The sequence below is a fragment of the Bactrocera tryoni genome, unplaced genomic scaffold (assembly GCF_016617805.1).
Source record: "Bactrocera tryoni isolate S06 unplaced genomic scaffold, CSIRO_BtryS06_freeze2 scaffold_25, whole genome shotgun sequence".
In the NCBI taxonomy this organism is placed as follows: Eukaryota; Metazoa; Arthropoda; class Insecta; order Diptera; family Tephritidae; genus Bactrocera; species Bactrocera tryoni.
Genome location: NW_024395977.1, coordinates 28,814,697 through 28,886,785, shown reverse-complemented (window position 1 = coordinate 28,886,785; position 72,089 = coordinate 28,814,697). Strand labels below are relative to the sequence as shown.

The window sequence follows — 72,089 nt, the reverse complement described above, 5'->3', positions numbered from 1 at the left end:
AGATATACGACGACATCGACATAGTTCAGCGAATTAAAAGACAGCGGCTACGCTGGCTAGGTCATGTTGTCCGGATGGACGAAACACTCCAGCTCTGGAAAATATTCGACGCAGTACCGCCGGGGAAGCAGAGGAAGAGGAAGACCTCCACTCCGTTGGAAGGACCAAGTGGAGAAGGACCTGGCTTCGCTTGGAATATCCAATTGGCGCCACGTAGCGAGAAGAAGAAACGACTGGCGCGCTGTTGTTAACTCGGCTATAATCGCTTAAGCGATTTCTACGCCAATTAAGAAGAAGAACACAGAAATAAATTAATACTAACAGATCTAGAAAATACTCTCGAAACTATTGTATCGAAAAGTCGGAATTCTTAACCCTACAATATTGAATATAAAAGAAATTAAAGATATTGTAAGTCATGAACACAATAATTTTACAATCACAGATGTAATTGACGCATCTAAATTTAAAATAGTACAGAATAATGAAATAATTGTAATATATATTAAATACCCTGTAATTAAAGATATATGGATGGATGGAAAATTAGTAATAGAAAATGAAATAATTAAATGTAAAAACACATACTCTAACATTAAAACATGTAAAATAGAATTAAGTGCTAGTTATTGTGAAATGGATTTTAAAGAAACTTGCTTTTCTAAAATATTAAATAATCAAAAAGGAGAATGTCTGAAAATTAAAGAAAAAAACAAACAATTAGAAATTATTAAAGATGGCATAATCTTAATATCAGGAAAACACACAGTTGATAACATCGACCTCGATGGTACATATTTAGTAACCTTCAATAACACCATAGTAATTGACAACAAAATTTATGAAAATCCAAGTAGCATAATTTGGAACTATATTAAATCAAATCAGCCTAGTCGGTTTGATGTCCTCGAATATCTTGAATCGAAAAATATAGATTTAAAATTTAAAAATACAAATCTTTTAAATATGGGCCAAGATGAAATTAAATCTCACCCAACTCTTTGGGCACTCTTATTTTTGGCAATAATTATTGCTTTGATTTATGTAATTATCAAAATCTGGCAAAAAATTAAAAAATATAAAAAAATGAAAATTGAAGAAGCTAATGCCAATATGCTTGAATCTATCACAAAATTGATGAATTAACATCCAAAGCCGAAACGAGGACGTTTCTTTTTTTAACAAGGGTTGTAGTTAATGCAACCCAAACCCACTAAAATAAACCCCTATCCCATTCATCTCTAGTAGACACATATGTGATGTAAGTCGACACCACATTCATCCATAGGATCAAGCCAACCGCCTATCATAACAAATAGAATTAACGTAAACCAAGAATATTAAAATCAACAATAGCCAATTTGCAAAGTCAGCATAAAATCTATTGAAATACAATTACAAGAAGAACTTGATCACGCAACAAGAAATGCCACAGCCACCCTTTTTACATGATCAGCATTATAATACTATAAGAACTATAATTAAGAGATAAATAGGGCAGTTATGAGTTATAAGTTATAAGCGAGAGTTATAAGTTACTTTTAAAAAAAACCAATAAGGAAAATAAAAAATTTATTTACATACATATATGTACATACCGCAAGTTCCGTTGTTACTGTTTGTTACTGGTATTATTTTATTGGTTTTTGTTTTGAAACTGTGCTTTATAAATATGTATATATATACCGCTGGTTATAGCTCTTCACTGAGGGTGTTTTTTTACGTGGCGGGTCCCAAACCCAGCGCACAACCCTTGTAGGGAATGTTTCGCCTTCTCACTTTAGCTCGCCTTCGAACGGATGTTCTTAGGCTACCCAGAGGATACTTGGTCAAAGACCGGAAGTAGTGAGCTGCTTGAGCCATGTGTAAAAGAATCGTTTCTGGCCACTCCCAAGTGAATGGCGATCAGAGAACTTTCCTCACTTGCGTGAACTTCTACACATGACTCCATCCATCCAAAATGCGGCGGCTTAGGGAAGGTTTCAAGACCGGAGCGTATTCCTGTAGAACCCCCAAAGGTGATCTAGTCACTGATGCCCAGAGCATACTTAAATTATGGAGGGAACACTTCTCCAGCCTGCTGAATGGCAGTGAACGCACAACACCAGAGAAGGAGAACCCGATTCCCAATCGATGACGATGGAGCAGACGTTCCATTACCCGACCATGAAGAAGTTCGAATAGCAAATTGCCCGCCTGAAGAACAACAAAGCGGCAGGGGCCGACGGATTGCCGGCCGAGCTATTCAAACACGGCGGCGAAGAACTGATAAGGTGCATGCATCAGCTTCTTTGTAAAATATGGTCGGACGAAAGCATGCCCAACGATTGGAATTTAAGTGGGTTATGCCCAATCCATAAAAAAGGAGACCCCACAATCTGCGCCAACTACCGTGGGATTAGCCTCCTCAACATCGCATATAAGGTTCTATGGAGCGTATTGTGTGAAAGATTAAAGCCCACCGTCAACAAACTGATTGGACCTTATCAGTGTGGCTTCAGACCTGGAAAATCAACAACCGACCAGATATTCACCATGCCCCAAATCTTGGAAAAGACCCGTGAAAGAAGAATGGACACACACCACCTCTTCGTCGATTTCAAAGCTGCTTTCGACAGCACGAAAAGGAGCTGCCTTTATGCCGCGATGTCTGAATTTGGTATCCCCGCAAAACTAATACGGCTGTGTAAACTGACGTTGAGTAACACCAAAAAGCTCCGTCAGGATCGGGAAGGACCTCTCCGAGCCGTTCGATACCAAACGAGGTTTCAGACAAGGCGATTCCCTATCGTGCGACTTTTTCAACCTGCTTTTGGAGAAAATAGTTCGAGCCGCAGAACTAAATAGAGAAGGTACCATTTTCTATAAGAGTGGTTACAGCTGTTGGCGTATGCCGATGATATTGATATCATCGGCCTCAACACCCGCGCCGTTAGTTCTGCTTTCTCCAGGCTGGACAAGGAAGCACAAAAAATGGGTCTGGCAGTGAACGAGGGCAAGACGAAATATCTCCTGTCATCAAACCAACAGTCGTCGCATTCGCGACTTGGCTCTGACGTCACTTTTGACAGTCATAACTTTGAAGTCGTAGATAATTTCGTCTATCTTGGAACCAGCGTAAACACCACCAACAATGTCAGTCTAGAAATCCAACGCAGGATAAGTCTTACCAACAGGTGCTACTTCGGACTGAGTAGGCAATTGAGAAGCAAAGTCCTCTCTCGACAAACAAAAACCAAACTCTATAAGTCACTCATAATTCCCGTCCTGCTGTATGGTGCAGAGTCATGGACGATGTCAACAACGGTTGAGTCGACGTTGCGAGTTTTCGAGAAAAAGATTTATGGTCCTTTGCGCGTTAGCCACGGCGAATACCGCATTCGATGGAACGATGAGCTGTACGAGATATACGACGACATCGACATAGTTCAGCGAATTAAAAGACAGCGGCTACGCTGGCTAGGTCATGTTGTCCGGATGGACGAAAACACTCCCGCTCTGAAAATATTCGACGCAGAACCCGCCGGGTGAAGCAGAGGAAGAGGAAGACGTCCACTCCGTTGGAAGGACCAAGTGGAGAAGGACCTGGCTTCGCTTGGAATATCCAATTGGCGCCACGTAGCGAAAAGAAGAAACGACTGGCGCGCTGTTGTTAACTCGGCTATAATCGCTTAAGCGGTTTCTACGCCAATTAAGAAGAAGATATATATACCGCAATTTCCATTGTTACTGTTGCAAGTTGTAAATTTTATCTTTGTCGATACTGTACTCTTTTTTTTGTGGTACGTGACACTAGCACTTTTTAGCACGACTTGCAACTTTTTGTAATTTTTTAGCACTTATTTCGCTTTTTTGATGATTTTTTTTTCATTGAGTTATAAAATTCATAAGAAATAAAAAATTTTCCAAAAAATAATCAAATTTTAACTGTTAATATCTTTTAAACGTTTGGGTTTACGAAAAAATCATAGTAGCCTTTTTTGTAGAGCATTCAATTTCCCACAAAATCTAAGAAACAAGATATTTTTTTAAGTAGTTGGAAGCGAGATATAAATTTTTCTATCTGATAATAAGAAAAAATAGTAAACTGTATGTAGGAGGACCTTCCCGTTACAATTAAAAACTCATGTTTGGAGAGGCTTTCTTAGAGGTGTCTAGGAACCTATTTTTCCGAGTATTTTTTTTCCGATTTTTTTTTTAATCACTCTAATATATGTATATATATATATTTATGTTTTTAGTTGAGTTGGCGTTAGCATACCCGAAATACGCTCACTCTCTTATTCCGCAACTAAGCCTAATGTGGAACCCAATTCTTGTAAGTTAGTACGCTATTAAGCATTTACTATATACATACATACATAAGTATATATTATTACAAAGCTGCCAACCACGGCTACTCGCTTGTGACAAATATTCCAATACAACTACACATTTTTTCTCTATACACTAACACCAACGCACATTTTCGGGTTATTTTTTGTTTACCTAAATGCGATGAAAAAAAGTTTGTTTCATTTCTTGATTTATTTGAATGAGTATGAAGGGGAAAACATTATTGTCAATAGTGACAATAGAAAATCCCAAAAACGGTAATAAAAAAACGATTGAAAGACGCATGTCGTTCGTGATCGTACCATCGTAAAGGAGGCTCGTACAACAAGAAGGTAAGTAAATGAATTTTATGTGACTTTTTAACAATATTTTGAAAATAATTACTTCATTTATTTTTATAGTATTGGAAATCTGAACTGAATTGGAAGTAGCAGCAGCAGGTATATCATCAGAAGCGGCAAATATCAATTGTTAAGAAAGTATGTGAAAAAAGTGTGTGTACTTTGAAATCGGACTGTGCAGTCCAATATAATACGCAAAAATAAATACATACATATGTACATATGTATTTTATGCGTTTAAAACGGCCTGTATAATCCAATATAATATGTGAAAACAAATGTTTGTTTTATATTGTAAATGATCAAGTAATATTTATTGTTGCGTCAAGTGACTTTTGTCCACAGCTAAAACGAAAGGCATTTTAATTAAATTAAATTTAAATATATTTTTGAAATATTACATTTGAATTATAAAGTTTTCTTTTCATTTACTTACCCTAATAATGTTAAATTGCACTCCATGTTGAAGGATTCTGATCCTGTCAAGGATGTCCAAAGCTAAAATGAAAAAACATTAAATTAAAATTTTTTATTTTTTATTTGTAAAAATACTTACGCCATTAATATTAATCATACTCACCTTAATCTATTACCATAAGTTAACGAAATGAATTGTACTTACCTCCTTTTTGTGCATACATACATACTAACATTCCAACTGTTTATCCCGTTAGCTTCAGTTTTAGGATAAGTAAAATACTAACTGGAATAAAGATTTCAATTGTAATTAGACCGCAATCGAACTCGCACGCTTTTCTATTTTCTCGCCGTCGCAATTTCGGAACACTTAAATATTCTATGTAGGTAGAGGCACTTGGTTTATTTCAGCGAAGTGAAATATTTAAAATAATTACACAAACACGCACCCCAGAAAAAAATTTGTATTCTCAAAAACGTTTGAGAAATTTCATGGCGCCCAAGCAGGGACTAAGTGCTTGAGTCAAAAATTTAATTTAAAAACATATACATATAATGCATAAATAAGTGCACAAAAGATTTGTCGTAACCAATTGCCAAAGGTACCCTTTTCGGTTTTCGGATCTTCGGTGTTCACGGTTTATGATTTTATCACTTTGCGCTGTGGCGCGCCGCATTTTCGCTCGTATCTCGGGAACGATTCGTCATACGGCCATGATCACATATACCATTTCGGTAGCAAATGACGTGACAAATAACTTTTGTTTTATAAATTTTGCCATGAGATGCGTATTTCAGGCGCTAGGTAAACAATTTCACGATTTTAGGCGAATTTCCGAAATTTCAAGGCCGGAGTTGGGGTTGAAGATGCAATCCGTTCAGGAATCAGGAAGTACTAAGGCAACTTTTCCGCACTATTAGAAATCCCGAATCGAAAAAAGTCCGGAATCGACCCACCCTAGTGTGCACCCCAAGGAAACGCACTCTACTCTCACGAACTAAGAGGGACACCTCATAATTCCCACAATAGTGATATGGATGACTAAACCATAGGTTTTACGCCCATCTCCTATTGTGGAAGTATGAGGATACCCGAACCCACACCACCCCAAGCCAAGGTGTTGAGGTACCCGTGCCGATGGCTGAATAGTCAGCGGGGGGGTAATAAATAGCTGATCGCGAATGGTCCCCTCCGATGCCCGGGCGAGGTCGGAGGTATAAAAGCCTTCTCTCCGCATACCGGCTCTGCGGACGAGTGATCAACCCCTTCCGGTTTACTCGTGGGACCAAAATATGAACGGAAACAATAACACAACAACAACAACATCAACTACAACAACCAAATTGACGGCAACAGCAACAACTAAGGACATGAACTATAGGAATCCTATTACGGAATCCGAAGAAGACGAACTACTTGCCTCCAGCCAGGAGACGAGTAAGAGTACTACCGGACATACCAACCAAAGTATACTTTCAGAGCGTACACCTCCAAGGCTGCCATGAGCACCAACCAAAGTGCACTGGCGGCTAAAGGAGAGAACAGAAAGAAGAGCAAGAAATCCCAGAATCAGCTGAGGAAAAACCGGTACCAGAGGGCAGTCTTCATACTAGGGAAGATAGCCAAAGACCAGGCAACCGGCACCCCAGTTGATGAGGCTGAAACAAAGCGCCTCAAATCTATCGTAGAGGAATATGAAGGCTACCTGAAAAGGAAGCAATCACAACCTCAAGAAGAGAGCAAACGAGAGAGCACTTCTCAGAAGAGAAATCGCTATATCACAGAGGTACCCGGAACTTAATCCAAAAAACCGAGGCGGAGTGAGGGTGAACACAGCAGCACAAAAACGGCAAGGCATTTCTGCGATGTAGCCAGGGATAGCCTGCTGGTGGCCATCATAGATGGAAATTCCCCTCCGGGCACAATACAGGAGGAGATCGACGTCAGATTGTCAAGTATGGTGCTAAGCTATGTACTCGACAATCCTGCGGGTCCTCACCGGGAGTTTGACTCCTCTGAGAACCTCAGGGGCTACAGGGTCATTAGTGTAGTGTAGGTAGTGCTGCTAAAATTAGCAACGCCTTTATAGGCCTCCAATTGAGGCTTATACCCGCCAGGGAAATTCCGAAGAGACCTCGTGCTCGCATTTGGTTACCCCCTCTAGAGGAGCCAGGCAAAAAACTCCTGAGGTGCATTAAGCTGCAGAACAAATCTATACCTGGTATAGATGAGTGGCAGCTAATCAAGGAGGAAAAACCGAATAAAGCAAGCAAGCCAATACTAGTGGCCATTTGTGATGAGTCCATTGAGGTTCTGAAGAAGACTGACTACAAAATCAGCTTCGGAATCCGCAAGGCCAGACTAAAAATCTTCCAAGGCGACAAAGCGGCTGACGAAGACGACACGGAAGAGGTCAACGACGCCAGCCAGTTGCTAAGGAATGTGGGCATCGAAGAAACCCGAGATGCCCAATAGCATAAGATAACTGGAGGGTATCCGATGGGCCTTCCATGTCGGATCATTCCTGAATACTCTTCAGCATCCGCGAGAAGTACAGTGCGCCTCTCACATACCGGAACCCTAGAAGAACGGCACTGGGAAAATTTACCAGTATAGCAACAAAATGCCTTGAAAAGGGAGGCAATAAGAGTATTAGTAATCCTAAGGAACTAGATTCAGAAGTAGAGAAGTTGGAAAAAATCTTAACCACAACGTTCAATAAATCCACACCGCTAACAGTGCCGATCTTTCTGCACATTGATAGAAAATTGCAGAGAAACCGCTAGGCTGAGTAAAATGCTATCCAAAGATCATATTAATACTGCCTACATTAGGGCGGAGGGAAGTGATTGGACCTCCTCGGCAAAAGAGTCTCTAGAGGTACTAATTAAAACGCACTTCAGAGGAAGTCAGCAAACACCTTCGACGAGGGTTCAACCAGAACCACCGTTGAACGCAGCTGATTATCGAAGCCAAATAATAGACAAAAGCAAAATCAAATATGCCATAAATAGTTTTGCACCATTTAAAGCGGCAGGTCCTGACGGGAGTATGCCCATAATGCTGCAGAAACTGGTACAACCAATGGTTCAAAGGCTTGAAGATATATACAAAGCTAGCATTCAACTATCTTATATCCCCAGAAGTTGGAAAAGAATTAAAGTTGTGTTCCTTCCAAAACCAGGCAGAAGAACACACGATAATGCCAAGGATTTTAGACCTATAAGCCTCACCTCCTTTATGCTAAAGGCTAATAGACTTACATGTAAGAACAATAGTGGCGGATAAGTTATCGAAGTCCCAACATGCATACATAAAAGGCCGATCAACCGAAACTGCCCTTCACGAGGTGATAAGTGTAATTGAAAAATCACTACACCACAAACAATACACCATGGCTGCATTTCTAGACATAGAGGGCGCCTTCAACAACATAGAAGTAAATGCGATAATAAATTCTCTGGCACATGGTGGCATAGATGACACTGTATGCCGATGGATACAATCGATGCTTGAGAATAGAAAGTTTATAGCTTCAAACGGCGCTGCAACACATACAAGTTATGTGAGTAGGGGAACGCTTCAAGGGAGGGTCCTCTCTCCGCATCTATGGGTTGTAGCGCTGAACGAAATACTACTCCAACTAAACGGTGGAGGAGTGAAAGCAGTAGCATATGCAGACGATATAGTGTTGTTGGTATCAGGCATGTTTCCTTCAACAGTCAGCGAAATTATGGAAAGAGCACTACGAAGGGTAAACCTATGGGCTAAAAACAATGGACTAGGAGTTAACCCGAACAAAACAGAACTGATGTTACTCACAAGCAGAACCAAAATACCTTAGTTTCAACTTCCGGTACTAAACGGTACAACACCCACTCTATCCCCCACAGCTAAATACTTGGGGGTGGAGATTGACACCAAACTGTGCTGGAAACTAAATATAGAAATAAGAATAAATAAAGCATACATGGCCTACTATACTTGCAAGAGAATCGTCAGCAGGAATTGGGGCCTCAAACCTAGTATAATCATGTGGATGTACATAAGTATATGGCTGTCATAAGACCTATACTTACATATGCAGCTTTGGTATGGGGGCCATCGCTAAACAAACAATACAACTTTAGAAACTTAAATGGAATACCAAGAGCAGCATGTGCAGGTGTTACTGATACAATCAAGTTATGTCCGACTGACGCGTTCAATGTGGTCCCGCATAGGGGCGCAAACGATGCATCGATGTTTCTGAAATATCGATGTTTCTGACAAAACATCGATGTTGTGATTCGGGATCGATGACTTATGTCGATACTTTTTCAAATTTTACTCCACATCTTTGCAGTTTTTGAGCGTTTAATATAAGTTTTGTTTCGAATTCATCTGTTGTCAATCACAACTCTATTACAGGTGTAGTGAATATAAAATATATGTAAATAATTGTGTTAGACGTTTAAATATGTACATAATATTTCAGATTTTCAAAATGCTGCCTTCAAAATTAATAAGCAAGGTCTGTAGCTTCTTTATAAGAAATTCAGATGCTTCCGCCACATGCAAACTCTGCAACAAGAAATTAAAAATCTTCACTGTCACGTTGAGAATGTACATAAAAAGGTATTACTCGATCAAGTTGATCAGGGGTGGGCATATTAGCCCTCAGTGGCATTTTGCCCGTTCGGGCACGAGTGCACATTTTGAGGGCTAGATGAGGGGATCATCGCGGGTAGACATGAAGAGGGAAGTGAGAGCAACGTATTTTACCACTCCACATTTACAAATGAGAGCAACGTATTTTGCCACACCATGCTTACAAATGAGAGCGCGCGCATATATGGGAAGTTGAACTGTGGGTAATAACTGTAAAATTGTCTAACAATTTTAAGTTTCTTTGTAACTACTATAAATTTATAAAATGTAAGACAAGTAACAAAAAGTATAATAAATATTTTATTTTAGTAATAGTTTTTTTAATATGTCTTTAAAACAGCATTTAATTTAGTTTATTTCACATATTAATTTCTATGGTTTAATCTCATTTGCTGTCGCTACACGAATAGTTGTACCAAAATTTAAATCAGGGGTCGAATCGTTACATCCGTGCACCGATCGGCAAACATACGAAAGAAAATTACGTGATACGTCAATCGTATGCGGTGATTGGCATTATGACATACGATAGCAAACGGATCATAATGTATTTTCAATTCACAATAGTTTTTAAATTCCACATTGCTTTGGATCGTATTTTTAGGTCATAATAGATGTGGAACTGTCAAAACTGTTGCGAAATTTTCAATAAACTAACAAAAGCTAATTAAATATCAAAATGAATCCAACTTTGTTTTTTTATTTCAGCTCTAGTGAAAGTGATGGGCATAAAAAAGTAGTGCGGAGATAGCTAGGAGATCGTAGCAATAGCGTAGATATAAAAAAAAATTATGAATCCTCATTAATAAAATTTCTTTATAGATGTATCGTTGAACAAAGCATGAAATCTTAAAAAGACGGTGGAGTATTTGAGGATATGGCAAGAGAGGAAGGTATGTCCCCACAAAAGTGGAAGATTTGCTAACGTTTAAAAATTTACAATTAGTTACGACCCTCAAAAATTGCGATTCTTATCACACTCAAGAAATGGACAACGGGGTAGCGAACCGCTTCACCGCAATCGACCAAATAAATAATTTTAATTCAAAAATGTATATATCCTTAACCTTGTAAATAATTTTATTTTTATTGTCAACTAAAATACAAAAATTTTGTTCACATAAATAATTTTTTTTTTTAATTTTTAATGAGATATTCCATTTATTGGTTTCTTGTTTATGTTCTTTATTCCTAAAAATTATAAATAACTCAAAATTTAAAAAAATTTTGCTCACATTTCCATAAATTTGTCTATTACGATTGGTAGTTTGCGTTCGAACGACGATTCGAACGAACGGATACGTTTATATACTCGTTCACGTATGTCATCATGCCAGATTACGATAGAAGCGTTACGATCACGTATATAAGCGTTACGATCACGTATATCATAATACGAAATACAGACTTTTACGTGACGAGTGATACGTTCACGGATGTAACGATTCGACCCCAGATAAACTGCTTCTTATTTTATGTTTGTTTAATTTCATTCTTGAAAAAAATTGTTCACAAGTGTGTGTGCTTCGAAACATAGATATAATTTTCGAAGAAAAAAGTTTCAAACCAGGTTATTTCTTTAAGCTTCCTTATAAAAAGTAATTTCAATAACAACTTCAGGTTATGAACCACTGTTTCTTCAAACGAATATACACAAATTAATCTCATGAGAGCGCAATGTAAATAATTACCCAGCAACGCTTCTACGGCCCGTTTACCGTAGAATTCGCAACTACTTGGAGTTTTCCCCATAGAAAAGACTCAGCTGATTGCTCTCTCACAACGCAGGGTTGCCAGGCTCAATATACTGTAGTAATTATAAAAATTGTCTTCAATATATTTGAAATTTTCTTAAACTAACGCAAAATCAGAATCGAATGCTATTATTTATAAATATATAAACTAGTTTTACTAGTTTGATTTCAGTTTTGATATTTTATATTATGAAAAATTATAATTGAAAAGTTAGATGTGTGCAAAACTACGTATGCGTATTGAGTAATGGCAACATTGTTCGCATGAAAACGAGAACAAAACGCTTGTCGCTCGTAGCGGAGGGAGAAGCGAAATACGATTTTTCTGCCATTAGCGTTTGTATTCTATTTGCGTGCTTAGCCACTTTCAACCAATAATGCCATACCGTGCAAATATATTTTTATTTTACGATTTCTTATATTTTTGAAAATATGTGTTCCCTTTCTATAGAGCGTATTATTGTTTTAATACATTTCCAGAGGCAACTTAGATTTTTAAAATTTAACAGAACAATTATAGAAAAACACCTCAATTCTTTGAATATTTTGATAAAACAACCAAACTGAAGATATCACAAATATTAATATATATTTATATATATACTATATATTTAATATATACTTATATACATATGTATATATATTTAATATATATATTTATATAAGCATTTTCATTAAATGGAACTGCAATATGTTTAAACAAAATACATATGGTCACAAGTATCTTTTTTCTTATATATATGCAGCTATATGTATAAAGCTGCCTTGCATATGTACGTATAAAAGCCCACAACTTGAGAAAAGTTTTCCCCAATTGTAGCTAAAATGAATTTTTACAACTGGCATCACCACCATTACTGTTCTATCGCATGTACAGAGGTGTGAACAAAATAGGAACAACCATAAGGTGTTGTGAAGTTTTAAAATGTGCTGTTTTCTCATTAAATAAAATTGTTTTTAGATACAAGTATAACTCATATAATTTTTCCTACCAGTGATTAGAATTTCCCACCATGCATAGGTAAATAAAACCAAATATTAATGCGAAACTCTAAAACCTGCAAATTATGTTTACCTCTTTTTGTTCACACAAGTGTACAATTCCGATATGAAGTAAACTTCCGCTCTTTAATTTGTGTACAATGTCAGCATTACCGCAACCATTCTGCCATGGATAATATCAGAGATAAAGAGATCCCCATCTCGCCTGTCAATGGAAATGTGAGAACCGCTCACCTACCGAACTTTGACAGTTGACTGAATTGGGTAGGTTTTGACGTTTTGCAATTGGAATGACTGGAACGGCCAGATTGAAATTATACTAAAAATATATGTGAACGGAGGAATTTGTTGCCGCCGTTCAAGGTCGCTAATAAAAAGTAAAAAAAAAAAAATGAAAATCAAAGAAAATACGAAATTTAAATATATTTCATGAAACGTTTTGCTATTTGATGCACAGAATTAATTTTTCAATTACAAATTATTAAAAACATTTATTAATTGAGAACTAACAGGCTTAATTCACCTTATTAAGTAGTGAAATATCAAAAGTCAGTTGTTTTAATATATCATAAAATTATAAAAAAGGATTTAAGTAGATTCGCCATATATTAAAAGTCCAATATATAATAATTTGCAATCGTAATAAATGTTGGGTGTTTTAATTTAAATGCCCAAAAATTCTTATTTTGTTCGATGTGGCCACAATGGAAAATGTTATAAAAACGCTTCTTTTGAGGCGCTCTCACACTGGAACAAGTTGGGCATCCCATTATCCCTATTATCCATGATTCTGCGATGGACATTAAGTTATGGAGGAATGTAATTGATTTTTTTGCAACATTTTATGCCCTTCCCTCCGTAAACTGATATTCCCCTCATCTAGCGCTCGTGCGCCCCTTGCTAACTTTGCTGGCTAAAAATGTGCCCATCCCTGAAGTTGATAATGCAGAATGCTCCTCCAAAACTACGCCGCACTCGGAACCAAAACAGCGAAAAGTTTCTGAAATAATTAACATATCACCAACCGCTGGGACGACAGCGTCAAGTGAGTTATACGACAATAGTAATAAGAAGACTGCATGTATTGAATCGTCTCCTAGTACATGTACTCCGTCAGTACGGCAAAATAAATCGGATCAATTGCCAGCGCTGATCCTACCTAATGTGAAAGACTTTTTTGAGCAGGTCAAAAGTATTTCTTACCAAGATGGTCCTAAATCAAGGAAAATTACTGAAGCAATTTTGAAATATATTATAATGGAGAACAAGCCATTTTCCACTGTAGAAGGAAAAGGTTTTCTGCAGATGATGAAAGAACTGGTTCCGCTTTTTAAAGTTCCAAGTAGAGAAACAATAAAATTACGAGTGGATGAAAAATATGAAGCGCTGTCTTCAATTTTCAAAGAGTATATTCGTAAGTGCGACAGTTATTGCCTAACGAATGACATATGGTCGGAGACAATGAAAAATCAGTCGTTCCTTGGGGTAACAATTCATTTTTTGGACAATTTACGTTTGTTGAGTGGGACGTTAGGAGTAATCGAACTGCACGAAAGTCATACAGCAGCTTATTTAGAAGAAACTATGTTTAAACTTTTCTACGAGTGGAACGTTTCCATAAATAAAATTTCTGCTTGTGTAACTGATAATGATTCAACCATGATGAAATTAAATAGAAGCTTGTTTGGCGAAAAAAATAATACCCTGCTTCGCACGCACACTTAATTTGGTTCTAGCGCAATCAATAGATAAGTCCACGGAAGTATCAGCTTTGATAACTAAGGTGCGCGACATTGTTAAGTTTATTAAAAAAAGTGTCAATGCCAGTGATAAATTGCAGAAGAAACAAATAGATAACGGGGCTTCTACAAGTAATACCAAGAAAATGATTCTTTGTGATGATTTGTTCAGTTAGCCCCTATTTTAAGTGAAGTACTGCTCACTCGCCCAGAAGCACCCACTATGGTTAATGCCTCCGAGCTGAACAAAATTAAGGAGGTGATTGAATTATTAAAGTGTTTTGAAATTGTGACCAGGGAGATTTCGGCTGATACCAACGTTACCATTAGTAAGGTTATACCTTTAGTAAGCTGTTTAACTGAAGCTTTGACAAAAATTCATTGTCAAACGCCATTGTAGGGGAGCTAAAAAGTGAACTGCAAAAGAACATGAATAAGAGATTTGACAAACTTGAATTTAATTCAGTTCTGGCGATGGCTACTGTATTGGATCCGAGATTCAAATTTCTGCATTTTAAAAATTCACTGGCTAAAAACAAAACAGTTTTGTATTTAAATAATTTCATAAAGGATACAAATAATGGCGTTGGTACGTCGGAATCTTCGGATGAGTGTACAACAGAAAACCCATTTGGGGATGTTTCGTCGTGGAGGCTGAATTTACCGATTGTAGTGCCAAATATACCTTCTTCGCCCACCCTGGCGTTAAAGTCGCCATGCACGATTTTGACATCGTGGCGGGGGCAGCTCTTATAAGTGCGCTCCAAGCACTCATAAAAGGCATCTTTGGTCACATCGTCCTTCTCTTCCGTCGTGGCGTGGGCGCAAATCAGCGATATGTTGAAGAACCTTGCTTTGATACATATTGTGGCTAGACGTTCATTCACCGGAGTGAATGATAGTACTCGGCGACGGAGTCTCTCTCCCACCACGAATCCCACAACAACCTTGCGCTCCTTTATATGGCCACTGTAGTAAATGCCACAAGGACCTACTCGTCTCTATCCTTGTCCCGTCCATCGCATTTTTTGGACGACGGTGATGTCAGCCTTTATTTTCGCGAGGACATCAACCTGCTGGGCAGCGGCACCTTCCCAATTAAGGGACCGGACATTCATGGTGCATGCCCTTAAATCGTAGTCCTTATTTCGTTTGCCATGGTCGTCATCAAAAGGGGATCTCTCATCCGAGGCTTGTTGCTTCCTTTCATTGGGGTGTTTTTTTTTACGTGGCGGGTCCCAAACGCACAACCCTATGTGGGGGATATTTCGCCTTCTCACTTTAGCTCGCCTTCAAACGGATGTTCTTAGGCTACCCAGAGGATACTTGGTCAATGACCGGAAGTCGTGAGTCATATGAAAAAGAATCTTTTCTGGCCACTCCCAAGTGAATGGCGATCAGAGAACTTTTACACATGACTCCATCCATAAAGAAGATCAAGGAACGATAATTGAGCAAACACATAATAGAGCGCATAGAAATTATATGAAAAATTTGTCACAAATTAAGCAGAAATATTATTTAATGATAAAACAATTGCAAAAAATTGTAGCATATGTAATAGTAATAAAACTGAAAGACATCCTAAACTAATCCCAATAGGGGAAGCACCAATACCAAAAAAAAAGAGGGAGAACAACTCCTTATAGATTCGCACAAAAGCTTAAATTTCTTACATGTATAGATTCATATACCAAATTTCTAATCGTAAAACATATAGAAGACAAATAAAATTTAGAAGAAAAAGTTTTGGAACTGTTACAAACATTTTCAAATGTTAAAAGTATAGTTATTGATAATGAACCAGGCTTAAGTACGATACAGTTCAAGTCTTTAATGAAAAAGATAAATGTACAAATTTACACGCCACAGTACAAGTAATGGCCAAATAGAAAGAGTTTATTCAACACTGATTGAAATCTCCAGACGTTTAAAGCAAGAGCACAGCTTAATTAGTAATTTTGAATCAATTATGAGAGCAGTTCAACAGTATGGCTATGTTCGTAAATGCATCATGACTTGCAGCATAAGCAACAGTAGCAACACTGCAAGTTTGACGTTTGATAATTCTTATACAATTTTTGACAATTTGCAGATACATTTGTTTGCATTTTTGAACGCGTATAACACTAAAATGGAAATTTTGCTGAATCTAACACTAGACGAAATTTGTGAACAAAGAAATGATAGATTTTCTTTAAATTTAAGAAAAAGGGTATTCAAGTCAAAAAAAAAAATTTGTAGGTACAAATGTTTGTCTTTTAAAAGACAAAGTATTTATAGAACAAACTTTCGGGATTTTTAAGAAACAGTTTAAAATTTTAAATTATATTGAAGCTTCGAGCATTAAAACCACATCTAATGTAATACTCGCTTGTGCTATCTTACACAATTTTATCATAAATAAGGGAGGTTATTCTGAACATATTAACGATGCAATAACACATGCCGATATGGAAACCAACAATGAAATCGAAGGAATTCAAGATGCCCCCGTTGATTCAGATGATATCAATGGAATCGATAGAAGAAACTATTTTACCACTATTTTTGCATCATAAAAAATTTACTTTACCTCACCTTCCTTTATTTGAATAATTTTTTTATTACTTTTTCTGATGAACTTTATTTTAATTTTTATTGTTTTCATTTACATTTTTAACTTCGGTCACAACTTTCTTCCACAATACATTTTTTTTCCTTCTACCCGATTTAAACTCGTCCTCTATATTCTACCGTACTCTCAGCAATAACTGTGTCTCCGCATTACTGAGATTTTCACTAAAAATTCAAAAATAATAATTTATACAATTACTATTAACATAATTTAACTAAATTTCAATACAAAAATTAAAATAAAACAGTTTTGCACTTACTTTTCGTCAGACATCGTAGTTAAATGCAGTAAACAATTTTTTTTATAGAAATTATGAGTGACAGCTGATAGAAGTGTTGTCTTTTTGAACGCTTGATAATTGCAGTGCTGCAATATTGGCATTTCTGAACGTTCTGTTTGTTATGCAATCGTCATGATGCGCGTCATGATGCATTTACGAACATAGCCTATAATAAAAAAAATGCATTCTGTTACAGGTAAACAACCTTGCAACATATTATTTAATAAAGGACCTCACGAATATATGAAAAATGTGTTGCAAAATGCACAAGAGAAAATGCTAGAGCATCATAACAAGATGTTTAAAGCAAGAGCACAGCTTAATTAGTAATTTTGCAACATATTATTTAATAAATGACCTCACAAAAATATGGAAATGAGTTGCAAAATGCACAAGAGAAAATGCTAGAGCATCATAACAATAAAAGGCTTCAAAATAATTATCAAACAGGAAGTTTTATATATGAAAAAATATATGGGGAAAGAAATAAATTAAACCCCAAATACAAAAAACAAGTAGTATTAGAAGATTTAGGAAATACAGTTAAAATACAAAACAGAAACAGAATAATTCATAAAGATAATATTAAATATTCAAATCCTTTAGGTTCACAATGTTATACATCATCATAATTTATACGGCGATTCCATTCATCACAGCTCAAATCGAAATCATGGATCTCAATCACGGGAATGGATATTCCCTTCTGAACCTACAAAAAGTAAAGTTGGTTGAAAGATACGACAGAATTACATATCCTATTAACAATGTACAAAGAAATAGTTGACAATTTAGAGGAGATGGCACTCAAAGAAAAGGAACCGAATCCGCTTGTAATGGCTAAAATTAAGAACTCAGATATATAGTATACACTCACCCCGCATCATAGAATTGAGAAAAGAGGATTAGTTAATATTATAGGGACAGCTCTTAAATATATTTATGGTGTCATGGACGACGAAGACCGTCAAGAAATAGAAGGCAAATTAGAAATAAACACAATCAATGCCCACAATGCAATTGAACAAATCAATGTTCAGAAAAACATTAATGAAAAATGTAACTACAAAATTAAAGCCATTAGTGATAATACCAATATAATCACTACAGGAAATTGTTTCAGAATATTAACGCAGTTAGCTCAGAATTAAATAAAATAGCAAAAGAACGATGGACAAACAAACTGTTGGGTAATTCAATGTATATTGAGACTAATATCGTAAGAAAAAAAGAGATCATAATGACGAGCCAAAATAACCTCTTAAGTAGAGATATTATTTCAGATGACGATAGTTTAAAATTGAATATAACTTTTGAAGAATTGGGTAAGGTCAAAATTGTAATTGTCACTCAAAACGAAAATATTGTGTTTTACTAAAGAGATCTATCAATCAATATGCATTCAACTTATACCGAATATAAATCAAGCAGAATAAAATATACAAAAGAAATTTTATGTCTAAATGATGTCACATATAAAAAGACTTCCATTAAAAAAGAATTAGAAGAATACAAAGATGAATGCATCGAATATTTATTTAGGAGTCAAATTAAGATGAATTGAAAATATAAGTATAATAACCAATCAAAAGTAATAGAAATGGATACAAATCATATTTACGTAATCAATGCAAAAAATAAAACCATTTATCATAACTGTACGAGAGCTGATATATATATTCTGGCCTAGGGCAACACTAAGTGTTGCCAGGTGCAATCTGACATTTCCATTGGAAAGTTTGACATTTTTTAGCATAACATCACTCAGAACGTTTTGTCATTTAATCGTGAATTGTTTTATTTACAGGGAATTAAAAATTCATCTCGGCCAAAAATGGAATTAACTCTTGAACATTTTCGTGCGATCATTTTTCACAACTTTCGACGTGGATTATCACGACAAGAGTGCATCGATGAACTAAAATCTTTGTATGGCTATGAAGCACCATCCTATAGCACTATGAAAAACTGGTACAACGAATTCAATCGTGGCCGACGCTCGCTCAAAGACGAATTCCGTGAAGGTCGTCCAAAAACAGCCGTTGTGCCAGAAAACATCGATGCCGTACGTGAACTGATAATGCAAGACCATCATGTAATCGATGTTTCATTTCACGATGTTTGCATACCTAGTCCTGCATCAACTACCCATGGACATTTTTATTCACAAAACAGCAGCTTTTGCGGCGATAAGAATAAAAGAATTAGGTGGTTGGAATCAGCAGAGCTACGGACACAGTGTAATCATAAACAAGCTCACTACTAATAAATCAAACTACATTCTCCCAAAGCTGTATTTCAATAGACACTTCCAGGTGAGGATACCATCTAGACGAGAAGAGGTTCAATAGGAGAGGAGGATACCATCTCAGTCTATACCGACGAGTCCAAAATGGACTGCGGAGTAGGCACGGGGGTATTCTCCGCTGATCTAGGCATATATCTCTCTATACGTCTACCGTCGGTTAGCATCTTCCAAGCAGAAGTACTGGGAATAGAAAAAGCCTGCGAAGTTCTATTGGAAAACCACGAGAATATACATAAAGCAACTATATTTACGGATAGCCAGGCGGCGCTGCTGGCCTTGTCTTCACCCTTGACAAATTCGAGTATAGTCCACAACTGCAAGAAAGCACTAAGCTCAAAAGACAAGCTCCAACTAGACTTGATCTGGGTTCCCGGTCACAGGAACATTTTCGGTAACGAAAAAGCAGACGAGTTGGCAAAGGCAGGAGCTTTCCTTAACGAATCCGAAACGAAGAGAGATCAATAGACAATTTCAACAAGTGCAAATAACAGGTAGAAAAACATTACAAAATGCATCATAACTAAACAATTATGGCCAACATATGACAGTAAAGAACCAACGACTTATTAATTAGGTCAAGGAAAAGTATCTACAGAGTAACAGCTACCTCAACAGGGCACTGGCCATTTGTGGAACATGCGTCAAAAATGGGTATGCCCTACAACGACATCTGCCGAAGCTGCGTAATAGTAGGGAACTAGGAAACAATTTTCCACCTTCTCTGTGAATGCCCAGCCCTAGCACAGATCCGACACAAAACACTTGGAATCCATCAAGCACCAAACCTTGAATGGATTTCTACAAAAAGCATGTCAGACATACATAAATAGCTTCATCGAAACCTCAAAATGGTTTGAGAGAGAAGGTGAAACGTAATAGCAGATACAGAAGGTTCTACGAATAATGTATCAAAATGGCACATGAAGTGGCGATAGACAATTCCTACATTCATTCCTACCTACCTACCTACCTCCCGTTTTTCACAAAATAACTTACTGTTATAATTTCAAATTATTTTCAATCGTTTTCTATTTCCTATAAATATTCTTCTGAAATACTGCACTAATGTTCAACACGGATTTAGTTGATTTCGATAATACCGAATTACAAAACTAAATATAAATAAATTCCAGTTGAGTTGGCAATCATAATAGAGTATCTTATAATTTGCCTACTTGGTGGATCATCTTGGTCGAAGGGTTAAGTTTATTTTATCTACACCATTTTCAATTTAGCTAAATTGTGGTATGGTATGGATGGTATTCCTTCTTCGTATTCCTTTTGTTTCCATCATGTTACACGAATCAGGCGCACATAATTTTTTCCTGTTCTCAGACTCCAGGATAATTCTTGATTAAATATACTTAAAAATAAAAGCGAATTTTAAAATTTTATATCTTTTAAAACTATACGAACTTTACAGCTTATCTGTTGCATTCATACATAAGCGTATTAATATCGTGACTTATACATACTTTCTTTTTAGAGGTGTTTCAAAATTTGTACAGTCAAGGATTAAATATATTATATATTTATATATATTATATTATAAATAAAAATTTTGAAAAAACTTTATTCTGACTTGAAATGTTAAATATCATTAGATAATTATAAGACTACACAATTACAAGTTCGGGATTAGTTCGCTGTTTCACAAGCATCTACCCAATCATTATACACATCTATTGGCTCTGACAGAAAGTTGATACTCGTCTGGAAATCCTCGAGACAAACTCTGCAAGTAACTTTAGCAGTATTTCTACTTTTATCCCTGAAAAAAAAAATTACATTAAATAATGTGATAAAATGTTGAGAACATAAATAACGTTATTTACAGAACTGCTTAGCAAAATAACAATTAAAGTAGATAGTGTAAATTTGTATGTTGAACAATAAGTAGGCCCATTATTTGTAGAACAAAATTTTAGCTTTTTTGATACCATGCTAATATCACCTATTAGGAGAATTTAGCTATTAAAACTAATGTTAAATCAAGATGATGGTGTTGCTGTTGTTACAGTGTTGAAAATATCCTGTGCATACATCCAGCATATGGACCATGATTAAACTCTTCCAAATGTTGCTTAAACAAGAAAGAAAGGGCTAAGTTCGGATGCAACCGAACATTTTATACTCTCGCAACTTACAGGAATCAGAGCCAGGGAAGTACCTTAAGATGTAAAATGTCAACCAGGGGATCGGAATCAAAGCAATTTTATGTACAGTGAATCACAAAAATATTTTGCAAATGAAAATTATTAATTAAAACTTCGTGTTTTTGTGCTTTAAATATTTTTTAATATACTTTTCAATCAAGTTAACAAAATAAATTGTTTATACTTCAATAATTCATTAAAAAAACTTAACAAAACATAAAATTATACAGAATTATTAACTCAGAAAAGTATTTTGCTTTTGAGTAGCAGTTATATGGAAACAAAAGTAAAAATTATTTAATATTTCGTATGAAAGATATTACTTTTACAGACAGTTTCCAAATATCTTGGAATTGATTCTATCAACTTTCGGCAAAAGTCGGGGCGTATCTTCTCCCATTTCTCTTTTAAAACTCTTTTGAGCACACTTTTTGATGAAATTTGGTGATTCTGTACTTTTTTTCTATATGGGTCCAAAGATTTTCAGTTGAATGTATTTCGGGGCTTTGTGGCGGTGTTGGCAGACGTTTTGCGTTGAAGGGAATCCACATTTTAACGTGGTGGGCTGCATGTTTCGGGCCACTGTCGTGTTGAAATAAGACCTAATTTTTGTTACATGTCCATTTTTTCAGCACTGGAATGTAAATTTTCAGTGAAAATAATAAATAAAGATGCTTATCTATTCTTCAGTCTATAAAAACAAGATTCCCGACTCCCTGAGCTGACATGCAGCCTCACACCATGACGGAATCGCCGCTGTGCTTAACAGATGCTTTGACGTTTTTGATATTTAATTCATCACTTAGTTACCGCCAGACCATACACTAAATTTTACAGTTTTTCAAAAGTCAAAACTTTTAATTTTATAGGTATTAGCGAACGATATTCTGTTTTGTTTATTTATAAACGATGTAAGTGTTTTTTTTCTTGCAGCACGGCCATGTATCTTGTCATTTCTATGCACTTTCCGCACTGTTTCACCTAACATTTTATTGCGAAACGCTGCTCTAAGTTCATCGTTAATTTTTGGAGCTGATAATTGTTGATTTTCACGATTTTCCTTTTTTATACTCATTTTTACACTCTTCCCTCACTTTCTATAGTTTGACGACATCGACTAAACATATCATTAATACATTTTGTAGATTTACCTTCACAATCACCGACATATTCGTCGTAAGCTTTGTTAGTAAAACGAAAATCATTATATTTAACATATGGGAGTTGGGGTAGTATCGATCCCATTTTATGTATTAACTATTATCATGCCACATACCAAACAAATTTTCCCTGGATTTCATTAAGGTACATCACATACAATCACATCATATGCACCAAAGTCAGCCAGATATTGGATATATGGTATATATGTGGGTTTGCAACCCTGACCTGACCTGCGCACGCATGCAACTCTTAACAGACACACTGAATAAACGGAATTAACGAAAACAATGAACAGCTGAAAAACGACAACGAACGTTAAAAAGTAATAAATCAAAAATCAGTGTGACACTTCAATACTAACAGCCGACAACTTGATTTTGAAACTCCATACCATACGGACGTGCGCTCTTAAAAATATTAAACCAATAGGTCACTAAACTAATTTTATATCACTAAGTGTTTAACCCTACATTGCTCAGCCGGTATTATTAAATAAATCATTTTATATACTAAACAAAACTAAGACGTTTAATTCAAATAAAGTAAGTCTCCCATATATATATATATATGTATATATATATATATATATATATATATATTATTTCAATTGTATCTAGTTTAGGTATAAAGATATACTGTTATGAGTAATATATATTTTGTAATATTCATTGAGCTAACTCAAATATTGGCCGATATATGCGGCATAACGACACCAGGAAGTTCGAAAATCATTATATTAGGTATATGGGGGCTCCGAGAAGTATTGACCCGATTCAATCCATTTTTGATACATAGAATTACTACTATCAGGAAAGAACTCTGTCCGAATTTCAATTGTATATCTCCCACATTGAATGTGATATTTGCGGTTAGAAGTCAACTATAGATACTGAGACCAACATATTCAGTTCCTAGCATCTTGAACAGTTTCCTTTGGATTTTGATTTTAAGGGAATTATTACTTCAAAATTGTATCTAGTTGTATTAATTACTTTTTGATTTGTGTATTGGAAACTTTAAATTATGCTATATGGGCAATAGGCGAGGTTTCACACTGTGACATAGATATATAAGAAGAATGCTGCGTACTAAATTTAGTTTAGATTTAACTAAAAATGTGCCACGTCCCTAGTCCGATTTTCACACTGGCTCGCATTAAGCCCTCTCATACCACCTCGGGTTAAAATTTAATGTCTCTATCGTAATTAGTTATTGATTTTTTGCGCTTTTAGTAGTTTTGAACAGTACCGTTATATGGGAAGTGAGCGGGGTTATCTTCTGATTTTATCTATTTTCACACAGTAGCTTGATTGGCTTAGGAAATATGTACATTAAAAATATTATAGGGCGTGTCCACGTCAACTTTTTCAAAATTTTGTATACAAAGGTGCCCCTTGCTACTGCAATTCCCTGTTCCAATTTACAGTTTTATATCTTAATTCAGTGCTTAGTTATGGCCCTTATATATATATATATATATATATATGTTTCCGGTTAATGGCAATTTGTGGGCGCGGCAATGGTCCGATTACGCCCATCTACGAACTCGAAATTTTTTTGTACTAAGGAACAGGAATGTACCAAGTTTCTTCAAGATATTTCAATTTTTACTCAAGTTGCAGCTTGCATGGACGGACAGATAGACAGTCAACCGGATTTCATCTTTTCTCGCCACCTTGACCATTTATATATTATACATATAACGCTATATCTATCTCGATTAGTTTTAGGTGATACGTACAACCGTTAGGTGAACAAAACTATAATACTCTGTAGCAACTGGTTGCAAGAGTATAAAAATTATATCAACAAGGCAACTCACATTCGACGAAAGAAGAAAGATGGCACAACAAGATCGAATTCAAACACAAAAATGGGGAGCTCATTGATCAACTTAACCTAAACAACTTCGAAAGGCATATGTCGAACTCCAAAATAAAATCAGTAAACGAAAACGACTTTGAACGAATTTTGAAAAACATTTAACATTTACCATCGTTTACTGGAAGAGGAGATGTTACAATAAATTAATTTATGAGCAGCATAGAATATCTTCTATCAAATATTTGAAACGATGAAACAGGGAAGGAAGCAACTAGAGCAGTATATTACAGAACGATGCAGGGAGAGGCGAAAGACGTTTTCATAAATTTACCGCAGCCAGATAACTGAAAAAAATTAAAAGCACATTAAAGTTAAGGTATAAACCCGATATAGAATAGGGTGGGTCGATTCCGGACTTTTTTCGATTTGGGATTTCTAATAGTGCGGAAAAGTTGCCTTAGTACTTCCTGATTCCAATGCAACTTTTTGTTTTGAGATCGGATTGCATCTTCAACCCCAACTCCGGCCTTGAAATTTCGAAAATTCGCCTAAAATCGTGAAATTGTCTACCTAGCGCCTGAAATACTGAGATGCAAAATGTATAAAACAGAAGTTATTTGTCACGTCATTTGCTACCGAAATAGTATACGTGATCATGGCCGTAGGACGAACCGTTCCCGAGATAAGAACGAAAATGCGGCGTCTCATCCTCAGCTGATCCGTAAGGAGAGGTGACGTGGCCAAAGTAATGACAACCAGGTTCCGGTAAGAGAAATATGTTCCTCTTTGACAGTGTCGCGGTAGTACTTTTCACCTTCGCTGACTTGTGTAAGTGTATTGTCTTTGCGGCCGTCAAAATACAGCCCATATACAGAGTCAATACTTTCGGTGCTTTGGAGCTTAACTCCAACACTTTTTTTTGCCCGACTAATCTTGCATTTGTCAGTGACAAAGCTAGCCTGATCCTCTGTTATCAAACCTGCTGTTTTGGCATCCAGAAAAGCAGATGAAACAATCAAGGCCGCTGCTCTATCACTTACTCCAAATCTTTGGGCAGCTAAAGCAGTGTGTTCTAATACTAGTGTGTTTTGTTTGGTTTTAGAGGATGGAAGAGAAAATTCATCATCAGAATCGTTTTTGGAAGAATACATGTGCGACGCACCTACATTGTTGTCGTCTGTATGAGAGTCTGGCTGATCTGAATGGTCACGTGTTCTAGCTGATACTTTTCTGGTAAGTGTTGATGTTGAATGACGTTTTGAAAGCTTTTCTTTACGTTCATTTTTCTTTGTAATCTTTTTTGTTTCAGGTAGATCAACACTTTCAATGCGACCGATTCTTCTGGTTCTCTGGTCCAAGAGAAATGGTTGTTCATTGATAGGAACTTTCCTTTCCTTTGGACAAGTGCAAGAAGAAAAATAAATGCATTTACAAGCAGCGATGTCAAATAATTTTCCGGCAGAAGAGACAAAGTCGTCTCTTTTAGAGCTCAAACCTATTGGGTTCCTTAAAACCATTTGTTTAAGAGTCAGAAATTTCTTATGGTATGTGGTGAGCATTTGTACAACTCTGGTGTGTGAAACTATCGGAATAGATGACTTTTTGAAAGTATTTTCAACCTTTTTTGCAACTATTTCTGTAACCTCTTTACTCATAGGTTCATAGTTGTCGCCTCAGAGTCGTCCTATACGAAATCTTTCAAACTGATCACACAAAAGAACATCCTGGTAAGTAGGTAACTGGGACTCAGAGAGATTGTACGGATATATGCCAAACACAGGACATTTCTGTCTAAATTTAAATTTAGATACAGACATTTTGAGTTCTGTGTTCTGTTGAGAGAATATAAGTGATAGCACTCGGCGAAATCAACGACAAGAGTGAAGGAACTCGATGAAAAAATATTTATGTGGAGACAAGTCCGAACGTGTCGTATGACGCAGGGTAAGTGATAGAACTCGCCCAAATCACCGACAAGAGCGAAGGAACTCGATGAAAAAATATTTGCGTGGAGACCTATCCGAACGTGTCCTTTGGCGTAGGTGAATGAATGTGAGATTTTCACCTTGCGCTGTGGCGCGCCGCATTTTCGCTCGTATCTCGGGAACGGTTCGTCCTACGGCCATGATCACATATACCATTTCGGTAGCAAATGACGTGACAAATAACTTTTGTTTTATACATTTTGCCATGAGATGCGTATTTCTAGGTAGACAATTTCACGATTTTAGGCGAATTTCCGAAATTTCAAGGCCGGAGTTGGGGTTGAAGATGCAATCCGATCTCAAAACAAAAAGTTGCATTGGAATCAGGAAGTACTAAGGCAACTTTTCCGCACTATTAGAAATCCCGAATCGAAAAATTCCGGAATCGACCCACCCTAATATGGAACCTCATGAAATATATAGAAGAATATGCAACATCTCCTTTTATGTTGGTCGCTTTGTCGTGGCGAAGGGGCTTAAGTAATAGTAAAGTGTACATCTCAAAGGAAACGCACTCTGCTCTTACGAACTGAGAGGGACACCTCATAATTCCCACAATAGTGATATGGATGAATAAACCCCAGGTTTTACTCCCATCTCCTAGTGTGGAAATATGAGCATGCCAGCGCCAGAAATCCCAGAATCAGCTGAGGAAAAACCGGTACCCGAGGGCAGTTTTCACACTGGGAAAGATAGCCAAAGACCAGGCAGCCGGTATCCCAGTTGATGAGGCAGAAACAAAGCGCCTCAAATCAATAGTAGAAGAATATGAAATCAGAACCTCTACAAGAGAGTAAACAAGAGAGCAATTCACAAAAAAGGAATCGCTCTATTACAGAAATACAAAAAACTCTGCCCAAAAAACCTAGGCGAAGTGAAGGTGAACACAGCTGTACAACAACGGCAAGGCATTTCTGCGATGTAGCCAGGGATAGCCTGCTTGTGGCCATCATAGACGGAAATTCCTCCTCCCCAAACAATATAAGAAAGATGGGTGGAGATCGACGTCAGATTGTCGAGTATGGTGCTAAGCTTTGTACTCGACAATCCTGCGGGTCCTCACCCCGAGTTTGACTCCTCTGAAACCCTCTGGGGTTACAGGGTCATCAAGTGTCCGGACGGGCAGTTTTGCCAAAATCAGCAACGCCCTGGAAGGCCTCCAATTGAGGGTTATAGCCGCCAGGGACATACCGAAGAGACCTCGTGCTCGCATTTGGCTACCCCCTCTAGAGGAGCCAGGTGAAAAATTCCTGAGGTGCATCAAGCTGCAAAACAAATCTATACCTGGTATAGATGAGTGGCAGCTGATCAAGGAGGAAAAACCGAACAAAGCAAGTAGACCAATTCTGGTGCCATTTGCGATGAGTCCATTGAGGCTCTCAAGAAGGCTGACTACGAAATCAACTTCGGAATTCGCAAGGCCCGGCTAAAAATCATCCAAGACGACAAAGCGGCTAACGAAGACGACACGGAAGAGGTCGACAACGCCAGCCAGTTGCTAAGGAATGTGGGCATCAAAGAAACCCGAAATGCCCAATAACTTAAGATGCGTACAGATCAACGTGCAGCACTCGAAGAGTGCTACAGCGAATCTGACAACCCTCATAAACGAGAGAGACAACGACATTAGTATAATACAGGAGCCCTGGGTGAATGAAGACCATTAAGGGGCTCAAAAGCAGCAACTATAACCTTTTCTACACACTAAACAAAGGTAAACCTAGGGCATGCATTCTTATCAATAGCATTCTTTGTCCTAATTATAATTTCTTTGTCCTAATTACAGCACAGCAGATATCACAGTGGTGGAGGATGGAGTCATGTGTAGAAGTTCACGCAAGTGAGTAAAGTTCTCTGATCGCCATTCACTTGGAAGTGACCAGAAATTATTCTTTTACACATGGCTCAAGCAGCTCACTACTTCCGGTCTTTGACCAAGTATCCTCTGGGTAGCATAAGAACATCCGTTCGAAGGCGAGCTAATGTGAGAAGGCGAAACATCCTCTACATATGGTTGTGCGCTGGGTTTGGGACCCGCCACGTAAGAATCAGTACCAATGCAAAAGAAAAAGCAGCCTCGGATGAGAGACCCCCTTTTGATGACGACCATGGCAAACGAAATAAGGACTACGATTTGAGGACATGTACCTGGAATGCCCGGACCCTTAATTGGGAAGGTGCCGCTGCCCAGCTGGTTGATGTTCTCGCAAAAATAAAGGCTGACATCACCGCCGTCCAAGAAATGCGATGGACGGGACAAGGACAGATACGAGTAGGTCCTTGTGACATTTACTATAGTGGCCATATAAAGGAGCGCAAGTTTGGTGTTGGATTCGTGGTGAGAAAGAGACTCCGTCGCCGAGTACTATCATTCACTCCGGTGAATGAACGTCTGGCCACAATGCGCATCAAATCGAGGTTCTTCAACATATCGCTGATTTGCACTCACGCCCCGACGGAAGAGAAGAACGATGTGACCAAAGATGTATTTTATGAGTGCTTGGTGCGCACCTATGAGAGCTGCCTCCGCCACGATGTCAAAATTGTACTTGGCAACTTTATCGCCAGGGTGGGTAAAGAAGGTATCTTTGGCACTACGGTCGGTAAATTCAGCCTCCACGACGAAACATCCCCAAATGGGTTGAGGCTGATCGACTTCACCGGGGCCCGAAATATGGTTATCTGTAGTACTAGATTTCAGCATAAAAAGATTCATCAAGCTACCTGGCTGTCTCCGGATCGAAAAACTACCAACCAGATCGATCATGTTGTGATAGACGGAAGACACGTCTCCAGTGTTTTAGATGTGCGTGCGCTCCGAGGTCCTAACAACGACTCGGACCACTATCTTGTTGCAGCCAAGATTCGCACCCGCCTCTGTGCAGCAAAAAACCCACGCCAACAAACACAAGGAAAGTTCGACGTCGAGAAGCTGCAATCACAACAGACAGCCGAACGATTTTCTACTCGGCTTGCACTCCTGCTCTCTGAGAGCACTCGTCAACAACTCGGTATAAGGGAACTGTGGGACGGCATTTCAAACTCCTTACGTACAGCTGCAACCGAAACCATTGGTTTTCGGAAAGTACAAAAGAACAGCTGGTACGACGAGGAGTGCCGGGTCGCAGTGGAGAGAAAACTAGCTGCCTACCTCGCAACGTTACGATCGACCACAACACGTGCGGGATGGGATAGATACCGAGAGTTGAAAAGGGAAGCGAGACGCATTTGTAGACAGAAAAAGAAAGAGGCTGAAATGCGTGAGTACGAAGGGCTTGATAAGCTGGCCGACAGGGGTAATGCTCGAAAATTCTACGAAAAAATGCGGCGGCTTACAGAAGGTTTCAAGACCGGAGCATACTCTTGTAGAACCCCCAAAGGTGATCTAGTGACCGATGCCCAGAGCATACTTAAATTATGGAGGGAACACTTCTCCAGCCCGCTGAATGGCAGTGAACGCACAAAGCCAGGAGAAGGCGAACCCGATTCCCCAATCGATGACGATGGAGCAGACGTTCCATTGCCCGACCATGAAGAAGTTCGAATAGCAATTGCCCGCCTGAAGAACAACAAAGCGGCAGGGGCCGACGGATTGCCGGCCGAGCTATTCAAACACGGCGACGTAGAACTGATAAGGAGCATGCATCAGCTTCTTTGTAAAATATGGTCGGACGAAAGCATGCCCAGCGATTGGAATTTAAGTGTGCTCTGCCCAATCCATAAGAAAGGTGACCCCACAATCTGCGCCAACTACCAATCGCACGGCGCCAACTCCTCAACATCGCGTATAAGGTTCTATCGAGCGTATTGTGTGAAAGATTAAAGCCCACCGTCAACAAACTGATTGGACCTTATCAGTGTGGCTTTTTGGCACAAAAATACACTGTCATGTTTAAAACACCAACCCAATTTCATGGAGATAACTCAAATATTGGCTGATATATCCAGCATAAAGTCACCTGGAAGTTCGAAAATCTTTATATTTTACCATTGCGAAGATTAAATTGAAGATAAAATTTAATGTCTCTGTCGTAATTAGTTATTGATATATTGCGCTTTTAGTAGTTTTAAACAGTACCGTTATATGGGGAAAGAGCGGGGTTATCTTCTGATTTCATCCATTTTCACACAGTAGCTTGATTGGCTTAGGAGATATGTACATTAAACATATTATAGGGCACGGCCACGTCCACTTTTTCTAAATTTTGTACCCACAGATGCCCCTTTCTACTGCGATCCCCTGTACCAAATTACAGCTTATATCTTAATTTAGTCCTTAGTTATGACACTTTATAGGTTTTCGGTCAATGGTGATTTTTGGGCATGACAGTGGTCTGATTACGCCCATCTACGAACTCGTAATTTTTTTTGTGCTAAGAAATTTTTACTAAAGTTACAGCTTGAACGGACGGATGGGCGGATAGACAGGCAGTCACTCAGATTTCAACTTTACACTTTTTCTCTTAGTTTTAGGTCAATGTTAAAAGAATATAAAGCTAAAAATGGTCACTTGGATTTCGAAAAGACCATTAACAAGATGAAAACGTACATATGGTTCCCACGAATGCATTATTTCGTCAAATGATATTTAAAGGCATGTGTTTAAAGCGCATGTAACAAAGGCACAGACGAGCAAAATTAATACGCATGAAGCAACGTTAATGCGCATTGAAATTTTATGGTAACAGAAGGCAGACTTGTGCCTTTAGATAGCTGATTGTGAAATTTTAATATAATATTAATATACTTGCACATAATTTAATTAGCAATATAAAAACTGTTTGCTGATGCTGTAAACACAAAGAAGGCGGGAGATTTCAAGCGCCATCTGTCAAACAATAGCAAAAACTCACCATTTTTGGGCAGTGTTGCCCAAAAATTGGTAATTCAGCTAAATGCACGAAAATTTTGTACATTACTAACTTGCATTAACATGGGTCAAATTCGCAAGTTAATTTAAATTAAGCCCGCTAATGCAAATTAGCGCTGTCGTCTGTCAGGGCTATAAGGTGATAAAACTGAAGGACAGTATCATTTCGATAACATCATACCAATACCACTTTTTTCATATGAATCATTTAGAACCATTTATGAAAAGCACGAAAAGAAACAAACAAATATTAGTTATAGTTGACGCTTTTCCGAAATAAACGATCATTAATCCGTAAAAAGTACATCACCGAGGTACGTATTAGAAACGAGAAGTTACCCGTTATTTTGAAGTTTTTGAATTTTTCATCACTGGTCGAGATACAACTTTTACCTCAAATAATTTTAATAGCTATTGTGTTAACAACGATATTAAACATATACTAAATGCAGTAGGTCCTTGTGGCATTTACTATAGTGGCCATATAAAGAAGCGCGAATTCAGTGTGAGATTCGTGGAGAGAGAGAGACTCCGTCGCCGACTGGCACTCACCCCGGTGGATGATCGTCTAACCTTAACATATCGCTGATTTGCGCCCACGCCCCGAGGGAAGAGAAGGACGATGTGATGGCTTCTATAAGCGCTTGGAGCGCACCTATGAGAGCTCCCCCGCCACGATATCAAAACCATGCTTGGCAACTTTAATGCCAGGGTGGGCAAAGAAGGTATCTTTGGCTCAGCGGTCTCCATGATGAAACATCACCAAATGGGTTGAGGCTGATCGACTTCGCCGGAGCCCGACATATGGTTATCTGTAGTGCTAGATTCCAGCATAAGAAGATTCACCATGCTACTTGGCTGTCTCCGGACCGAAAAGCCGGCGGAAGACACGTTTCCAGTGTTTTGGACGCGCGTACTCTCCGAGGTCCTAACAACGACTAGGACCACTATCTTGTTGTAACCAAGATAAAAACACAAGGAAGGTTCGACGTCGAGAAGCTGCAATCACAACAGACAGCCGAGCGATTTTTTATTCGACTTGCTCCTCGAGAGCACTCGTCGGCAACTCGGTATAAGGGAACTGTAGGACGTCGTACAATTCCCATAACAGCTGGTTTTCCGTTACCAAAATTGACCGGATTTTATCCGGCTAAGTGCTGTTTTTTCTGAGAGCTAATCCCGTTTAGATCGGTAAATCTTAGTATAAGTTTGTAATCACTGGAGCAAAGCCTTAAAGCCTTGCAGCAGGGTTTATTCCTATTCTTCGGCTGCGTCTGCGCCAAAAGACTTCATCCAAACTCCACCTCGGTTAGGTGTAATGCAATGGATGGAACCGTCTTAAGACCTGCACAGGCCTTAGGACACACGAGTTACATGGCCCATGCTGCTAACGCAATACTATGAACATAGCCTCTACGGCTGCGCAATCTGCACCTAGTTCGAGCACTGCGCCGCCACTCCGTCAAAGTGGCCAAAAGGGTACCGTGAAGATCAAATACGCAGCATGCATTCATAAGCCGGGAACGTCTAAATCAATTGGCCCAACATCAACATGCTGATACTAAAGCATTTGGGCTCGACGAGAGTAGGCTATTTCACCAAAGTCCACGACCGATCACTGACCGCTCTTCATATACCCAATGTGTTGAAAGTCGGAATAGTGGTCCCACTACAGAAACCTGGGAAACCCGCTAACAAAGGGTAGTCCTATGGTCCGATAACTCTCGAGGACATCGCAAAATCTACGCTCCCTCTTAATGGAATCGATGGCATGCGCTCAAACGTAAATGCATATCTCTCCGAATTTTCTCGCTTCCTCGCTGCACGGAACTTAACTTAAAAGAGTTCAGACTTTACCTTAGTATTGCAATCGATGGCGTTAAAGTTCCGACTGTCAATAACCCTAAAATTTTAGGTGTGACTTTCGATAGTATGTGCTCCTTCACTCGTCATACGACCACGATAATCGCAAAGTACAGAACCGCAACATGCGGAAAGGAGAAAGAAACATTGTTGGCAACATACAATGTCGGTCCCTAACTCCGCCGCACCAATATTGTCGCCTGAAAGCAGTAAAACGAGTTCGAGGAAGCTGCAAACTTATCAGAACTGGATAGTGAAACGCAGACGAGAAAGATTCAAACTTGTCACAATACTGCACTCCAGACTACGACAGAATGCCTCTTGATGTCAGTTCCTGCTGGGGTGCTTTCGCAGAAATCATCCCTCCAACCACCTGCTTGGAGCGGAAACGGGGACATCAAGAAGTCATTCCTCAACTACGTCGACGACATCAACGCCGACGCAACTAACTTTCAACAAACACTGACTACCATTCACAATGAAGCAAATAACACCTTCACCGTACTTGGTGTCAAACCACCACCCATTACTGACAAAGAGCTCTAGTTGCCGTGAGAAACGAAAGTGACTCTTGCGCAGCTTCGTTCTGGATACAATAGCAAGTTAAACTCCTACTTATTCAGAATATACCCTGACATATTAAATCCAGCGTGCAATGAGTCCACGCATGACATTAGACCCCGTCGAGGCAGCAAGCTTCCTGGATTCGTTAGATGACGCCCACGACAATTTATCTAATCCTTACCATACTAATGGGGATTGGGCGTTCGTTACAACAATAACAACATTGGCATTTCAAGCTACTTACATACAGCTGCTAACATACACATTGGCAAAGGAACAGCTGGTATAATGAGTAGTGTAAACAAGAGAAAACATACTGCCTACCTCGCAATGTTACAATCGACCACAACACATGCGGGATGGTATAGATACCGAAGGGGGAAATGAGACGCATTTGCAAAAAATAACGAGAGAGAGGCCGAAATGCGTGAGTACGAAGAGTTTCACAAGCTGGCCGACAGGGGTAATGCTCGAAAATTACACGAAAAGATGCGGCGACCAACAGAAGGTTTCAAGACCGGAGCACACTCTTGTAGAACTACCAGAGGTGATCTGCTCTCTGAATGGTAGTGAAAGCATAACACCAGGATATGGTGAACCCGATTCTCCAATCGTTAACGGTGGAGCAGTGTCCCATTGCGGGATCATGTAGAAGTTCGAATAGCAATTACCCGTCTGAAGAACAATAAAGCGGCGGCGACCGATAAATTGCCGGTCGAGCTATTTAAATACGGCGGCGAAGAACAGATAAGCATGCATCAGCATCTTTGTAAAATATGGTCGGACGAAAGCATGCCCGATGATTGGAATTTAAGTGTGGTCTGCCTAATCCACAAAAAAGAAAATCACACAATATGCACCAACAACCACTCAACAACAACTCTCGTAGCATTTAATTTTACTCTTGCTACCGCTCTCACTTTGTCGGGAGCCACAGCATAGCCTTAGCATAACAATGTAAAGTATGTGCTCTACTCTGCTCCGAGTTTTGTTAGGTAAAAAACTATAGCTGGAGCGGGAGCAAAAAATTAAATTCTGCGCTATGCTATGGCGTCTGAAAATTTTCATGTGCTACAACTCCCGCATGTGTTTGTTGTTTTTATTTCTTTTTTGCTATTTTCTGTCATAATATTTGAATTAATTGAATAATTCAAACAAAAAAATGTTATGCAAATCATTTTGGCACTTGTTGCGTCAAGTGACTTTATAAATCTAAAATCAAATGTTTTAAGAAATATATTAATAAAGTGAATTAGATAATAATTGAATAAATTATTACCAAAAACATCATCTATTCCAAATGTATTACAATACTCGAAATTAATTTTAACTACATATGTACATATACTTTCCCCTTTTTTGCATACATTAGGGTGTTTTTTTTTTAACTATTAATTTTTTTCAGTCCCGACACGAAATTTCCTTGGAAATACCTCAAAAAAAATTCCCTGAAAATTTTAGCCCTAAATATTAACATTAAGAACTGGACCAAGGCATGTAAAAATTTTCCATAGAAAATACACAACAATCCTGATTTTTATAAAGTATATGTACTTATGTATGGCAGTGAACGCACAACGCCAGGAGAAGGCGAACCCGATTCCCCAATCGATGACGATGGAGCAGACGTTCCATTGCCCGACCATGAAGAAGTTCGAATAGCAATTGCCCGCCTGAAGAACAACAAAGCGGCAGAGGCTGATGGATTGCCGGCCGAGCTATTCAAACACGGCGGCGTAGAACTGATAAGGAGCATGCATCAGCTTCTTTGTAAAATATGGTCGGACGAAAGCATGCCCAGCGATTGGAATTTAAGTGTGTTATGCCCAATCCATAAAAAAGGAGACCCCACAATCTGCGCCAACTACCGTGGGATTAGCCTCCTCAACATCGCATATAAGGTTCTATCGAGCGTATTGTGTGAAAGATTAAAGCCCACCGTCAACAAGCTGATTGGACCTTATCAGTGTGGCTTTAGACCTGGAAAATCAACAACCGACCAGATATTCACCATGCTCCAAATCTTGGAAAAGACCCGTGAAAGGAGAATCGACACACACCACCTCTTCGTCGATTTCAAAGCTGCTTTCGACAGCACGAAAAGGAGCAGCCTTTATGCCTCGATGTCTGAATTTGGTATCCCCGCAAAACTAATAAGGCTGTGTAAACTGACGTTGAGCAACACGAAGAGCTCCGTCAGGATCGGGAAGGACCTCTCCGAGCCGTTCGATACCAAGCGAGGTTTCAGACAAGGCGACTCCCTATCGTGCGACTTCTTCAACCTGCTTCTGGAGAAAATAGTTCGAGCTGTAGAACTAACTAGATCTTCGACAAGAGTGTACAGCTGCTGGCGTATGCCGATGATATTGATATCATCGGCCTCAACACCCGCGCCGTTAGTTCTGCTTTCTCCAGGCTGGACGCACAGAAAATGGGTCTGGCAGTGAACGAGGGCAAAACGAAATATCTCCTGTTATAAAACAAACAGTCATCGCACTCGCAGCTTGGCTCTCACGTCACTGTTGACAGTCATAACTTTGAAGTCGTAGATAATTTCGTCTATTTAGGAACCAGCATTAACACCACCAATAATGTCAGCCTGGAAATCCAACGCAGGATTGCTCTTGCCAACAGGTGCTACTTCGGACTGAGTAGACAATTGAAAAGTAAAGTCCTCTCTCGACGAACAAAAGCCAAACTCTATAAGTCGCTCATAATTCCCGTCCTGCTGTATGGTGCAGAGGCTTGGGCGATGACAACAACCGATGAGTCGACGTTACGAGTTTTCGAGAGAAAAATTCTGCGAAAGATTTATGGTCCTTTGCGCATTGGCCACGGCGAATATCGCATTCGATGGAACGATGAGCTATACGAGATATACGACGACATTGACATAGTTCAGCGAATTAAAAGACAGCGGCTACGCTGGCTAGGTCATGTTGTCCGGATGGATGAAAACACTCCAGCTCTGAAAGTATTCGTCGCAGTACCCGCCGGGGGAAACAGAGGAAGAGGAAGACCTCCACTCCGTTGGAAGGACCAAGTGGAGAAGGACCTGACTTCGCTTGGAATATCCAATTGGCGCCACGTAGCGAAAAGAAGAAAGACTGGCGCGCTGTTGTTAACTCGGCTATAATCGCGTAAGCGGTGTCTACGCCAATTAAGAAGATTTTAAGTAAAAAAAATTAATTTCGAAAATTCATAGTAATTGAGTATTGTAATACATTTGGAATAGATGATGTTTTTGGTAATATAAAAATGGTAAATATTTTACATAATAAAAAAAAATTATAGTTATTCAATTATTATCTAATTCACTTTATTAATATATTTCTTAAAATATTTGATTTTAGATTTATAAAGTCACTTGACGCAACAAGTGCCAAAATGATTTGCATAACACTTTTTTGTTTGAATTATTCAATTAATTCAAATATTATGACAGAAAATATAACAAAACTCGGAGCAGAGTAGAGCACATACTTTACATTGTTATGCTAAGGCTATGCTGTGGCTCCCGACAAAATGAGAGCGGTAGCGATAGCATAGCAATAATTTTAGAAATTTTGCTGCTACGTAGTAAATGAGAACCATGGTAGTAATGATACCATAGTAAATGTATCATGGTATTCTGTTGGTGACACACATGGCAATGTAGTAAACTCAAATACTGGCTTTGTTTCATAGGCATTAAATATTTCAAAAAAATTGTAAACAATAAATATGTTGTTGTGTGTTATACCCGAGAGACATGTAGTAACAATACCATAGTAAAGGTATCATGATATTCTGTTTACTACGTTGGTTACACACATGGCAATGTAGTAAACTGAAATACTACCTTTGTTTCGTAGGCATTAAATATTTCAAAAAAAAATTAAACAATAAATATGTATGTAGTTGTGTGTTATTGAAAAAATAAGTGCAATTATTTAAAATACTCTAAAGTTAATGTATTTTCATCGTCTCTCTAAAATCCTCACATGAAATGAGGCATTTCCTGCTTTTCCATTTCATTAATTAATTTTTTTAATCATTTTGACAGAATATTTCGAATAGCTTTTGTGTAAAAGCTTTTAGCAAAGTTTGTTACCTGTTTTTAGTTGTGTTTATACAAATACCACAATGAAACATGATAGTATTGTTACCAGCAAAATACTACATTGCTCATATGGTATTTTGCTAGTTTTTGGTGCCACACAAGTGGTATTTGTACTATATATGGCATTGTTACTACATGTCTTTCTCAGGTATTATTTATTTAAAATAGTATTCAATTTATTATAGTTTATCTCTTCGATTAGATACTACAAATCAGTTTACACAGAGAATTCGTTTTGACACATATTTTGATATATAATATAACAAAAATGCTTAACCCTTAGTAGCCTGATTTAGGAAAGTGATTTATTTTTGATGTTACTGTGTTTGCTTGAGGGTCTAGATGAAGGGAAAAATAGCTAAAAAAATTACAATATTTATTTTACATATTTATTTAGTAAAAAAAAAACCGGTATCAACTTTGATACTTCAGGCATTAACGCCATAAAGAAATCAGATATCTGTACCTATGCATGAAATAATGGGAAACATTGATTGTTTTTATTATCTTAGACACTTTACACTTTTTACAGAACCAGGAGGTTAGTTTCCTACAATTATTAAATTTACACTTATTTCTAGAATCCATAAATATTTTTTCATGACCAATACAATCGCAACGCACGTCAGTAGTAGTCTAAGAGCGAGTGAAAAGCTACCAGTATGTATTTGACCAGACCTAGGGTTTTGTCCAGTGAGGCCCCTATACTTATTGTACATGACATGGGGACTCACTAAGCCCAACGTGGCGGACGCGGCGCGCGCCCAGGTAAGACAGGTATCGATTTTTGATGAAATTTAAATGTATTTGACCACGTCTGCCGTTTTGCAATTTTGCAATATATTATTATTATTATCGAAAAACAACAATGGCAGACCATTATCGCGCGTTTAACATTACAGCAGACGGTTTTGAAAGTGCTGAAAAAAATAAAATTTTAAAATTTGACCAGATCTGTCATTAATATATTTTATTCATTAGGGTCTTATAAACTTATTTTAATCACGGCACACGATTTTATTGAGTGCTTACTTCAGCAGACACCATAATCTTTATTACTATCCGGTCAGGTATATGCATAGACTGTTTGTAGCTATGCTTCATTTTTCCCCTAAAGATTATTATTTCACTCACTCTAGGCTATAATATTCTCTCGTAAACTTACTAGCATTCGAATCGTTCAGATTTCAGACTTGAGAGGGCCGAGTTGTATTCTGATCTCAACGGTTTTTGTCAGATGTTTTCAGTACAGTGTGAACCTAAATAGAGTGCCTTGTGTTTTGTGAATTAGTTAATGAGTTATTTATCAAATCTTTCAAAGTGTATTATTCATTTGATTTATCTGAAATGTCGAGTGAAGAAGAAAAACTAAAGTGTGTTTTTTGTGACACTGTAAAGGCTGAAAAATTACAGCTTTCCTCAAAAGAGACATTATCAAAATGTAAAAAGATTTTGAGGTTACGGAAACTTCATAAATTAAGATATCATAATATTATTTTACCGGACGAACTTTATGATTCTGCATACCATAGTACTTGTTATAAAACATTCACTGCATTAAAAAGGCAGTTTTTCTTGACAGACGTTAAAGAAAAGGTTCCACCACAGCCCAGTGCGATTTCATCTGCAATTGAGCAACCTTCTACGTCAGCTGATAGTTTAATTGAGGATGTGATTGCACATAATTCCCTAGTAGAAGTTGTGAACCTTCCGCAGAGCGAAGGAATGGACGCTGAAGCTCATCAGCCTTTGGAGGAAGAGACATCTGTAGTCCCAACAACATCATCAACCGTTCAAACTTCCGACAATGTTGCTTCGGCAAACATCGATGTATATTTTTTTGTGTAATAAAAAAAAAAACAGTTTCGGTCCAAAATTGAACCTTTACGAACTTCTGAGAAAAATCAATTTGAAAAAAGTGTTCTCTTAAACTTTAAGCCTGATACTGAAGTTTACAATGAAATGATGAATATTGATCAAGAACCACCCCGTAATGTAGATGTAATTTTAATTGATGAATTTTTCATCCTAAACCCAATGAAAGATGTTCCCAAAACATTCGGGAGTATTTCAAAAAAGTTTCTGCAAATGGTATCAAAGTATCCTACCCGAAGAATCGATATCATCTTTGACCAATATTTTTTTCCATCAATAAAAGATGGTTAAAGATGTCTACGGCATGAAGCATCATTGATTGATTACACAATTTCAGGGCCTGAACAGGTACGGCCGTCAGATTTTGCAAAAGAATTGAAAAATACTAAATTTAAGGATGCTCTGATAGATTTTTTTGCAAAACATTGGTCTAGTGAAGAAATGAAATCTTTTTTGGGTAACCGACAGATATTTTTGAATTTTCGAACTTGTCAATCGTATCAAGTTGAAAATGACAAGACCCAATCAAGTGTTGTTGAAAGTTTCTGTTGCAACTCACATGAAGAAGCCGATACCAAGATAATCTATCATGCTTGCAATATCACTGAGCAGTCAAATATTGTTATTAGAGCCTCTGATACCGATTGTGGTAAGGTTTGTTTCGTCGAAAAAAGACCTTTTTTCGTGAATTTTTTTAGAAAAAATTATTGCTGTAGGTTTATTTTACTTATTATTATATGAAAGTACAACATTTGAAGGATACTTAAAAAGAGTTTTTTAGAAAAATAGCGAGGAATAACGGATTTATCGTCGATCTCTGCAGGCACCTCGAAAAAAAGTTATTGTGCGGTGACCAGCCTACAGCATCACTGGATCATCTGAAACCAAAAAATTAAAATGCTTTCTTTAGTTTATGAGTTTATCTTTCAATTGACGTCGAGTTTTTTTTAATTTTTCAATTTTTCAATTTTTGGTAGGTACCATTTTCAAGCCAAAATGACGATTTTGGGCGAAAAACTCGACCTATTTGTTATTGTAAATTTCTTAGAAATTAAAATTTTTGGAAAAACTCGACGTCATTCGAGAGCTATATATATGTAGAATATTTGTACAAAATTTCAAAACAAGCGATGCAGTAGTTTTTTCTGTAGGCTGGTTACCGACTTTAAAAATGACATATTTGGGAAAATCGATTCAAAGTTTTGTACACTCAGCGCAGGTAGTTAGAGGTACCGTTATTCAACCTGCTGTAACTTCGTTAGTTTTTCTCCGAATGACCTAAAACTTCTTGAGATGTTGATGGTTCAGAAAAAAAATATAAAAAAAAAAAAGTTGTCAAACCTTGACCCCCCCCCCCCTCCCCCCCACAACACAAATATATGTAACTTTTCGACACCGCAGAAGAACAATCATATACATATATGTATATATCCAAAATATAAAGAACAATTCATTTATTGCCTATTTTAAGATTAAAGTCATTTAAATATCGAGAAAGGTGCATTCCGTTCTTTAGTACACTGAATATAACTCTATATCTATCTCAATTAGTGTTAAGTGATACATCGATTTCATGCTATTCCGATATCTTCATTGGTGCTAAGTTTATATTCTGAAAAGAATAAGTATCAAATGTGTTTAGTTTGGATTTCGCTCCTTTTCACCAAAATTATTAGAATATTCGAATAATGTTATGCACCAAACTTGGTCGCAAAGAATAGCATTGCACCAAGCCACAAAGAGAGTGGACCAAAAGTTATTTTTACCTACGCTTCCAACGCACAACATTAGCCTCCGAATTATGATATAGATATAGATCGCACACAGCGCCGCCACTCTACTCGAGAGGCCAGCAAAGAACCAACGTCAATTCCACCCATACCCTTCATCGAACTCCAATCATCGTACGAGGACCATAAGACAACTCTGTCTGTCGCTCAGTTCATTACGTGTCGAAGTACATCGGTCAGGTGCAACTCATGCTCTGGCTGGGATCCGGCCTGGGCACCACACGTGAGTGAAGTGCGTCGTACATTATCCCTTGCGGTAGGAGTAGCCCCTGCAACATCCCATTTTATTTATATGTATTAATTCAATATTAGACAAGATATTTGAAACATTTTATGAAGAAGAAAGGAAAGAAAAAAAATTCATTACACTCACTTTTACATAAAATTATTTTTTATCAGTTTTTAGTTTTATCAAATAAGTGCATCAAAATATCTTCTTATGTTAGTGTATGTCTTGGCTTTCTCAAATTATATATGTAAGTAGTTATCATGTTTACTTTTTTTCTGTTATTCCTTGCAATCCCATTTTAACGATATTTGATTCGACAATATTTGGTTCTTTGTATAAATATCCATTATTAATTGGCAGTCGTGGAAAAAATATGTTGTTTTAACTGTATGTGTTAAATAAAATTAAAGTATTTGAAAAATGAATAAATATTTGCATTGTACTCCGTAAAAACGATGATTTTTGATCTAAATAAAATTGTTGCAATAAGCCTACTCAGATTGCCAAAATTATGATTTGTTCGAGGAAAATGGGTTTTTCCGGAAAGTAATAGAACTGAGTCGAATTAAACAAATTTATTGAACCAATCATTACAATTCTTTAAAAACTTTCAAAATAGGTTCCTTTTGTGGCGATGCAGCGCTGCCAGCGCAATTTCCAAGCATTAAAGACGTCACGAAAGGCATTCTACGGTAATTGTTTGTCCTGACTCTCCATGTGCTCGGAGACAGCTGAAAAGCCGTTCGTTCGTTAGCTAGGAATGCCCTCTACCGAACCCCGTCCTATTACTTTCCGAACAAACCCTGTATAACGCCATAAATTTCGTTTAAAAGTGATCCTAATTTGCTGAAAAACGGCGTAACATGCCGGTAGAGCCATCGTCAGAAAAATCAAAGCTGATCTTTTTAAATCGACAAGTCAACGCAAGACAACAACATCAACAAACACACAGGGTCAGCGATCGCATATTCGATTTCATTTCCATTGAATCGTTGACAATGCATCGGCAAACTAGCTAGAATAACAAATAACTACTGGAGTCAAATTTCATCAAAGGGTTTTGGTCACTGGCTACAACTGCTAGTGTTTAGGGAAGTCAGGCATTTAGGCGTAGTCGCCGCAAATTAGTAATATTTTAAGTCAGTTGTAAAAACTCATAAAAGTTTAAAATTAAACTAAAATCTGTTTAGTTAATTGGCGACCAACGCGAGGCCATGCAAAAATGTCCTCGGAAAAGGATGCGTGATCGTTGTCGTGGGTTCGGACCCACACATAAAGATCCTTATAAAAGACAAGTGAAGTGATCCTCATAGAGCAAAAATAGAAGTGCTCCTCATAGAGGATAAATAAAGTGATCCTCATAGAGGACAAAGGAAACCTGATTAGGCATAGCCATCGAGGGTCTTTCAACCATTGACAGTAAACAAGGAAAAAGGAAAACATTTCACCCACCGAGGAAGACCAAAATAAGTTAAGAAAAGATGTATCAAGAATTGTAAGTAGAGTGTTTTTTAATTCCTTTACTCTGCTTATTTTTGCGCCTCAATGACTTATAATGATAAATTGTATCTTTGAATACAAATCAATAAAAAAAAAACGGTTCGTACAACCAATAATTAAAATATTAAAAAAAAAGCTGCGATTCACAACCTTCAGGGGCACCCATCAGCTTATAATAATTAAATTCTCTGCGATTCACCACCTTCGGGGGACTCTCCAGAGAATATACAAAATTAAGGCCCATATCTTCTTCTTAATTGGCGTAGACACCGCTTACGCGATTATAGCCGAGTTAACAACAGCGCGCCAGTCGTTTCTTCTTTTCGCTACGTGGCACCAATTGGATATTTCAAGCGAAGCCAGGTCCTTCTCCACTTGGTCCTTCCAACGGAGTGGAGGTCTTCCTCTTCCTCTGCTTCCCCCGGCGGGTACTGCATCGAATATGGTCAACTTAATAAAGTTTTAAAAGTAATTAGGGTATTAAATAAAATGTCATACTCGAACGCTCTACCCAGTAATTTAGACTACGATAGAATAGAAAAAATAATAGAAGACCTGGACGAATCAGACAAAAGAACCAATAGAAAAAAATTGTTGTAAACCCCCTCTACAACCAAAAGGGAAAAATCAATTGTATGAATGCGGTGTTAATTTATATAGGGAAAAACAAATTTGCGATATTGCGATTCTGACAAAAAGGCGATCTATTTGGTCGCAGAAGAGCTTTCAACGCTCAGTCAAAGATCACTATCAGCGTACAAGGTTCTATCGAGCGTATTGTGTGAAAGATTAAAGCTCCATATTCACCATGCGCCAAATCTTGGAAAAAACCAGTGAAGAGAGAATCGACACACACCACCTCTTCGTCGATTTCAAAGCTGCTTTTGACAGCTCGAAAAGGAGCTGCCTTTATACCGCGATGTCTGAAATTGTTATCCCCGCTAAGCTAATATGTCTGTGCAAACTGACGTTGAGCAACACTAAAAGCTCCGTCAGGATCGGGAAGGACCTCTTCGAGCCGTTCGATACCAAAGGAGGTTTCAGACAAGGCGACTCTCTTTCGTGTGACTTCTTCAACCTTCTTCTGGAGAAAATAGTTCGAGCTGCGGCACTAAACCGAGAAGGTACAATCTTCTATAAGAGTGTACAGCTGCTGGCGTACGCTGATGATATTGACATCATTGGCCTTAACAACAGCGCCGGTAGTTCTGCTTTCTCCAAACTGGGCAAGACGAAATATCTCCTGTCATCAAACAAACAGTCGTCGCACTCGCAACTAGGCACCCACGTCACTGTTGACAGTCAGAACTTTGAAGTCGTAGATAAATTCGCCTATTTAGGAACCAGCATCAACACCAACAACAATGTCAACCTCAAAATCCAACGCAGGATATCTCTTGTCAACAGGTGCTACTTCGGACTAAGTAGGCAATTGAGAAGTAAAGGCGCATTTTGCTTTACGTTGTTGGTTTTACATACATATTTTACATTCGGCACGATTCCGATTACTTTAGTGGAGAGTTAAAAAATTTCCGTATAAATGGGGTATGTGCGGATAGGGGAGCTTCTCCAGAGGAGGAATATGCAAAAATTGTGTAAAAATAACTTATATTTTTTAAAATATTCCCGATTGAAAATTCAAAAATTTGCACTAAAAACACATGGTATTTCTCTAAGTTTCAGTTGGTATATTTAAATATACACTCAAAACATTGAAATAAGTTCACATTTCGCTTTTATTTTCTAATATTTTACCTAAATTTATTAATTTAAAAATCACTTAACACACTCATCGTTGCAAAGGTTACATTGTTTACAATCATGAGGAAAACGAGCGTTGCTACATCTTAAACTCCAAATTTGTAGGATTCTTACGGATTTTTCTTAGTTTGTTTTTTGCGTGATTCTTTTTCTATGTTAATTATAGTAAAAAATACTTTCCAACATTTTTCAAGTTGTAATATTGAGTTGTGAACACATATGTATGTACATACATGTATAATATGCGATGTATGTTTATTAACACAAATAAGTAAAAATCTATGAATATCTGAAGTACTTTTGCGTAGTACTCCCTTCTGCGTTGGCGACCTTCGGCCGCGCTCTAAAAAAATAACCCTGGTCGAGCGAATACCCGGGGTGACCGAAGTTCTTTTGTGTAGTAATCCTTTCTATGTTGGCGGCCTTCGGCCGCGCATTAAAAAATAACCCTGGTCAAACGAATACGCGGGGTGACCGAAGTACTTTCGTGTAGTACTCCTTTCTGCCATCCATATGCATGGAAAGATTGTTTATACTCATTTTAATTTGAAATATAATTTATAGTCACACCTGTTTTTATTAGAACTAAGATTGCTAAATAAAGAGGAATTATATCGAAATAGAGAAATTCAGCGAATTGTTCATATTTACTTATTATCATATTGCAGCCCTCCATTTCCTCATAATTGTTAGCACACAAATAATGCTCACTACGAGTGTAAAAAGTAATTTTTAAAATAAAGATTTCTTAGGTAAAAATCTTAATTTAATTGATTTGAACTAAAAAATGTGCGAAAAGTGTGTTTAATGTGGTAAAATAGCTTGTTTAAATGTTCGAGTGTTGGGAATTTTTGAACTTTGAAGTCGAATATCTCGTAAACTAATCGTTTGCGGTACCTATAACCGTATATACTTTTGACTGCGATTTAGAATAGCATCCCCATTTATTATAAAATAAATGGTTAGAAACGAGTTAATGAAGTGTTAGTGGATATAAAAGTTAAAAATATAACTATAAAATTCATTATAAATGGGAGAAACACGCAATTTAAATAGTAGGATTTTTGAACTTGGAATGCAAATATCTCAAAAACCAAAAAAAAAGTGTAATTCACTTTTACACTTAACACGTCTTTAGATGTTAAAATTATATTTTCTATCAATTATATACACGTTATTATAGATGTTGTTTAGTTAATCAATAAGAGAAATTGGTTTTTATGTTATTTTTTTTTAAATATGAAAAATTTCACAATCACTTCACTTCAACGAAAATGGCAAGGTTATGTTCGAAATTATGGCATCACTGTTGTAAATTTGAAAGGGCACTATTGATTCATGCACTGATCGTTTTCGAATTATCGATACTCTTGATATTCGAGACTGATCGAGAATTGATAAAAATGAGAGCGCTCGAAAAAAAAAATAACCCTGGTCGATCCAACACCTGGGTGTTCATAATTCTTCTGTGTCCTACTTCTTCTTTTTGCAATAATAATTAATTATACATTTTTCTTTTATGTATTTCTCATTTTTACCAATTCTTTTTCAAACTCGAATATTGAGAATATCGATATTTTAATTTCTTTATATTTTTTTAATTATTATTATTTTTCTATTATGTATCTCTCATTTTTATCAATTCTCGTTCAGTCTCGAATATCGAGAGTATCGATATTTCGAAAGCGATCACTGCTTGTATCACCAGAGCCTAATTGCTAAATCATAATATATGTAGTATATGGGGTATTCCATACCAAATCGACCACTTTTGAACCCGACTCCTTTAGATTTTTCTGAAACTTATCCATGCTTTTCTACCCTTTGAAAAACATTTTTGAGAATTTTTTCAAAAGTTTTTGTCCAACTTCAAAAAAGTTATGAATTTTTCAAAAAAAAAATGTCTTTTTAATTTTCGAACAGCCATAACTTTTGTAGAAATTGACTTTTGGGGACCTTTTTTTAAATTTTTGCTTTGGAATGAACTTTTCGCAAATATACACAAAAAAAATGTAACACGATCAATTATATAAAATAATCGGTTTTTTTAAGTAAAATCGTCATTTTTTTGTAAGTTCGCCATTTTTTTTTTAATTTTATTTTCCTCGAAAAAGCTTCAATTAATTTGAGAAATATTCCTGTTAATTCCGGAGTGGGCCGATTTTTTTCATATTTTTTTTATTTTTTTCATTTTTGAAAATTTTACAATTTTTTTAAAATGAATTTTTTTGGAAGTTCGCCATTTTTTTTAATATTTTTTTTTTTTATTTTGAAAAAATTCTCAAAAATGTTTTTCAAAGGGTAGAAAAGCATGGATAAGTTTCAGCAAAATCTAAAGGGGTCGGGTTCAAAAGTGGTCGATTTGGTATGGAAAACCCCATATATGTATATTCGTAAAGTGGAATTAAAAACACGAATTTTAAGACATTTCCCGTGAAAATTGGTGCACGTTTTCGGAAAAGCCGCTCTCCTGAACCTTTACCCTTGTTTTTAATTCCACTTTACGAATATACATATATGCCGCGTTATCTATTTTTATGTTTTTTTGTAATAAAAACAATAAAAAAATAGGGTCGGCTTTAGTAAACCATCCCAGGATTTCGGGAATAAAATGGGTATGGTCGGATAGATCACGAATATATATGGTTATAGCCACAGGAAGCTTATAGTTTTCGAGTTATTCGCGTTTTAAGTTGAAAATTTGCAATATTTTAATTACATATGTATATTCGATATATAAAATTAATTTTGCACTTATATTTTTCACTTTTATATACGCTAACACATCACTTATTCATTTGCACACATTTATTTTATATAATATAGTGCAAAAATAGCTTTTAATAAACATTTAAATTATTGTTGAATTTGATTATTTAAGAATAACAAATGAATTACAAACTGTCATATAATCAGTTACTATAGTAAAATATTTTACAAACTAAAATAAAAAAAAATATATAAAGAAATATTTTACAAACTAAAATAAAAAATAATATATAAAGAAATATTATACCCTAAATACAGGAAACATAATCGTTGATAAACATTAAAAAAATATATAAAAAATTTAAGTGGCTGCCAATGTAAAAATGAGTTCTACGGGAGAAAAAAAATGTATATATCCGGTGTTGGACCGACCAGGGTTATTTTTTTTTGAAGCGCGGCCGAAGGCCGCCCACGCAAAAAGGAGTTCAACGCGAAAAAAATTTGGACCGACTAGGGTTATTTTTTTGAAGCGAGGCCGAAGGCCGCCCACGCAAAAAGGAGTTCTACGCGAAAAAAATTTGATACACCCCGGTGTTGGACCGACAAGGGTTACTTTTTTGAAGCGCGGCCGAAGGCCGCCCACCAAAAAAGGAGTTCAACGCGAAAAAAATTTTATCCACCCCGGTGTTGGACCGACCAGGGATATTGTTTTTTATAGGTTGTTGATTTTCGTATTTGGGGTATAATCTGTTCCCTTTATTTCATTTAGTTATTTTACAAATGATGTTGATAAGGTAACACTGATTATATGACAGTTTGTAATTCATTTGTTATTCTTAAATAATCAAATTCAACAATAATTTAAATGTTTATTAAAAGCTATTTTTGCACTCTATTATATAAAATAAATGTGTGCAAATGAATAAGTGATGTGTTAGTGGATATAAAAGTGAAAAATATAAGTGCAAAATTAATTTTATATATCGAAAATATGTAATTAAAATATTGCAAATTTTCAACTTAAAACGCGAATAACTCGAAAACTATAAGCTTCCTGCGGCTATAACCATATATATTCGTGATCTGGAGAATCTCCTCTATCCGACCATACCCATTTTATTCCCGAAATCCTGGGATGGTATACTAAATTCTTCCCAAAAAATATTATGATTTAGCACGATATTTACGCTATACATTGCACCACTGTTCGAAATTCAATTAGCACTCGATATTCGAGACTGAACGAGAATTGATAAAAATGAGAGATACATAATAGAAAAATATAAAGAAATTAAAATAATTATCATAATAATAATTAATTATTATAATAATAATATTATAATAATAATAATTATAATAATAATTATAATAATTAATTATCCTGAACATTTACCCTAAATTTATTGATTTAAAAATCACTTAGCATTCTCATTTTTGAAAAGGTTGGATTGTTTACAATTATGAGGAAAACGAGCGTTGCCACAACTTAAACACCAAATATGAAGGATTGTTTAACGACAGCGGGGGAAACTTTAGTATACCATCCCACGATTTCAGGGTTAAAAGTGGTATGGTTGAATAGGGCTGATGCTCCAGATTAAGAAAATATATAACTTATAGTTTTCGAGATATTTGCATTTAAAGTTAAAAATTTCGCTAATTTCATTTTGCAATTTCTCGATTTACGGTAACTTTTTCTTCCATATTATGCACATTTTATACACTTACTCTTCACTGCAATATTTCTACATATTTATTTCATATTTATTATTTAGATTTTTGCTTAAAATAAACATTTTATATTCTACATAAATATTATTACACGCACAATAACAATAAGTGTTCCGTGTTGTCAAATAATAAGTACTGCCATATCAACACATTTATCAAAGTAATAAAAAATAGGTTTATACCACAAATACATACAGTACTTGTCCAATAAATTACGAACGAAAACAAAAATTTAATATTTTTAATATAATTTAATAATATTGAACATGATTCAATACAAAAATATGATAATTTAAGTTTAATGTATATAGCATATAAAAAATAATTTTTTTTTTAAATACGCCAAATATTTATGTTTTTATTAATTGTTAAAGTTAGAACTCCGGATAATTTTTTTGTTCGTTTGTAATTTATTGGACAGGTTCTGTAAATCATTATCCCTTTTCTTGCTATATTATGAATAAAAAACAAAAAAAAAAAAGATTTACTCGAAAGAAACCTGACACACCCTGGTGTTGGCACACCCCGGTGTTGGATCGCCCAGGGTTATTTTTTTGAAGCGCGGCCGAAGGCCGCCAACGCAGAACGGAGTTTTACCCGAAAAAAAATCTGACACACCCTGGTGTTGGTACAACCCGGTGTTGGATCGGCCAGGGTTATTTTTTTGAAGCGTGGCCGAAGGCCTCCAACGCAAAAAGGAGTTTTACTCGAAGAAAAATCTGACACACCCTGGTGTTGGCACACCCCGGTGTTGGATCGGCCAGGGTTATTTTTTGGAAGCGCGGCCGAAGGCCGCCAACGCAAAAAGGAGTTTCAATCGTAAAAACCTGACACACCCAGGTGTTGGATCGCCCAGGATAATTTTTTTCATGCATTTGAGTTTATTTTATTTATTTTCATTGTTTTCAATCATTTGGGATATGATAACACTTATTATTTGACAACTTGGAACACTTATTGTTATTGTGCGTGGAATAATATTTATGTAAAATATAAAATGCTTATTTTAAGCAAATATATAAAATATTAATAAAAAATAAATATGTAGAAATTTTGTAGTGAAGTGTAAGTGTATAAAAAGTGCATAATAAGAAAGAAAAACTAACCATAAATCGAGAAATTGCAAAATTAAATTAGCGAAATTTTCAACTTTAAATGCAAATATCTCGACAACTATAAGTTTGCGGCGGCTTTAATTATATATTTTCTTAATCTGGAGCATCAGCCCTATCCAGCCATACCACATTTAACGCAGAAATCGTGGGATGGTATACTAAAGTTTCCGCAAAAAAAAAACTGCGTTTTTGCCAAAATGTTACAACTAAGCGAAAAAACATCAAGATAAGGAAAAAATTTAAAAGATCATAAAAAAACCTGACACATCCCCAGACAATAATCCCAAAAATGTTCCACAGTGTAATTAATTATTTGATGTGTTTGATTAATTTTTTGTGTATACCTTTTTATATTATATTATATAGTAAATAATTATTTTTGTATGTTTCTTATGATGCTTTCTTTTCTCTTATAACACTGTGGAACATTTTTGGGATTATTGTCTGGGGGGTGAGTAATTCCAAGTCAGGGTGATGGTACTAGGTCAGTATAGTAAAACCCTCAAAGGGTTTGGCGTTCGTATGTGTCAGTTTTTTTTATGACCTTTTAATTTTTTTTCTTATCCTGTTTGCGGCTCCTTTATTCCCACATGCATAGCAATTCAATGGATTGTGACCTTCGCCAGGATTAGTCCAAGTCATTGGGATACCGAATGGCATATTTTCACGTCTTCTATTTTTCCAATCCATTAGACGGTTGTAGCAGCTTTTACACACTATATTTGGTACCCAATTTTCGTTCACTTTAACATTTTGGTTGAAGTACATCTCGTATGTTTGAACAAAATCAGTAATGAAATTTCCCCTTTTTTTATGTGTTGAGACATATCGAGTTATGTTAAACTACGTTTTTGCCAAAATGTTACAACTAAGCGAAAAAACATCAAGATAAGGAAAAAATTTAAAAGGTCATAAAAAAACTGACACATACGAACGCCAAACCCTTTGAGGGTTTTACTATATTGACCTAGTACCATCACTCTGAGTTGGAATTTCTCACCCCCCCCGACAATAATCCCAAAAATGTTCCACAGTGTTATTAGCTAGAACGAAACCCTTTTCTTATTGTATTGTATTAACAAAAATAAATGAACAAAAGTTAATGTTGAATAAAAGTTATTTCTGCACTATTAAATATAAAATAAATGGTTAGAAACAATTTAGTGAAGGGTTAGTGGATATAAAAGTTAAAAATATAACTATAAAATTCATTACAAATGCGAGAAACACGCATGTTAAATAGTTGGGTTTTTGAACTTTGGAAGAATCTCAAAAACCATAAGTCAGCGGCAACTATATTTACATATATATATTTTCTCAATCTGGAGGACCTCCTCTATCCATACATATCAATTTAAACCCCGAAATTGGGGGATGTTATTCTAAAATTTACCCTTAAATTTAAATAAGAAAAAAACTATAAGCATGGAGAGAGAGTTTACCGTCAAAGTAATCGGAATCGTGCCCTCATAAAACATAAGTCAGCAGTATGTACATTTATATTTTTTCTCAGTCTGGAGAATGTTCTCTATCTAAATCCCCGAAATTGGCGGATGTTATTGTATATCCCATCCATGCTCCAAAAATAAGTATTTATAATAGTTTCTTTAAGCATACCTATAGGTCTATATTAAAGCCTACCTCATACACCCATAATGGACTGGAGTTTGTGCAGACAAGCTATTCTGAATGATACATTTTTCTGAACCTTGTCAATAATTTTTCACACTCGAATATCGTGCATAATCTTACATTTAAAAACAAGCATTTATAGATAATTTTCAACAAAATTTGGCAAGCCGCTAAACTGGAGATCGCTCTTTATCCGTACATCCTCATTTTAAACCCGAATTCGGGAGATGCTATTGTATATTACAATCATATTTCTTATTAACCAAGTACTGATGATTAACTTACATTTTTACTTCGCATGACTTTTCATGATTACAAAATGGGCAATTGAACTGCTGATCCAAAGGTTCAATATTTTTCTTCTTTGGTGGAGGCTTCCTTTTTGACTTTCGACGGCCCATTTTAATTCAAGATATAAACAAAATAGCTATGACAAGAGAAAAATAATCGATGTATCAGAAGGATTTGTACGCAACACTGCGTCTCCACAGACAATTGGTATTGCCGAACCCCTGACAAATTTATTACCTAATGATAAGGGTTGAAAGAAATATACCCTGCAAGACGGGTAGCTGTTAGCAAACGTGTAAGCGACTTGTTATTGTTCTCTTTTGCATTCGTTAAAATATTTGTTACTTTTGTTCAGAGAGTGGGAAAAAAGTAAATATTAGCTATATAATGTTCAATGGTTATCTCACTGTAACCAATGGCAAATATCGCATGCTGCCTTGTTCTAACAGAATACATACATTTGTCAGCAAATCTCTTCACAGTACGTTACGGGTAACAAATTCTTTTGTTAGCGCATAGCTTACCTATGTGTTATGGATAACAAAAAGTATTTGTTACCCGAATATCTGTTAGTGTTATTATTTTCGTTATCAGTTTGTTACCTATAACATATAAACATGTTAGTAGGAATAAGCAGTAACAAGATTAATTGTTACCCGTTTGTTACTTCTAGCAAATTCAATTCTTTTAAATAAAATACAGTTTTTTTATTATTTCGCTTTATTTAATAATAAAATCAAAATAATCAAATATTTACTTAAACTAATAGCGAGCTCCACGTAATGCTCGTCATCCAAGTCACTGGTGATGCGGCTAATTGAATGGTGCGTCTTTGTTATACGCATCCAAATGCTCCAAATGATTTTTGTAATATTAAAAATTTTAATTACACACACGACATTCAATTCACAATGCTTACCTTTTTCTCCTTGTTAAGGTTTCTCGTTTACTCTATATAAAAAAAAATAATAACATATATACATACATATATGTATAAGAAATTAACTATAAAATATCAAATGATGAAATAACGAACTTTCCTCTTTAAAATCCAAATAAGCTGCGCTTTTCGTTTTCTACTTCTTGAAAACTTGGGCATTCGTCTCTCCTATTCTAGCAAGTTAATATTACAATATGTTTAGAATGTCGATAGTTTTTCTCTATCTTATTTACGTATTCCCATCCAATTGAAAATTCCAGAAAATGTAACAGTGTTAGTGAACAGCTGAAAATGTTTCAATGTGTTTGTGCAATCTGTTACTTCCGAATTGCAGGGTATCTATCGGATTTTATATTACGACGATTTTACAAATTGTGCAAGTAATTTAGCATGGGTTTATAAAAGTAAAATCCGATTTCGGGATTAAAACTGGTATGTATGGATAATGAAAGCTTCCACATTTATGGCTTTTGAGATATTTACATTTAAATATCAAAAATTCAACTATTTATAACACGTGTTTTTTTTTAATTTTACACTTAAATTTTTAACTTTTATACCCACTAACTCTTCACTAATTCGGTTCTGCACATTTGGTTCGTAATAAGTTCTGCAAAATAGCTTTAATTCCGTATTTAACTCTCCATTTATTTCAACAAAAAGAAAATGGTTGCAAATAAGCAAAAAAATAGAGTTAACATATTTTGTATTCCAATAAAAATAAGTAAAACAGAAAGATTATGCCGTTAATATAAAATTCATTACTGACCGCCAAAGCCCAAGGAATTCAACGCGAAAGTAATGAGGTTGCCTAGGTGTTGGTTCAACCAGGGTAATTTTATTTCAGCGCGGCCGAATGCCGATAATACAAAAAGGAGTTCTTTGCGAAAATATAATAATGTGTTATTTATTTCCTGCCATTGGGGTATTGTTTGTTTCCTTTATTTCTATTAATTATTTATTTATTTTTTTGTAAAATATATACTTATATATACTTGTTTATTACAATTCAACTCTTTTGTTATTGAAATTTGTGCACTATTTAGTAAAAAATAAAAGTGTAGAAAGGAACTAATGAAGTGTTAGTGGATATAAAAGTTAAAAATATTAGTGTAAAATTCATTAAAAATCAGAGAAACACGCATATGGAATAGTTGAATTTTTGGACTTTAAATGCAAATATCTCAAAAACCATCAGTCAGCGGCAACTATATATACATATATATTTTCTTGATCTGGAGGGCCTTCTCTATATCCATTGAGCATCAGCATCGTTAAATCCTAAAATGCTAATGCTAGCTAAATAGCTAAAAAACAGTAACAATCTCATAGTTCAATTTCCTGATTACCAACGTAGTGCCCCAACAGTGTTTTACCATAATAAGTACAAATGTATATGCATATGTGTGTATGTATCAGTTGTAACTAAATATGTTTCAATAATTTGCCGGGTATTTCTACCTAATTGTATATATTCTAACTCCGAATTTTACAAATTATTGATTATTAAGAATACAGACTATATAAATATATATGTTAAAACCAAACCGTTTTTTTATGTAAAGGTTTTCAATAGAATATTGTACGTACATATTTCCAGCTAAAATATAAGACGTAAATAAAATATCTGATTAAAAAAATTAATAATTATCTCTTAATGTCTCCTAAAGTTCATTTTTCCAAAGAATTGTTATGGCATATACTACTAAATTCAGTCACAAAAGTTATTTTTCTGGTCCACTCTTAATTAAAGCGCTTAAATCTTTATAGTATATTTATCTCTATAAAACAGGTATAACTAAATTTTCTGTTAATAGCATTTAACCTTATTCTACTTGTATAACCGAAAGTAAAAATAGCATCCATATATGTATATTGTGAACGTACACTTGGGAGATAGGAAAGTGCTGAGACTACTCCCGTGGGTACCCGATTGCACAAACACATTGAAACATTCACCAACACGGTTACGTTTTCTGCAATTTTCAATTAAATGGAATTTTTGGGCATTTTAAATTAAAACACCCAACATTTATTACGATTGCAAATTATTATATATTAGACTTTTAATATAAGCCAAAACTACTTAAATCCTTTTTTATGATTTTATGGTATATTAAAACAACTGACTTTCGATCTTTCAATACTTAATAAGGTGAATTAAGCCTGTTAGTTCTCAATTAATAAATGTTTTTAATCATTTGTAATTGAAAATTAATTCTATTAGGCATCAAATTACAAAAAGTTTCATGAAATATGTTTAAATTTCGCATTTTCTTTGATTTTCATTGTTTTACATTTTTTATTAGCGATCTTGGACGGCAGCAACAAATCCCTCCCTTCACATATATCTTTAATACAATTTCAATCCGTCCCAGTCATTCCAATTGCAAAACGTCGGTAGGTGAGCGGTTCTCACATTTCCAGTGACAGGAGAGTTGGGGATCGCATTATCTCTGACATATACCCACCTCAGACTTCCAGTTGTTGAGTTATTTGTATTTAAAGTTCAACAATTGCATATAAGAAATTGACATTCACAGTTTGTGTGTTTACATTCATGACATGTTGTGAAAAACTAATCAAAATTTTTTGTTTATATATGTATAAAGGAACAATGGACAACGAACAATTTAATAAATAGAGTTAAGTTACATATATATTATTTCTCGTATAATTTTTTTATGCATTGGCAGCCTTTGGCCGCGCTTCAAAAAAATTACTTAAGTCGGTCCAACACCGGCGTGTTCAGAGTTCTTTTGTGTCAAAACTCTTTCTGCAGTAAATATTAAAAAAGACGATAAGAATTTTTTTTTTATTATTTGTTCACGACACAAAATGTGGCAACTTTAATACTTGTCATAAATTCATAAATGTAAAGTTACAAATCTTTTGAAAATGTAGGTATGCGAAATAGTTTTTAAAATAAAGGTATTTTATTAAAAATATACAATAAATGTAAAATTTAGATATATTTCAATGTGTACGGTGTAATTAAAAATATATTAATAGAAAAATAAGTTCAATTTGAGTTAAACATAGTAATAGCTTTGTTTGGGTCACAGACCTGTTTTTTTTTGGTTACCGGACGAGTATATATTATGTTGGAAAATATTTCCCTTGCGCCTTTTGTCTTTTGAATTTCGTGGCTATGTATAAAGCGCTACAGAGCTCGTATCTGGCAATACTATACATCTTTGAAAAGTCTTGATATAACCTACAAAATGACGCTATGCATGATTAGTTTGGATACTTATAAACGTGTAAACATGGAGTTCACTAACGCCGAAATTCGCGCTACTTTAAAGTTTTCTTTCGTTAAAGGCAAACCCGCTAGAGGGGAGTATTATGACGTTGCCGTCCAGATGGAAACAGATTATCGAACGAAACGACGCATATTTGAACTAAATCCGATCACTGTAACACTTTTTATAAAGCATTGAAAAAAGAGCAAAAGATAAGACAGAATAATACAGAGGAACATTTTCCCTAAGTGACATGCGTAAATATATTGTGATCTACAAAACAGAGATATATACATATACTATGTATTTGTACATAATTTTTCAATACTATAATATTAGCTTACAATTGGTATAATTTCCCTCAAAATGTCTCAAATAGTGACGAGAGACTACTTTCAGAATCTCGCTATTACACTATTAGAAAATGAACTGCAAGTAGGTGTAAGAAATATATCGATTCCAACTATTCTAAAGTTATCTGCGACTCTAGGAAACGAGAATAATATTGCTCTTGGACAAATTACCGTTGCCTTAGAACTGGCTGAAGTGCTTAGCAGAACATACTTGTACAATAGGGTGGGTCGATTCCGGACTTTTTTCGATTCGAGATTTCTAATAGTGCGGAAAAGTTGCCTTAGTACTTCCTGATTCCAATGCAACTTTTTGTTTTGAGATCGGATTCCATCTTCAACCCCAACTCCGGCCTTGAAATTTCGGAAATTCGCTTAAAATCGTGAAATTGTCTACCTAGCGCCTGAAATTTGCATCTCATGGCAAAATGTATAAGACAAAAGTTATTTGTCACGTCATTTGCTACCGAAATGGTATATGACCATGGCCGTAGGACGAACCGTTCCCGAGATACGAGCGAAAATAAAAAAAAAAGGTATCACACTTAACACTAGCAGATACTGACTGCAACAAACCATCACAAATGGATATTGTATTAGGCAGCGACCTTATACCGCAAACATTAGTTAAAGGTGTTGAAAAAACTTCTTCGCATTAGCAACTTCTGTGCTGCAAGCACAAAAATACGTGGACGATATTCTATTATGTAGGTAGCCGCAATTTCTGAAGTGAAAAAAAAAACATAAAAAAGGAAGACTTATTAAATACAGATTTCCTTAAATTTGAAAAGGCCAGTACAACAAAATCCCTAGGGATTCAATGGAATGCGATAACAGATCAATTTTCATATACAGTTGAGTCAATATATGTAATGTGCATCATAACCAAACGCGAAATACTTACATATCTCGGTGGCAAAATTTTTCGACCCCGAAGGATAGCTTTCGCCAATAAAGATTCAAGCAAAAATCCTCATTCAAGAATTGTTACAGGAAGGCAATGAATGGGATGAGCAGGTAAAACCTGTGCGTTTAATAAAAATACTTCAATTTGCTAACAACTTACATACAATTTCGGAAATTAGAATCCCTCTATGGGTAAATTTAACTACCACTAACACGGTTTCTGTGATACTTCTGAAAGGCTTATTGCGCAACCATTTATGTACGCACGCAGTACGATAACATATATTTTCCCATACTTTGTTACCGAAGGCCAAAGTTGCACACTTGAAGACACTAATAGCTCTGACAGACGAGCAAAATTAATGCGCCTTAAACAACGCTAATGCGCATTGCAATTTTATGATGACAGACGGCAGACTTGCGCATTTAGACAGCTGATAGTGAAATTTGTTTATTTATTAAAAAAAAAAAGTGAAATAAAAATGAATAAGAAAAATTATTCATAGAAATTTTGGTATTTTTGGAAAATCAATATAAATTTTACGAAAAAATTCGTTTATTATTAAGTACGTTAAAAAATAATAGAGTGAAATTAAAAGCAATAATTGATTGTAATGCCGAAAAAGTGTGCGAAAAAGTTAAGAATAATGGAAAAATGGATAGCAAACTGTGCGTTGTTTATTTTCTGCCATCTAAATATATTAAAATTTGTTTTTGTTAATATACTTGCACATAATTTAATTAGGAATATAAAACTGATTACCTCTGATGCTGCAAACGCAAAGGAGGCGGCAGACTTCAAGCGACATCTGTCAAAAAATAGCAAAAATCGGCCATTTTTGAGAGGTGTTGCCTTCTCAAATTTGGTGAATTCAGCTAAATGCACGAAATTCTTGTGCATTACAAACTTGCATTAACATGGGTCAAATGCGCAAATAAATGTAAATTAAGCCCGCTAATGCATATTAGCGCTGTCGTCTGTCAGGGCTTTAAGCTTGCTACGACTTGAATTGAATGGTGCTCTTCTATTTGCAAAATTAGTTTCAATTGTTTAAGCCCATCTCAAATTAAACGATAACAAAATGTACCTTTGGTCAGACTCAGAAATAGTTTAAGCAAGGTTACATAAATCACCTTATTCCTGGAAGACTTATGTATCTAACTGCATGCCCAAAAATTAGACTTATTTGGCCCAGCAAAATGGCCGCATGTTTGAAGTGGAAATAATCCAGCGGATCTAGAGACAATAGGCTGCAAACCACTACCACCTCACCAGCACTATACTCTGGACTCTCTCTCAATATCTTAGCTCCTGAAAGAAAAATTTAAAATTTTCAAATCACTCCTGATGAGGACGATATACTACTCCGAATTTCATCATTTCCCAGAGCACTAAGATTAGTCACTTTTATGTTTAAATTTACACAAAGGCTTAGACAAAAAATTAAAGGCATAACAAATGATCCTTCCCCACAACTATCGCACTTCGAACTGCAACTTGCTAAGATCAGCCTTATCATACATGCACAAGCTCGCTTTTTCAGTCGGGAGAAATCAAAGTTACTCCAAACAAGACCTCTCGAAAGGGGAAGCTCGCTTCTAAATCCATTCTTTGACACTGAGGCATTAATCCGAGCATAAGGAAGACAAGCGAACTCCAGCCTTAATTGCAACGTACGGCATCCCATTAATATACATATCTTGAAAATCTCGTGTTAATCATTTATTTCTAATATATATTCACCAGCTTACATTACATGGTGTCGCTTGATGCCGCAAATAGTCCGACAAGAATTTTATTTACCGCGATGATTTGTGGTTAATCCAAAAGACGATTTTCATATGTAAACAATGTACCTTGTACAAACATTCCAATAGAAATGAACGTAGAATATATCCGCAGCACTCTCCAAGCTGTGAGGTCCGCAATTACTGCGCCTACAGCAACCGCTTATGCGCCCGATCACACGTCTTGATGAGGTACACAATCTTTAAGAGTATGAAATCCGCTCAGCGCCAACAGATCGCTAGAGCCGACGACCACTATACCACTTGCTTGGCAGACACTTACTTCACTTTCGATTGTATGTCCGACGGGTCATGACAATGCTGCCAACGTTTCATCGCTTTCCTTGACGATCCAATCCGTCAACACACACCAGTCATCGGCACAATCAACATGGGAATCAGGTCCAACGCCGAAGAGTCCGTCGTCCCAAGCAGCCCCAAGGTGATCGCCACGGGCATCTCCACCACACCACGCTCATTTCAGATTGATTCATATTTAAAGTTTGGAGAAAAACTGTCAAGCTGGACTCCAAATTCAAATGAACTTACTAATATTAACTACTAAATTTGATCATTTACAGTAATATTATTTAATTAGCATACTATATATATGCTTATTAATGTGCGCATGTAAAGTGTATGTACATATACATACATGTCGGCGTACCCTAATAGTGTGTGTATATTGGTATACGTGTGTGAGTGTATGTGTATACAGTTTAGGGAATTTCATTAGAAGACTAAGTTCCTCATTATTGTATCAGCCGTTGATTGTACTGTGATTGGTTGTCTGCATGCTGTCGCTTTGGGAAGTACCGTTTTAGCGGGGCGCCAGCGTGGTGACGCTGTCACCGAGTGTAGTTCGAAGGTAAGTACAGAAAGAAGAAGGAATGACGAGTAGAGTTGCGTTTTAGAACTCAGTGAAAAAAGCCGAAACTCGCTGCATTATTTCTTCAAGTAATTTTAACAGCTGGTTACGCATTGTGAATGATCCACATTAGAAGAGCAAGAGAGAATAAACAAAGAAAATAAACTTTGTGTGAAATATATATGTATGTGTGTAGTAACATGAATATTTTCATTGCGATTTAAGGAATGTTGTTGATAATTGGTAAGTTTTAAACAACATTTCTAAATGAGCTATACTTCATAATAATGAGATAAAGTAATTTAGGATGAATTATCATCATCATCGGGGTGGTCACTAAAAACCCACCCTCTAAGGAACCGTCGTCCACGGGACCGTATTTGTATTACTTCAGGGTGGCGTTCAATTTTTCTCATTGAGAGATTTACATCTGCGCACCTGCGTCCAGGTTCCGCTTTTTGACTTCCCCGAATTTACGGCTTGTCCATAAGTCTAGATTTTTTATTAGCCTGGCCGTCCATCTGCCACGACTTTCATTCTTTCATGTTTGTTGCCATGTTGTTATTGTATCTTTCTTTATTTGTTGTATTGCGCTCTTGTTATTATCGGAAGATTTCTTTAGCTCCTTCCTTTCATATGGCTGGGGCCTCTTATGTTGGCCATTAATCGGCTCAGTTGAGAGGTGATCTTCGCTGCCTTTCCTGCGGCGTGCTGGATTTGTACCCAGAAGGTTAGTCTGGGGTCCAGTCTTATGGCTAGGTAGTTTACTGCTCTCTGTGTCCTAAGAATATCCGAAGTTGTGTGCATGCTTAAAGCGCGAGGTATGTGCTTGTTTGTTAGCAGTGGTAGCTCTGTTTTCTCCGTAGCGAGCTGGAGGTTGTGTGTGTCGAGCCGTGTTTGCGTCCATATCATGACCTGATTCAGCTTTCTTCGCGCTTCTTCTGTATCTCTTGCTGTGATTACTGCCGCAATGTCGTCCGGGTAGCCAATTAAATATGATTCGTCGGGCCTAGAATGGATCCTTGTGCTGCTCCTGACTTAACCGCTATCCGTCGTGACTCTTATTTAGTTTCATACAGCAGTTTTCTGTTGCTAAGGTAGCTCTGCACCACAGCCCTGAAGTAGTCGGGTACCTTGAAGCTTTTTTCGAGAGCGTCGATCATGTCCAACCATCTAGCGCTGTTGAAGTCAGTAATACTATTCTTTTATATTTATGTCATCTACGCTGCGCTGCTTCTATGCTTTCAATGACGCATTTTATGGCTCCTATAGTTGATCTGCCGGGTCTGATGCTATATTGTCTAGGGGACAGTCCTCCAGCTTCGTTGGTAGCTGCTTCGAGTCTGGGTTTTATTAGGCTTTCGTATAGCTTTCGCGCTGTGTCAAGCATGCATAGTGGACGGTATGCTGGTGGCGAATTGGGGTCTCCTTTTCCCTTACTGATTAGCAACAGTCATTGCTTTTTCCATGTTTCAGGGAATATTCCGGTTTCAAGGCAGGCGTTGTACACGTTCAGCATTAATGCCGGGCGCTCTGCAGCGATTATTTTGAGAATTTCAGCTGGGATCCCGTCCGGGACGGGTGATTTGTGGGGGGATTTGCGCAGATCTTAGAGTTTGTTCTGGATCACTGGCCCTGCTTTCGTGTGTGGGGAATAGTGCGTTCACGATGTGATCCATTTTGACAGCGGTTAAGTCAGGTGACTTTGCTCGAGCGCCGAGTTTCTTCATAACTATTTTATATCCGAGTCCCCAGGGGTTTGTGTTTATATCCTCGCGTAGTTCCTCCCATTTTCTTTTTGCTGTCGTCGATGGCGTACTTCAGCGCCTTTTTTGCTGCTTTGTATTGCTCGGCTTCTTCGGGTGCGGCTCCTCTGCGCCTGGATCTCGTGTAGGAACTGCGAAGGCGGAGGTATGCACGTCTGAGTTGGGCGATATTTTCAGTCCACCAGTAGACCGCTGGCTTATGTTTGCTGTGGGAAGCCTTGGGCATTGATTTTTTACAGACAATTTTTCTTGCTTTTTTTGGGGAGCTGCTAGATGGGTTTTGGTCGTCTATTGCGGAGATCAATTTCGAAGTATTTAGCTTCGAAATGTCCCACTTCCGTGTTGAAGTGGGTTTTCCTGTACTGGTTAGCGTTTGTTCCAGTATGCGATAGCTTTAAATAAAAAAGGTTATATATAATATACATTTATAAACACAAAAAAGTAATAGATAGAACTTTCGCGAAATTGTAAATAATTGAAAGCATAGAAATGAAAAAAACAATGAAAATACCATATGCAGACATGTTCCAGAAACCGAATTAAATTAATGTGATTTCGTTTTTACAAACAGATTGATTTCAATTTATGGGTTATGCAAAGCGAATGAATTCAATTATTTCGAGTATCTTTATTTCACATCGAAACAGTTGTTTGAAGGAAATGACTTTTGCTATGATATGTAAATTATTTCTGCTAGTGAAATATCTGCTATGTAGCAGAAAATAGCTACTGCCATATGAAGTGATACATATGTTGTTATTATAAATATTGCTCTTTCTGCTAGTTTTCCATTTCTTTATTTTTCATGTTTTCGCTCTTTGCGATAGTAACTTCCAATCTTATTCTTCTTGATGCTAGATGCTGGCTATACTAGCAGTTAAGACACAAACTTTTTATTTTCCAAAAATTTAAAATTTCTTAAACTAACGTAACTGCTATGCCAACTGTTGCAAAATAAAAACTTCATGTTACATATTATCGAGAAAGTAACACTTTAGCTGGAAAAATGACCGCTTGTACGATGTTTTGCAAAAGGAAGTTTCCAAATGGCCGTTGGGAACTAATAGCCCGCCTCGGCTTCACACTTGTACACAATCATTTCGAAAGTTATAATTTGGTACAAACTCTCCCACACATACTTTCTCGTTTTTGTGTGGGGTCATTAAAAATTAGTGAAATGAGGAAATTCGAACATAAAAGTATATATTTTTGTATTATTATTTTTTTAATTTTTGTAAAAAGGCCTTTACCATATATTTTACTCTCTTTGCTTCTGAAAAATTATTTGTTGAGTCAGAGCTATCCTGTAAACGATATTTGATGTTAATTTATTTTGTGGCCGCATTTTTATGACCTCTGACCCGAATTAATAACACTTGGGTTATTTTAGTCAAAAAAATATTTTAGTTCTGCATTGGCAGCAGAACGTTCTTTATTCAGTAATATTCAAAATTCAAAAGACGAAGCGTGTATGGTTATGCTTCTATTTATACTAATGGATAATCTACAATACATATAATTTGTCGTTCTTGATAATGGTGTAGTTTAGTGTTATCACGTACTTTGGACATTGACCCTTTGGTGGTCGGTTGTTGCCATGTGATAGTGATGTGTTGTAAGTTACATGTGCCTTAACTCCCGCGAGAGACCAACATACAGTTGGCCATGAGTAAAACATTCTTTTCATAGGTCAATTTCTACTAATCTGAAAGTTTGGCTTTGCGACTTGTTTGTAGTTAGAGCGAAAGATGTTTTCACCGGAAATCTACTTGAGGGTACTAATTTCAGTAAAAAATATCTATTCTTTTCAGAACTCTTAATTTTTCAGTAAATAATATAATGTAACTTTTAACTATCCAAACAGCTTAGCGACTTCAGGGGTCAGTAGGATAATCTTTTTTCAAAATTTTGTATTTTTTTTGTATTTTCTATTCCCTTACACCCTTAGAATTAATGTAGAAACCCACTATACCATTGGAAGGTATATCTAAAATATAAAATTTCCATGTCACAATGTTAGTTACCGTACTCCTCCGAAACGACTTTACCGATGTTTACCAAATTTTATATGCGTATTCAGTATGGCTGAGAATCGGCTACTTGATCGCCATTAAAATTTTTTTAATTTTTGAACGACATTTTTTGTTCTTATTTTTTTATAATGTGGCATTAAAAAATACATACAACCCTAAAGTTTTACTTTCTGTCACCAACAATTAATTTTTAAAGCCATTTTAGTAATGTAATAATTTTTCATCCCGCTCGATAACTGAACAATTATAGTGTTTTTAACTGAACTTCGATTAAAAATCTAAAATTTTTTTAAGAAAATAAACATTTATTTTTATTATTAAAATTTAATCATGATAAATGTTTAGCGTTACCAATCATCTACTATATAAAAATAAGTCGGGTTTTCCTTCCTGACTCCAGAACGCACTAACCGATTTCCACGGTTTTACATTCGTTGTTAAGGTCGCGGGCTCCGAAAAGTTTATAGCAAAGAAAATTCAGGAAAAATTTCAACAGAAAAGCTGGAAAATCTTTTTTTAAATACAGCGCCATCTCTGATACATAGCGTGTACTACAAACCAATATTTTAAGTAGATGGCGCCGGTGCGTGATACATTGTTTGACAGCTACTCATTGTTCTCTGCTCAGTTAATTTTATGTGACAAACCGGCAGTGCCGTTTTAGCCTCGAGGCAAATAAGGCAAGTGCCTATGGGCCCATCGGTACTTAGGGGCCCACTAAAAAAATTAGAACAACAAATTTGTACTTGTTGAAAGACAATGCAAAAAAAAATTATATGTATGATCGCGACGAAGAGTAAATAAAAAGAACAAAATAAAATTACTCAAAATTATTTATTTGCTTATGGGAGCCACTTGAAAAGCACGCTTAAACAACAACAATTTCTCAGAAAAGCAACCGGCGTTAGAGCAAAATTTTTTTTTCAGCAATTAAAATATTTTTCAAGGGTAGGCTTCAGCAGAAGCACATCATGTCGGCGCCACAGATTAACCGTTATGTCATTCAGACAAAATTATATACGAGCAGACAAAAATATAAGAATATTTGCTTCTGCTGAAGACAATTTACAACAGTGGTCGGCAAAATTTCATTTCCAAGCCCATGGGCTTGCAGCAGTCGACGCCTGCTGACACACATGTTCCATAAACTACTTCGCGCAACGCACAATGATGTGCTATTTGCTAGTACTGCAAACAATGTACTACAAACATCAACACAAATACCAGCACAAAAGCAGCAAAAACGCATACATGCTACAAAGCCCTCAGTAGCGTTTGCGTGCCTCTGATTTACAATAACAATTATGTTACGATCAACAATGAACATTTGTGCAAACAAGAAACTGTTAAATTCTTTCTTTCTGTTATTTTTATGGCATTGCAGCAGCGCATTTTGCGAGAAGCATTTGAGAAGCATTTTTTCTATTTAAAATTTAAATTCACTTGTGCAAATGCTCTTAAGCTGTGAAGTGCTTTAAATAATTAATAATATTAGTAATATAAAGAATTCATTCATAACCGGAATTTTCTCAATATATTGTTTTGCGGAACAAAAAGGTATGTATGTACCTATTCAAATTATTATTTTTATTCATTATTATTTGTTTTTTTATTTAAGGCAAATAATATGCCTGACAAAAAACATAAAAGTGGAGCACAAAAACGTAAACAACGAGAAGAAAACGCTGCTAAGCTCAATGAGCAATTGAAAAAAACACCAAAACTATGCCAACATGGGTTTACTCGCAAATCTGAGAATCAATCTCAGCATCCCACCACAACAATATCTACCTTAGAGCCAGAACCGAGAACTGTACTGTGTATAGAACAGATTGGCGAAAAACAAGATGAAAGAAATTTTAAAGGTGCAGAAGAGAAAAATGAGGATGCGGTCTTAGATTGCATAACCGAATGTAATTTAGCAGTGGAAAAAGAAATGGAATACCAGAGTGATATTGGTTTATGGAAAAATATCACAAACGAAGTACAAGAATTTTGGTGTACTAGGGATTCAAAAGAATGTCAACATTTTAAAAGTAACTTTTCTGCTTCATTACGACATTATGGCAACGGTGAAAATCGAAATCTTACCAGCTCTATTTTTTTCGTAATCATATAAGTGGGTGCAAAATTAAAAGAGATTGGCTAATGTATTCTCCATCTAATGGGAATGTTTACTGTTTAGCATGTGTTCTCTTTGGTGTTTCTCAAAAACAATCACAATTTCAAAATGGATTTTCTGATTGGAAGAATGCTGCGCAACGAATTCAAATGCACGAGAAAAGTGAAGCACATCGAACATGTGTGCAGACATTGATACGCAGGCGCAGTACTCTTGGACGGATTGATTCCTCTTTGGAGATTCAATTCAACAAAGAAAGAGAATATTGGGTAAATGTATGTCATCGGATTGTGTCAGTCATAAAATTTATTTCATCTCGTGGATTAGCATTTCGTGGGCAGAATGAAATACTTGGTTCACAACATAATGGTAACTATTTGGGTATTTTAGAACTATTGGCGCAATATGATCCCTTCCTCAGTTTACACTTATCTAAATATGGAAATCAAGGAAAGGGAAAAGTTCATATTTATCTGCAACCATTTGTGAAGAAATTATTGAAATCATGGGCGACAGAGTTGTGAATGATATAGTGAAGGATGTCATTGACGCCAAGTATTTCTCCTTAAGTGTTGATTCAACGCCATACATAACACATACTGATCAGTTGACTTTAGTTTTAAGGTATGTTTCGAATTTAAGCGGAGAAGTAATGGAACGTTTTTTAACATTCATTCCAATTGAAAGCCACACGGGGGAAGACATGGCTAACATAATTTTAAATAAGTTAAAAAAAATTAATATCGACATAAAACATTTGAGGGGACAATCTTACGACAATGCATCAAATATGTCGGGTTGTTATAATGGGCTTCAAGCGCATATTAAATAAAATAATCCGCTCGCACATTACGCTCCGTGTGCTGCACACTCATTAAACCTAGTTGGAGTACATGCTGTAGAAAGCTGCGTTGGAGCAATCTCATTTTTCGGATTCATGCAAACACTTTACAACTTCTTCTCGCGGTCAACTTATCGTTGGGGGACTTTGCTTAAATGTCTATCAGAAGATGCTAAAACTAAATCTGGTTCATCATTTGTTCTGAAAAAGCCTTCTGACACAAGGTGGTGTGCTAGAGCTGATGCCACTAAAGCTTTATCAAATAGATATGAGGGCATACAGCAAGCTTAACATGACCTAATAAACAACGTAAATCAGAAACCAGAAGTTATTCACGAAGCTAAGTGACTATTAAAGGATTTAAATAAAAAAGAAAATGTTGTAATGTCTGTAGTTTGGAGTGTCATTCTAGCGCGGATTAATGCTGTTAGTATATCTTTACAAAACAAACAAATTGAATTAATTTCTGCAGTCAATCTTTTAAAATCGCTGTTAGACTTTTTTAACCAGAAAGAGAAAATTTTGATTATTACCTTACTAAAGCCAATGAGATTATTGACACTGAATGGACTGATGAAAACCAACGTAATAGGAAACGAAAAAAAAATACTATGAAGGAAATGCAGAAGATGTTGTGTTTAGAGGACAAGATAAATTTAAAATAGAAACATATTTGCCAATATTTGATAGGCTTTGTGCAGAGTTGAAAAAACGCCTTGAAGCATACTCAGAAATACAAAACTTATTTGGATTCCTAACAACGTTTTTAATAAAATCTGATGAAGAATTAAGGAATGATTGTGAAAAGTTTAGAAAGTGTTATTTCGAAGACATTGAATGTGACTTCGCTGAAGAAATGATACATTTTAAATATTTTATACTGACATTAAACGATTCAGAATCTAACAACTTTTTGTCGGCTCAGGAGTCTTATAAAATAATTTTTGATAATATGTCACAATCTTCATTTCCTAATGTCATGACAGCCTTAAAAATATATAGATGTCTGATGATAACAAATGCTACGGGTGAACGTAGCTTTTCAAAATTAAAATTAGTTAAGAACTGTCTACGTTCATCAATGACTCAGAATCGCTTAAATAGTCTAGCTGTCATGGCAATAGAAAATGATGTATTAAAAAAAATCGACTTTGAAGATGTTTTAAAAATTTTCACTACTATGAAACTTCGAAAAGTGAATTTATAAAGTAACCTATTCTACTATGTATGTAACTCGAATGTCAAGAAAAAATTATTTTTATGAATTAATAAAATACTAAGTTTAATGTAAAAACTTTTTTTGAATGTCTTTCTTTATTAACTGTTTATTAAAAAAATAAAAAATAAAAAAAAAATCACAGGGGGCCCAAGATAACTTTTGCCTTAGGGCCTTCACATGGCTTAAGACGGCCGAGCAAACCGGTATTGTGTTCACCGTGAAATTGTGAAAAAATTCAAAAAAATAAGTTATTCGTTTCCTAACATTTCAATTGGAAACCATCAAATCAATCACGTGTATTGTGCAAATTTTTATTCAATTTCAACAGCAGGCATTTGTCTTTAAGGTGGTAAGTTGAACTGTGTAAATTATGTGGATCGTACATTTGAGGTTAAATTCATCACTCTGTCCATAGTCCAAAATGCCTAGAGGACGACGTGCGAACATCGGCCGCCGCACAACACATGCAAGCCAGCAACAAGTGTATTCACAGAACTTAAGCGAAGAAAGACAAAATATAATAAGAGAAAATGGCCGATTGAGACAACGAGTGAGGACACGAAGATCATTGACATCATACAATCGCTTGGCATTCCAATATGATCCCGCTGCGAACTACAGTGATGACGAAAATTTAGATATTGGACCAATGCCGACTATATGCTGATATTGCAATGCGCTAAAGTTCAAAAGAGAAACGGCTGGATTGTGCTGCGCAAGTGGAAAAGTCAAACTGGATCCATTACTTACACCACTACAGCCACTGAAACCATTGATCGATGGAAGTGATCCCGATTCCAGCCATTTTCTTCTACACTTCATTGAATACAGTAACTTCTTTCGCATGACTTCCTTTGGAGCTAATATCATTCGAGAAGGCGGCTCCATGCCGACGTCCACGGTAAAAGATACAACACACATAACCAATCTCTCACACCAACACAATGAATTGCAACACATAAGAACTACACATCCACCATACACTACACCAGTGTTTCCCAAAGTGGGCGATAACGCCCCCTTGTGGGCGCTGCAGGTATCAAGGGGGGCGGTAAGAGACCCAGAAAGAAAATGGGGGCGTTGTGTAGAGGTCTGGGGGGTTATTTGTAATTTTATTTAGCTAGGAGGCCTCTTAGACCATTGTATAACCCTACAAGTAACCAAAGAATCAGCTGTTTTCCAAGAATTTTTCACAGCTGAGATCACCTGATCGAAATCTGCCTTTATTAGGCACAGAGATGTAATTAAAAGAAATGTACTAGATCAACTTTTTTGTGAAAAAGTATTTGTAACGGAAAACATTAATGAAAACTTTCAAGAATATTTTTGAAACAAAAGTTTTTTGGATATTTATTGCTCTTCCTCACCACCTCTGAGGTTGCAATGTAGGCGCGCTACCGATCTTTTTTGGGTGTTCGGTTCCCCAGGAGGCCTATTTTCACCCTTTTTATATTTACAGTTTTAAATCAATCTACTTATTATAAAAAATGTGACTAGACAAAAATAAATATATAAAATCAGGTACATTCATGAATATTAATTACATTAAAAATATAACATTAACAATATATGTCAAAACAATCAACTGAAAACTATTTAACCAAAAAACCAAAATAAATATAAAAAAATCAGGTACAATTCCATTGTATGTATACATTAACAATACAAGTCAAAACAATAAACTTGTAATTATTTAAACAAAAACTAAAATAAATATAAAAAATCAGGTACAATTCAAAAACAACAACAGTAATATTCAATTCAAAACAATCTACTAAGTAATAAATAATATTTACAAAATATTCTAAATCACCCACAGCGAAATACTTATTAAAAACCTTATCAAAGGAATAGTGGTGGAAAGAAGGGTCCTATACCTGGTACACGAAAACACTTAAAAAACAAAAAAAAATATTAATAATAAGCGTACAAACCTAATCGCTAAAATTCTCATTTCAAAATTACAGATCAAGGTAACTTTGGAAATGCGGCCTTCGACAGACAAACTTTTTGACAAATATAAAATAATTCAGACTGACAGACATATATATATATATAAATTCCGACTCATATAGACAGACAAACGGATGTGATTACAATTTATGTGTAACACACAAGAACTTTACGTTTTTGAAATCACTTTGTTTTACTTTTTTATTAAAAGCGTTTACTAGGAAATATGTTCTAATTCTAATGAATAGACATTTTATGATATCAGAATTACAATTTTCACAACAATAGTACGGTTCTACGTTAACCATTTTTTCAAATAATATTTGGGAAAACCCGATCATATGGCAAGTAGAATCAAAATGTTGTGTATAAATATCTTCGATTTTTGATAGAAAATCTATAAATTCAAGGGGTGGTTTTACTATTTGGCAATTACTATATTGCTTTTCTGAAGTGAAGAAAAAATCTTCTTCAGTAATACCACCATCAAATCTTGGCAAGGGCATTAAACAATTATGTTGTTTAAAATATTTATAATACAAATAACCGCAAAAGTACACAAACGCATTTTTATGCAGAAAGCTGCTTTCATCTACGTCCACATTTACCTCGATTTGTATATTTTGGAATGAGGTAGAATTGGTAGGTCTTGGTAAACTTTGAAAAGTTTGCCAAGAGGTATTTTGAACCAAAGCGTCGTTGCAGGCGCTTTTGAGGGAGCTATTAGAAAATGACTCACACTGGTCAACTGGCAAGAGTTCGCAGTTCCCTTTATCTACACAACGAATATATCCTATGCCCCAGGCTTGTCTGAAAAGATATGAGAAACGCTGCGGAGTTATTCTCACATCAAATCCCCCCCCTCTGCGTATATGTCCGAAAAAATTTTCCAGTCTATACCGAGTCAGTTTTCTAGTCATTAAATGTGTAAATCCCTTATGTGAACAGAAGCGCCACAAACGTCTTAAGCTACTTATATTTAGAAGCCAACCTTTTATAAAACTGAAAGTGTTTGTTATTTCGCGACCGAAAGAATCGTACACTTTTATGGAGTTAAGAAACTCCTCGGCTTCTTTAAGAAATTTTAATTGGTCCGCAGTTGCCGAAAAGGGTTTTTTGAAATTGCCTACTGCTCCAAAGACATTACTATTAAAAATATTGAATAATTTATCAAAAAAAACGACAAACTCGGCTGTATTAATAAAAGATGGAGACTTAGAAGTATTCAGTTTCCCGGAGCTATAAATGGCGAACATAGCACTTGCAACAGAATGACTAAAAACTTGAGAAGCTAATTGCACGCTCATTTTTTGAAAGGGTTTAGGGCTATGTGTGCCGAGGTCAATTTATGGGTGCAACTAATGTCGTTTGGGGTACCATTTTCATATATATGAACGATATCCGACCATTCAACTGGGCGCCCATTTACAACGACTTTATTTTTTTTATTTTC

General features: G+C 36.2%; 1 protein-coding gene and 2 long non-coding RNA genes across 3 annotated transcripts; all 3 read right to left on the bottom strand.

The window, feature by feature from the left end:
• Positions 1-16,939: 16,939 nt before the first annotated feature.
• Positions 16,940-17,154, bottom strand: LOC120780965. Its single transcript, XR_005705985.1, has 2 exons — positions 17,116-17,154; positions 16,940-17,020 (listed from the first exon to the last, which is right to left on the bottom strand). It is a non-coding gene; the product is annotated as an uncharacterized LOC120780965 (long non-coding RNA).
• A 3,661-nt stretch (positions 17,155-20,815) lies between these two features.
• On the bottom strand, positions 20,816-52,759 carry LOC120780641 (transcription elongation factor 1 homolog). Its single transcript, XM_040112906.1, has 2 exons — positions 52,600-52,759; positions 20,816-21,215 (listed from the first exon to the last, which is right to left on the bottom strand). Exons 1-2 carry the CDS (start codon positions 52,713-52,715, stop codon positions 21,083-21,085), a joined length of 249 nt encoding a protein of 82 aa, XP_039968840.1. The 5' UTR covers positions 52,716-52,759; the 3' UTR covers positions 20,816-21,082.
• LOC120780642 lies at positions 41,272-43,567 on the bottom strand. The gene is made up of 2 exons (XR_005705939.1): positions 42,011-43,567; positions 41,272-41,906 (listed from the first exon to the last, which is right to left on the bottom strand). It is a non-coding gene; the product is annotated as an uncharacterized LOC120780642 (long non-coding RNA).
• Positions 52,760-72,089: the final 19,330 nt, after the last annotated feature.

Bases quoted from the DNA above. Each gene is read 5' to 3' on its own strand.
- LOC120780641 (XM_040112906.1), bottom strand. From the start codon at position 52,715: ATGGGCCGTCGAAAGTCAAAAAGGAAGCCTCCACCAAAGAAGAAAAAT. The intron at 21,216-52,599 runs GTAAGTTAATCA...TTTTTTTTTCAG, and splicing joins AAGTCATGCGAAGTAAAAAT to GGATAAAAGTAGAAATACTG.